Source organism: Cyprinodon tularosa, unplaced genomic scaffold (assembly GCF_016077235.1).
Source record: "Cyprinodon tularosa strain WSP-4 unplaced genomic scaffold, ASM1607723v1 ctg56, whole genome shotgun sequence".
Lineage (NCBI taxonomy): Eukaryota > Metazoa > Chordata > Actinopteri > Cyprinodontiformes > Cyprinodontidae > Cyprinodon > Cyprinodon tularosa.
Genome location: NW_024039296.1, coordinates 870819 through 942907, shown reverse-complemented (window position 1 = coordinate 942907; position 72089 = coordinate 870819). Strand labels below are relative to the sequence as shown.

General features: G+C 39.6%; 2 protein-coding genes across 2 annotated transcripts; one reads left to right on the top strand and one right to left on the bottom strand.

Moving 5' to 3' along the window:
* The first annotated feature begins 10372 nt into the window (after window positions 1–10372).
* On the top strand, window positions 10373–15855 carry etfbkmt (electron transfer flavoprotein subunit beta lysine methyltransferase). Its single transcript, XM_038305470.1, is given in 4 exon segments — window positions 10373–10499; window positions 10502–10788; window positions 10879–11009; window positions 15452–15855. Coding segments are annotated over 4 exon segments (840 nt in total). The 5' UTR covers window positions 10373–10427; the 3' UTR covers window positions 15802–15855.
* Window positions 15856–43240: 27385 nt separating this feature from the next.
* On the bottom strand, window positions 43241–71678 carry si:ch211-106e7.2. The gene is made up of 4 exons (XM_038305502.1): window positions 71630–71678; window positions 45944–50322; window positions 43849–43902; window positions 43241–43736 (listed from the first exon to the last, which is right to left on the bottom strand). Exons 2-4 carry the CDS (start codon window positions 50280–50282, stop codon window positions 43612–43614), a joined length of 4518 nt encoding a protein of 1505 aa, XP_038161430.1. The 5' UTR covers window positions 50283–50322; window positions 71630–71678; the 3' UTR covers window positions 43241–43611.
* Window positions 71679–72089: the final 411 nt, after the last annotated feature.

Here is a 72089-nt window from a genome sequence, read left to right as displayed (position 1 = left end):
GTACGGCCGTCCCCATTTTCACTTACCGTTGGTGAGTCTGACATAGTGGAAAAATTGCAAATCTTCACGTTAGGTTTTATGACCGCTGCAAACAGAAACAACAGAGCGTGCACGAGGAGAAATGGGCTTGTGCATGCTCTTGCAGGTGTTTATGAAGTGTTCCCTATCGAGAGCAGGTACAGGGTTGTGCTTTTTTTTTAGTTGGAGAGGGCGGATCCTTTTAAAAATTTACAAAAATCCTCCATTATACCTTGAAGTCTAAATAGCACTAGGACGTACACTAGTTACACTGGTAACTAATGTAATCAAATACTCTTTGTCCAAATATTACTGTTATTTGTTTATGAGGCCAAAACATACCACAAATTACATTAAAATAAAGGCAAACCATACTATGTCATGTAAATACTACAAAAAAAAAAACACTGTAGAGGCTTCTAGCAGCATAAAGTATATGCTGCTAGAAGCAGCAAAATAACAAAATAAAATAACTGGAAGTAATTTCATCACAGTTTCTTGCATGCCCATATTTTTTTTCCCCTGCAGCACACAACACTGGCTCTCTCTGTGGTGCCGCTGTGAAGAGGGTTGTGCTTCAACCTTGAACTACCTGGGAATCCTCCCCACTGCGCCTCATCTGTTGTCTCTCTCACTACAAACAATCCTTTCAGCTCGAGAAGCACACTGAGCACCGTCCCTCTACACAAACACTCCTCTGAGACATTAACCACGGTCGCCGGCTGCTCACTCAATCTGGTTGATGTAGAGAGTTTTGAGAGACACTCTGCTGCTTGAGTGTGAACTCCCATCTATTGGCACCACCCTCCCTATTTTCTCTGTCATTCAGCACTGCTGCCTCCTACTGCTTCACATCTTACAGATACCTTTCACTAGTCTTTCAGGAGAAACGATTTGTCTTTTCTCTGATTTGCTTTTCTCAGTCTAAAACTGTCAAGTGAGTCGCAGCTTGTGAGCTGTGTGCTTTTTAAAAAAAGGATTTTTTTTTATTCCTCAGATGAAATCTAAAGACTCTCTGCCTATTTATATAAAATCCACTTTCTCCCTCTCAGACGATCTCTGGTACATCTCATTTGTCTAAATTTGGTTGCAAAGCACTGGATGTTTTATGGCAACTAAATGAAACTGTGTCTGTGAAGAAGCCAATTGACCAAGTTGCTCCTTTGCCAAATTTATCCCTCAATTTTGTTTCTAAGCACTGCCAGTTTGTCAATACTCTGTTTTTATACCTTAGCAGTAACTACAATTTTAATTTTAATTTGAATTATGATTGACTCTAATTAAATGTTGTATTTGTTGCCTTGCAGCGAGAAGTTTCTGGGTTCGATTCTGCATGAAGTTTGCATGTACTCCCCGTGCATGTGCAGGTTCTCTCCGGGTACTCGGGCTTCCTCCCAAAGTCTGACTGTTAAATTAATTGGCTTCTCTAAATTGTCCTTAGGTGTAAGTGTGTGCATGCATGGTTGTGTTTCTTTGGGTGGTTCTGTGTTTCCCTGCGACAGACTGGCACCCTGTCCAGGTTGTAACCTGCCTCTCGCCCGTAGACAGCTGGAGATAGGCACGGCCCCACTGTGAGCCTGACAGAATAAGCAGTAGAAGATGGATGGATGGATGGATGGATGGATGGATGGATGGATGGATGGATGGATGGATGGATGGATGGATGGATGGATGGATGGATGGATGGATGGATGGATGGATGGATGGATGGATGGATGGATGGATGGAACAAAAAAAAAAAGATAAATAAAAAAACATCACGCAGCAGACAGCTCAATTTCACACCCTACTGTTTCCTGGTTGGAAACTAAGCACAATTACAAAAGAAAAATGAAAGGAAGGAAATTAACTCTACCTTTACATAAGATAGTTTAGCAACATGTCTGTAAAAAAAAAAAGACTTTCTACACAAATGAATGAGCAAACAATCTTCATCAGCTAGATTTTGTTCTGCCAGCTCAATTTTTTTTTGCATATCAATAGGCAAGATCCAAGACAATGGGAGTTCTAGATAGGGATCCACAGGGGCCTGCGCCTCTGTAGAACTGGTCCTGGCACCTGTTTCAGCAGCTGTGGAGAAGACATGCTGCAAAAAGTAACTCACACTAAAAGCTGCAACTAGGCTGGCAAAGCTACGGCTTTGGCTGCAAAAACAGCCTTTGAATTAACAATTTTTATCCACGAAACACATTATCCATTATCATAAATATTCCTTTCCATCCTCCAATAGCCAATAGAGAGCGTTCTGTCCAGCTGTCTCACTGTGTGGTGTGGGGGCGGCAGCGTCGCAGACTGGAAGAAGCTGAGGAGAGTAGTGAGAACATCAGATAAGATAATCGGGGCTCCTCTTCCCTCCATAAGACATTTCATTTAAGCGCTGCATGTCCCAAGCCCGTAACATCATCAGTTATCCCTAACACCCCCAACATGGACTGTTCTCCCTGCTTCCCTCTGAGAAAAGGCTTTGCAGCATTCAATGCAGGTCCAGCAGATTCCAAAACAGCTTCTTCCCCACCGCCATCAGACTGCTAAAAACTGAAAAAAAAGATGAATGTTGAAAAAAAAAAACTATAAACCATGTCACAGTCTCTGCATCAAACAGCATGTTTCTTTCTTTTCCCAATGTTTACATTTGATCACTGCTGCACTTTAAACAATGGAAATGTAATGAGAGCTATATGAAACAAAAATTGTTTACACTCTGTATATACAAAATGATGATAAAGTTTGTCTAAGTCATTTTCTCTGTCAGTGATGAAGATGGCGAAGAGAAATCCTCCGTCTGATACTCATTCCCTGATCCACCAGCCACCACCTCTGTAAGGTGAGTTTTTCTGAATATGAGATATGAGTAGCAGTAATCCTCTGGAAAGTGTTATATGTCTTTTAAACAACAAACTTGCCCTGTTTTTGTTTTTCCTTTGTTTGTTTTTTTTTATATTCTTTGTTTCCATGCCCCATGAAAAAAGTCTGGCCCCACCCACACCTTTCCCTCTTAGTAAATCTGGTCTGAATCTGCAACTAACTGCAGGAAAAACATTTGTGACTCAGTGGAATGAAATTATTCCTAAAAGACAATTAAATGAGAGTCATCCATCCTCATATACACACCACATTCAACAAAATTAAATATCTAGATAATATAGGTGACACATTTTTTGATCAGCATTTAACAACTAAAGATAAATCCCCATGGTGGTGGGTAAAACAAGCCAAAGCCTCTGTCCAAATAGCAGTAACTGAACTGAACCGCCTAGCTGCTGAAAGTATCTGCTATACAGGGATGCTTGGTTTATATTTTGATGGATTTCTCTTCTTTCAAAAAGGAAAACAAAAGGACAATGAGACTAAAGTAAAGATGTTGGGCCATATTGTATGTATATACAGCACATAGGCACAATTAAGCAGGAGTGGTGTTTTGGCATTGATTTGGGCAGTTGGCAGTATGTTTGTCAAAAACGTCTGTATACATCAAGGTATTGTAGAGTCGAATGGGAGACACTATATCCAACAGATCAGTAACATGATCTTAAACATAACAGCAAATTTACAATAGAATGGCCAAAAAAAGAGAACATAATCAAGGTGTAGCATAAAATGTGTTCCACAATGATGTGACTTATAAAACTATAGAGAAAAGATATACTTTAAATTATTTATTCTAATTGTGTGGGTTTTTTTTTTTTTTTACTTCATCTTTCCCATAACTGTAACGATAGTAATAAAAACTTTCTTGAGCTTTCAGAGGGCACAATTGGTTGGGATCTCTGTGCTGATCACTAGAAGTATTTACTGTACAAACCATTTAGAAACGATATTTACAGCTGTGTTTGGAAATGTATGTTTGTTTTGTTTGATCGCTCATTCTAATTCTCCTTGAAAACAAAACAAAATAAACCCTTAATCTTTCATATGGTATTGATTATTCTAGTCTGAGGAGAGAGTCCTACCTATAAGCTACTAGATGGTTTCATTTTGCCCATTTTATATCACCAAACCATTACCTGACAAAGCAACTTCTTTTCTACTTTCTGCAAACAAACAAAATAATTCTGCACTTAAAAACAACCAAATTAAATCTAAAAACAATTATTGGGCATTTTGAAGAAATTGTTCTTGTGAGGAAATTACCGAAATTATTCTTGCGCAAAGAGTAGTATTCCTCAGAAGCATGTTAATTGGTTAATTTGCATAAACGGAGTAGAAAAACATTAAGTGAGAGAAGATATCATCGTGAAATTAAAGTTATGACTTTGTGAAACATATCTTTTAATCATTCTGTAAATGGGAGCTTTGGCTCAAGCATATCATTTAATTATTTCATGGCTCCATTTACAGATAAAAGTAATTCTATAACTAGTATCTTTGAGGCAAATGAATGAAAGAGTAGACCCCTAATGTAAATTCTGTTTCTTGTAAATGTTTCTCCTCTTGTCACCATTTCAGCATTTATTAAAAGACTCAAATTTGTAGAAAAATCTAATTAAAATTGTTGTGAACAACTTGATAAGTAGTTATCTGCAATATTAGATGAGACGGTAACTGATCTCTATGGAATATTAAGAAACAGAGGAGGTATTTGTAATAAAACATGTAAATGTTATATGATTAAAAAGCCTTTGAGCAACATTCTTACCCTCAACTAACCTGACTGAGGAGCAGATTTTAAATTTGTTAGCATACATTTCTCAACAAAAAAACTGCAAGGACAAAATCTTGTTTTAATTAAATATTCCAAGCTTAGAGGGAAGGAGATTTTTCTTTTCCTGACATTGAACTTATCTGTGTTCATTCTGACCACATGTAGCTTTAACAATGGAGGGTTCTTTTTCCAAGGGATCAGAATGGTAAGTTTTCTGTTTGATGCCTTTCATAAAGAGCAATTCTGTAATTAACTGCAGACAGACCATGCAAATGAAATATACATAAAAGTGACCTTAAGCATATATATATATATATATATATATATATATATTATCATTGTTTTATTTCTACAACAGTCTGTTTACATGATTAAAGGGATCAGGAAAAGTATTGTATGGATTCCTGAAACTTCCTAAAAGAGCATATTTAATACATTGTGTAACTAATTATAGCCACTAGCTGCTTCTCCAAAACAGTCAACGATTTTGCACACAGAGCTTTAAAGTGCAAATAGGTATAAAGCTTGAAAATAATGTTTATCGGGCACTATAAAAAATATATACCGTATATAATTTGCAACAACAAAAAAAAGCAAAACTGCATAATCCTGATATCTCTGTTCCATGTAAACCCTGCAAGTGCATTCATTAAAAGACTAAGAAAGTAAACAATGTGTATATAAGAGGCAGCCAGCTGTCAGTCAATTAGGGGCTTCTTTATATTAAAGAATATTAAACACATAATGAGCAAATCACAGGAAAGTTTAGCCTTGGACTTCAACAAACACTTTTTTATGAACGCTGTCATTAAATCAGGGGCTGTGCTCATGCTGCATACATTACCTGTATAAACGAAATCTTGCCCAATTCAAACCAAAGTCTATTGATCTCTTAGGCCATAAATCTAAAGAAAAACATGTTTTACCCATAGACGGCCATCCAACCTGGCAACAATGCACGTAGGATGGCAAATGTTAGCCATTAGATGCAAAACCCCATCATGCACCGCAACATAGTTTTGCAAAATATTCAAACATAAATTACCCAAATATAAGAGGAACATCGTAGTATGGTTTAAAGAAAGCATTTTAGTTTTATTATAATTTAGTTTGTTGCAAGGATTTTACACTTTGAAGAAATAGAAAATTACACCATATGCCAACCGTCACAAGGATGTCCATGACAAGGAAGGGCTATATATATACTGCATGCCACATTTGTCAATTAAAATTGTATAACTGCTTGAGCTCCTTGAGTTATTTACTGTCACAGGTAGGTGCTTTGGCCGGAGTGTAAGTGTTGGGACTGGGCTTGCACGCTGAAATTAGGACTGGCCCACAGTATCACAGATTACCATTCTGAGCCTGCACCAAGGGGTGTGTTTCCTTCTAACTCTTTATGTTTATATACATAAATGACTGAACCCCAGTGGACCTGTCTGTGAAACTTCTGAATTTTGCAGACAGCACCACTTCTGTTGATCAGACCCAAGAAATGATGGGTTTTCATAAATGCAGGAGATTTAACCACTGTTTCACCCGTGCGTTCATAACCACCATGAGCTTAACCAGCTCAAGATAAGCAGAGAAGCCAATAGGCCTCCAGGGAACATCCTTAGAACTCCTTCCCTTCACTTTCACAAAAACCCTGTGTCTTCTGTGGATCACTTCCAGTTTGAAGGAGTCATCCTTCCTTTGAGGCTGAGCTCATCGTCACATGCAAAGAGAGTTTGGGAGAGGGCCCAAAAGAGACTGTTCTTACTGTGGAAACTCAAGACTTAGTTACAGCCTTCCACAGAAGCTGCTGATCATCTTCCACACTGCCATCATTAAGGCTGTCTAAGTTCATTCATCACTGTGCGATTTAGCTATTCCACAAAAAACCAGCCTCCTCAGAGACAGGCTGTCAATCTGAAACACACCTAACAGTCAGATAGCACAGAGGAATTTCATCCATATTCACACTAATTTAACCATGTCTTTTCAATTTGTTGAAACCCGCTCTATGTATACACATTTACACAGAAAATGGTTTATACTGTCTTATAAATATTTAAATTGTCATCGTATAGAGCAGGGTGAACAGATGTCATATTCCTTGTTTGTTTGCACAAGATTTGATGAAAAAAAAATTTAAAGGGTATTCTGATTTGTCCATTTTTTTTCCTTTCATACAACGGCTCTATTTCTACTATAGTGCAATGGCACCTCCTGGTGGTTGGTGGCTCCTGGTAGGAGCTCCTTAATATGCACCTGGTGTCAAATAGGGTTTTACAGGGGCACATAAGCGTCGTTAGACCTATTTAAGGGTGGCTTCAGTCACCCTTTCTTTGGCATTAGCCACCCTATAATTATTTTGCGATTTTAAAAAAAATATTTTTTTTTCTATATTTATTTTTTCCTCATATTTTCCCAAAACAAATGCAGTAAAGCACCATAAAGAAGACAAGTTAATCTGAACAATCATAGGCGTAACTTCCTTAAGGACTGGTGTGGACATGTCCCCACCAATATTTTGTACACATATTTTGCTTTCGGTGCTGTGTATATCTGATTAAAACCCCATTCATGCCGCTCCTCAGAAAGAAAATAAAAAAAAAACTTCTCCCCGCTGCTCACCGTCCACAAACCCCGACAAAAACTCAGAAAAAAGAATCTGTTGCCTCTCGCTTTCTCCCCATCACCCCCCTCCAACCTCACCCCATAACATTTGATATCCGCGGGTGACGGGTCGGGTTCGGTAGTCATTCTAACGGGTTCGGGCGGGTGCGGGTTGGTAAAACTCGATCCATGCAGGTCTCTAAGCTACACTACATTCAGTATCGTTGCCATAGAAACAGACAACAGCGCCAATATATCAGAATTATACTAAAACACACGCAAATAATTTCCCACATAAAAAACAGGACTTTCAGTCCATTACAGTTTTCCGTTTTTAGAGGGTTGTTTATTTTGCGTTTATTAAGTGATGGCTGTGGTATATTAGCTTTCACTGCTATAAGCTTTCGCAGCAGTGATTGATTTAAACACCTGCTCTACTGATGGTCTATCGGAGTTGGTGTTTAGGTTGAACATAAAGAACACCTTTTATTTGAAGCTTCTTGTAGCTACTGTTTTAATCCCGGCTTTACTTAAAACTTTTTCCTGACTTTGATAGTGTTGCCATTCAGTAGCAAGCACTGCGCCCCTTTTTTCTTTTATATGTACACGTACATTTAAGATTTAGCGTGTTATGATGACAACTCATGAGCAAGCTGCTTTTTGCAATCTAGCAGGAAGGTAAGGATAGGATCTTGCAGGTGTGACGTCACTCTGCAGGGGGTCCAAAGATAAAAGATTTAAACAATTTTGGCATTGGAATTTCAGATTTAAGGGAGTTAGAAAGTTCACTTAGTAAAAGTGCAAATAATAAATCTGATTACCGATTACTTTTAAGCTGGTTGAACATACTGCGACAGACTGGTGACCTGTCCAGGGTGATCCCACCTCTCACCCAGAACGTGGCTAGAGATATGCACCAGCACCTCCTGATCCCACTGAGGGATAAGGTTAAAGAAAATGGATGGTTGAACATAGTCCGCTCTCCCAGATTCTATCAAATCAGTATTGATACCCTCAGGGGCGGATTTAGGAAATTTGGGGCCCTAGGCAAAGACAGGCAGGGGGCCCCCTGAGAAGAAAACCCATAAAACAGACCCATTCTACAGATAGAGAAATGTTAATAGAATAGACATCCATTATTTGTTCTAGGTTTTGTCCCTCTCTTCTTGTCCCTTTTTCCTCTCTATTTATCAGCGTTCTGATGGCATTTTAGCCAAAGGATTTTTATCAAAAACATAATTAATGTGCACAAATAAGGATTAGTTGTATTAACCATACATGGAAACAGAGTTTTATGGGGCCCCCAGAACTTGGGGCCCTGGGCAACTGCCTAGTATTGCCTAATGGTAAATCCCCCCCTGGATACCCTGCTGGTGGATGTTCTTGACAGAAAGACGGAGTTGCTTAATCATATTCTGCTTAAGGTCCCATGAGATCTTGTCCGAGTCCTGGTTTAAAAGTAAATTAATTTTAAAAAGTGACCCAAAATTGACTGTCAATAAATGTTCTACAAAATTGATATATTTATTTGATTTCTTTGATTTGTACTGTCTGTTTAGATTTATGTGATATTTTTTGCACAAAATATATAAGTGAATATTGTAACAGTTATGTTTTCAACTGTAAGCATTAAATTGATAAATGTTATTCGCATTTTTTTGGCTTTATCCTTTCCAACAACAAAAAAAGGCGTCGCGCAGGTAGCTCCCTTTCCTTATGAGCCGTCCCCACCAACTTTCAACACAAAGTTACACCCTTGTCTTAGACAACGCCTTAGCAGGTGCACTGAAAAAATTCGGCGCGCGCATAGCGCGCGCATTATCTTCTAGGGGCTGAGCCACCCTTGTCTCTTAAACCTAGAGACGCCCCCCATAATTAAAATAAAACAAACACAATAAAAATGTATATTTAGAGAGCCAGGAAGGTATACTTGCAGACTCCTGATCTAGATGAAAGCTTTAGATGTCTCTTAAAATGCTGAAGCTTAAAGGTGACTGTAATCTTTAAATTTGAAATATAACACTTGTTTTGATTGACTTTAATTCACTAAGCAAGAGCAGAATATGTTACATTATTATTTGTTTGTATTTTTATTTTTTTAGATTATTCTCAAAATAAGTGCAATTATCTGCCAATGCAGTAAGACAGTCACACTTTGTAAGACTTCTTATTATATATTTTCAAAACAAGAAGTATATTAATTTCAAAACAATATCAAAAAGCCAGATCTAAGATTGTAAGACTTGGATACATGGACACCTTTTGCAGTGCAGTCCTTTCTGTAAGCACATATCATCATAAAAAAAAATGTTTATATTACATGGCAAAATCAGATCTAAAAAAGTAACATTTTATTAAAATAAGCATAAGCACCAGTTCTACACGGGTGCTGGCCCCTGTTGGTCCCTGACTAGAACTGCCAGTGCTGGTAAATTGGAAGTAAATCTTCACCAAGTCTACAAAAGGTTGTTAACCAACCATTTGTGTCTATCTGCTAGAACTTTATGCTGTTTGATCAGAAATACGCCTGGGGGATTGATTTTAATTTATTTTGCCCATGAGAGTGATATGAATAACTTATTTCTGTTATTTGGGTGGGTGAGCAAAAACCCTATCAGAATATAACTAACCTTTCAAAAGCCAAGCTGTGCTGAATAATAGACTACAGTTATATTCTCAATATCACAACAAGCTTGCTGAAGCCTGTCATGGCTGAAACACCTCTCCCTAACACCAGTCACAAAACTGAATTAAAAGCAACCATTCTGCACATGAAAGCTCTATTGAAAAATATTCACAATATATGTCAGTAATCCTACCTAATGTGCGTTTTATGCATATGTATTCCATTGCTAATATTAGTTATTAGAAAAAATGCCTTTTTAAATGTACCTGTAAATTGCTAGTTCAAAGATAAATGTACCCTCTTCAGTGATCAATGGGAAATAAATTATTTTTGTAACAGAAAAAATCTAATCTTTAATAATAACTGCTGGCATGTTAAAATTAGAGAATTATAGATGAAAAAAGAATTTGCCACTCAAAAGATGGCGGACACGTTGACGTTTCGTTTCGGGTGGCGCCACCGTTTGGCAGGAAGCCTTCTGAGCGGAACGATGGTTTAGTGTCTTGTTTCCTACGGGTTGGTGGAACCGATTTTAAACGTATGCATTTTACCCAGAAGAATCTTTTACATGTGTGCCTTATTTGGCTTTTTCCATCAACAATAGAGTTATGCTGGGATATCTATCAGCACCAAAATGTTATCGATATGTTTATGGATTCTTAAAGCACCGTGTTCAAACAAGCAGACGTAGACACTTCTCTGAATCCTACGTTTTAGATGAGCAAATCAGAAGTTTTATATCAGAGAACACCGAGGTGGTTGTGGGATCGAGTCTGACGCCTGAGATAAAACTGAGATTGTTAACCCCTAACTGCAGGTTTTGGAGAGAAAAACCAGAACTCTGGCCTTTTACTGACCCATACTGGGCAATTTACTGGCCAGGTGGACAAGCGCTTTCAAGGTCCTACACAATCACCCCTTTAAATAAAGTTTATCTGGATAAAAAAAAAAAAAACCTTAATCTATAGTCGTTTCTGCATTCTTCTGGCAGGTACATCTTGGACAACCCTAATGTTTGTCAAGGTAGAGCGGTGCTGGATCTGGGGAGCGGGTGTGGAGCCTCATGTATTGCTGCAAAGCTCTGTTCTGCTGCTTATGTGGTGGCCAATGACATCGACCCAGGTATGATGCCCAACCATCTATATTCTTTTTAATTTAATTTTCATATTTTATTTAATTTTTTTTTTTTTTTTATCCTAATGTAGTGTTTTTCTTCAATAGATTCCAGGTCAGGTGACTCACAGACTCAAAACCTGTCTGAAATTGTTCTAATAGAGAAGGCACACTCATTTTAAGTCTTTATATATTTTTTAAAGTTTTAAGGTTGTTGTTACTACTGTGCTTGGTCCCTCCTTCCTGTCGCCTCTATGGCAACCCAGTCCTATTGGGTATTAACTCAGATAGCAATACCAAAATTTAGTATAAAAATAGGAAAATTTATTTCAGATTATCAGTATGCACAGGGGAAATGTTTGCAATATTATTAGCTTTACAATGGGTAGAAGACATAAAACCATTAAAAACATAAATTTGTTCAGATTCAAGCTCTGCATTATTAAGTTTAAAATATAAGCAATCAGGTATGATGATTAATAGTAGGATATCTAATGAATATTAGAAATATTTCACACATTATTAAGAATAAAAAATATGGGTTTGATTGTATTTGTATGAGTTCTAGGACATATTGGAGTAGAACGAAACGAGAGGGCAGATTAAATTGCGAAGACAGCAATTCAAAATCCTATTAGTTTTACAGTTAAAACAAGTAAATCAGAGGTCAAGCGTATTATTAAAGAACAATAGATGGAAAAATGGCACAAAAAAAGAGAGAGTAATCACAAGGTTAAGATTTGGGCATACAGGACTTAATTATACACTTTTCAAAATTAAAAAGCATGCTGCTGGCAAATGTGATTACTGTGGAAAATATGAATAGAACATGTTATACTGGACTGTCTTAAATATGAAAGGGAGAGAAGATATATGAGGAGAGAGTTTGAATGTATTGAGGAAAAGATTAATTTATTGGATATTTTGAGGAAGAATTTGGGGAGTAAACATGTACAAATAATTATTCAATTTTTAAAGAAAACAAAATTATTTCATAGAATTTTGATTATAGAGAGGGTGAATGTCTGTATGATATAGACTGGTAGAATACAAAGCTATGTATAGTTATTTCGTTTTTTTGTTCCTTTGAAATTATACATATGTTTATTAAGTAGATAGTCCATCATGACCCACACTCCATACCAGTGAGTTGTAGTAATGCAACTAAATGTTTGTTGCCAACCGCCAATAAATCCAAGAAGAAGAAGAGGGTAAGGAGAGTAGAACTGCAGAGAGGATCATTGGGGCTTCTCTCCCCTCCATAAAAGACATTTCCTCCCTACACTGCGTGTCCGAAACCCGTAACATTATCAATGACCCCTCACACCCCCACCAGAGGCTTCGGAGCATCTGATGCAGGTCCAGGAGATTCCTGAACAGATTCTTCCCCACCACCACCAGACAGCTGAATGTTGTATAAAATGTGGTTTCAAAAAAAACAAAAACAGTGCTGAATTTTGAAAACTAAATCATATAGCAGTCTTATGTTTACAATTGATCACCATGTTTACATTTTATCACTGCTGCACTTTAGAAATGGAAATATCTTGAGAGCTTTGAGCAACATTTCTTTTTGTATACACTCTGTGTTTACAAAATGACAATAAAGTCTGTCTAAGTCTAACTCTACATGTTCCTAACATTTCAGACAGCAAAGTGTCTTTTGCTGTCTGAAATGTTAGGACATGCTTGTCAAATCAAGTAATGAGTATCATGAAAACATATAGCTAGAGAGGGCCGGGTTGAAGGACAACACAGAAGCGCTGATCATTGCAGCATAGGAGCAGGCACCCCTAGCTGGCAAGCTGCGTGGCCTCAAACTCCACCGCCTTTTGTGAGATAAATCGGGAAAGTAAACAATAGAAAGCAACATGTAAGAAATTTAGTGCATAGTAACCTTCTCTTCTACTTAAAGTCCACACCCTTTGAAAAAAAAAAAATATTAAAATGAAAATTACTTATAATTTAATGATAATGTGTGTGACTCATTTGTATAATCTAGTAACAGGATTTACTATTGATTTTGCTTCAGTGGGCCACAAGACAAGGTCCACATTTTTGTCTTTCAAGAGTGTTTATTTCAGAAATCTGTTCACCATCTATACCCTACCACCTTCTCCTTTCAGTATTGTTGGATGGGTGGGTTCCTGTCGTTGTTTGTCATTGCATGAAATGCAGTGAGCAGCTATTTGCTACTTCATAGCATTTTTTCTATCTGCTATTTACAACCCTTATTTTGCAGTAAGGAAATTAGCCTTGTTCTATAATTAGTAATATCTTTTTAAAATTTGCCTAGGTTGGAAATTCGGCTTTTTTAAATCTCCTCTAAAGTTTTTATTTGTTTTTTTGTTCTCATTTGACAGCCTGAGGGATTTAGCTGCAACTTTCATTTGTTGCACACAATAACTAAGAGGCACTTTGCTGGTAACGGTTTCTCTGATTGTTCACTGAGGCAGACATAGTTTAAGTGAAATGCACACTTCATTAGCAGCGTTTCTTAGGTCTTAAAACCTTGTTTTCATTTTGGAAAAAAACCTTATTTGTATTTCTGTCTTTACTAAAATCCCATTTAAGTAGAATCCATAGGTTAATGACACAGTAGCAGTCACTAATTCCCTCTCCTTATCTTCAAATGTTCTTGATCTCCACCTTGCTCTTGTGAGAAATACAATAACAAACAAATAAACATGCTGGTATTGCATGACACTTGAAGCAAAGTTTGTGGCTTAACAATAATAAATTTAAAGCAACAAAAAACTTACAAAGGGAGACTGTTTCTCTTAGAACTAGTTTAAAAATGCTTACATAGGCAAAACAACATATAAACTGCAGCTGTATGATATGATTTTAATCAAGCGCTTTGCTTTTTTAGATTTTTTATTTATGATATGACAGACCTTTTACAAATATCTGGATTTATTTTCCTAACTTTTCTAAATGCAAAATAAAGACCATTCTATCGCCATGGCAACATCTATGCATGATAAAGTGTAAAATAAAGAAAAATAATGTAAGCCCAGACACCACCAATAATATATATCTTTATGCCAGCTTTTTCTCTTGTGTGTGTTTTTATGTGCACTTTTTGAATAGTAATCTTTCAGTACTTGTTAACTAAAGATTGTACTCTCTTTATCAAAATTTTCCCAAACATTTTTAACGTTACCGCATGGACAATTAGCCAATCCATCACTTGGTACCATTTTAACAAATGTCTTTCTAATGTATAGCAGAATATACAGGTCCAAAATACAGCACAGCAAAGTATACAATGCAAGTATAGTCATGAAACAGGGAAACAGGGACATAAACTTTCACGTGTTTTAAAATTACTTTATCTCTTAAATAGCATAGAGTCACTGACCAGTCCATTATAAAGTATTATAAAGGAAACTCATGTATCAAATGCTGTAAATTTTTTAGAACAACCCAAACCTCTATCCATCTCAGCCTCTGCAAAGCAGAAAAAGAAAGGAAACTCTTTTTACAAACAAGCTGGAGATGCAGATCCACAGACGAATGGCGCAGGAGGATCAGAACGTAGGACAAATTTGTCCCATGTCTTTCAGCAGCAGTGTGAAGTATATGTTGGTTAGGTCACCCAACAATACAGCACATCCTCTGGGAAACACTCTGATCAATAAAGGCGTATTTTCACATGTGATTACTTTCTTCTCATCAGGTCCATATCAATAAAGATTGGTGCCTCCATGCGGGAGAATCAAAGCCAATGGAAGCTCCTATATGCTTCAGAGAGCATGCTATGGATTCTCAGTCTGTAGCTCTTTAGGATTCAAAGAAAATCTGTTCTAAACCTGGTTCTTTAATGAAGTAAAGTATGTTCTCAGATTATGCAAAAAAAGGAAGAAAACATCTTTAGGTTAAAAAGAATCATTGATATAAGCATAAATTACAGAGGAAGCTTTACCTTTCAGGCCGACCTGACCACTGCTCTGATAAACAGCAGTGGCCTTGATGTCATGCTTTCACTCCTACTTATAGGAACACCCTCTTAGCACTCATTTCCCAAGATCTAAAGCAGCAGCATCCACCTCCCAGACCACAGCCTATCCAAATAAAGTAACGGAAAAGAGTGGTAAATCACAGGTCATGTTGCCCCGCACAGTTTCCAAAACAGAAAAACTATTGAAGTTAACAACCCTTCCTACATCTAACAGAGCATACAGATAACATTTCCTACATCTGTCTTTTACACATCCCTCTTTGGATTCATTTTATAATTCTTTATTTTGCAGATGATTATTTTTACACAATTAAGTATAGATGATTTTTATTTATTTTTTTCCACCAGAAGAGAAAATATGTGTAATATCTGTTGGTTTAATTTGAAAAACAGTTATAAGCTGTAAAATATGTAAATGTTCAGCCATTTTAGGCATCTGGCAGAAAATTCTGCTGTAGCGTATCTAAACTTACTGTCTGTGTTACAGTTGCAGCCGTCGTCACCAAGATGAATTGTGAACTGAACAATGTAGACCCACCTGTCTGTGTAACCGACAACATCATTGGTTCAGATGCCTCCTGCTTCGACTTGATCCTCCTGGGTGACATGTTCTACGATGAGGCCCTCGCCGACAGCCTTCACAGATGGCTGGACCGCTGTATCGAAGACAGCGGCACCAAAGTTCTGATCGGGGATCCTGGGAGAGCCCATTTTGAGGGACATGGCATCCGGAAGCTCCTGCATCATCTGGCCCAGTTTGAATTGCCTAAAAGTGTCAGGGAGCAGAACTATGGCCTCATATCCAGCCATGTTTGGTGTTATAATAGAAAACTATGATAACCTTCAACCTTTTGAATGCTTGATTTGATTAATTTTTCATAATCATCTGAATATGTCTCCTGGTCTAGAATTAGTAAGGGGCGAATCAGGAATCAAGACATTTATAAGAAATTCTGTAGCAGAAAAAATATATTTAAACTGGGGAAACCTTATTCAAGCACTAAACGTTACATGCCAGAAACACTATCTATGGTTCAGAAATGCTCATGTTGATACATGATTATTTTATACAAGGCAAATCAAGCCCTGCAGTTTTTTTCTTACTTTTCACAGGCATATAAACTTGCCAGAACTGGTTATTCATCTGCTGATTCATATACCGGTAATCAAATTAGACGTTTGATGTGATTATCTGATCTGCAGGTGTTCCTAAACTGGTTTTGATTCATGAACATTCAATGGAATTAACGCTTTAATGTGACTAACGGTGTCTTAAAACTGCAGTACTTACCAATTGAAGTGTTTTAAAATTTTCTTGTGGTTTGAATTTGATCACATTTTGAAATTCTATTTTTTTTTTTTTTCAAAATTTCAATGACCGTGATCTCTGACTCGGTTACAACATCAGTTCCTTCAGTAAATAACGAAAACACATAATTGGTGTTTTACAAAATAAGCTAATACTGTGCTTTGATTTTTGAGGTTAAAGTTTCCCCACTGAGATAAACTGCATTGTGGATATGTGTGGAAAAATAGAAATAATTGCTATTAATAATTTACTAAGAATCAGTGTTTAAAAAAAAAAATCATAGATCAATCTCTCTGCCACTTTATGTGATTGGTCAATTTTTCTACCCAGCTGCCCTTCGTCCATATGTATATCCATCCATCCTTGTTTCTGCTCCTCTATATATCAATACATTTATTCTATCATGCATTTCCTCTTTTAAAAATCTCATTCATATAATTCACAGTCTGGTAATTTATCTTGCTGTCTAATGTATAGATAATTGGAGTTCTCCTTAAGTGAACAGACTGTTGAAACATAAAAGGCTTGCATTGTGAAAGATTTTGCTTTTAAGAGATTAAACATGATACGAAACAGATGTGTTTCCAGTGAGGAAGTTCTTCTGTCAAAGGAAGTCGGTCAGAGCCGTAGGTCACGGAAAGGGCAAGTCAGCTTGTGTGTGTTGGAAAGCTTGATAATCGGTCCTTTTGCTAATGACTTCTACAGCCTGGCTGACCCTGTCTCTCTTAATGGAACAATACCAAGGCATGTTTAACTTCCACATACATGTATTTGATGCCTCTGAGGCAATGTGCAGATATAATACTCTCAAGTACACGTGCACATCCCTTGCATGTTTTGTGCACACAAATTCATTTCCATGAGAGGTTATAATTTGTTAGAAAAATGTATATGTTATCATTTTATTTCAAGTTACAGGGATTTGGCCAAGGAATGCAAAGTATTGTTCTAAATGAGGAGAGCAAATATTTCTCTCAGGGCCTGGTATTACCCAGCTATTCAGCCGTAGGTGACTGATAACATCTGCCCCCTCCTGGTAACATCTGACCCCTCCTGGTAACATCTGACCCCTCCTGGTAACATCTGACCCCTCCTGGTAATGTTTTACCACTCCTGTAATTCCTTTGAAGTCCAATAATAAAAGCAGCAGAAAAGAGAGGTTTGGGCAGAGTTGACATTGGATTACAGAATTAAGACCCTGGTGAACATGATGATGAACATCAATAGGGACAAAACAAACAATTAAGTGAAATGCGTTTAATCGTACTTCAAAACAGAACGGTTCTGGACATGTTAACTGCTAGCCAAGGCGGTGTATGTGTGATGATTAAAACATCCTGCTGTACATACATTTCTGATGCTAATGAAACTCATGTTACTGAAGCTATGTCTGCCTTAAAGCTGAAGTCTGTAAGTTTTTAAAAATCACTTTTTTGTCATATTGGCTTAAACTGTCCCTATGCCCAGACAGCAGTACATGTGATATGTAACCTGTGAAAATAACTGCTTCAATTGGTCCCGCCTACTGCCTGTATTGCAATCTGGAAAGAATATTTCGGGACGAGACAAAACAACCAATCACAGCCAGAGGAGCGTCTGATGGAGTGTCAATCACAGCTCACACACGCTGAATCACGCCCCCTCCCTCTCGCCGCTGAACCAGCCGCTGCCGCCCGGCTGCCGCAGTCAGGAGGACGCGCGTGGAAGTCATGGCGGAGCGACAGCCACCAGCGAAAAATAAACTGCCCTTACTGCCCCTGCCGACAATTGCTTACACGGCAAAGACTTCAAAAAAGAAGATGTCAATGGAAGAGAAAAAATCAAAAAAGAAAGAACTCGACCGAGTAGCCGCGCAGATGCTGTGAGAGGGGTGGAGCTTGGAGGTGGGGCATGAGTGAAGCAGAGAGGGTTGGGGAGTGGCGTGAAACCTGTTTTTCTTCAAATTTTCAGTCGAAGTCTGCTCTCTTCTCAATGTAACAGACTGCAGCTTTAAGGAATCTGCAAAAAGCCATGTCCCAGGATGCTGTTCCTCTAAGAATGGATTTTCCTCTCCTGGCTTATGTCAGGACCATGGTGGCACTTTTTGCTGAAAATAATGACACTGTTTATTGTTATCCTTTTCCTTTTTTGTGTTTTCACTGCATGTGTCATCCCTTGCCTAAAATCTATGGTTGCTATAACTATGGGAAATGTAATGTTTCAATATCGAATGCTTTCATAAACCCCTCTAGAAGAAGTGAAACTGGTAGTTTAAGTTTCTCTTGTTAAATGCTTAACAATATGATAGTCTCTTTGAAAATGCAGAAAGCAAGTAATGAGTACTTGAAGTCGGCTAAAGTTAAGCTTAAATTTTAAATAAAATAAACAGGAGCGAATTGTTAGAAAAATGTATATGTTATAATTTTATTTCAAGTTACAGGCATTTGGCCAAGGAATGTAAAGTTACTAAATGAGGAGAGCAAATATTTCTCTCAGGGCCTGGTATTATCCAGACATGCAGCGGTAGGTGACTGATGACATCTGACCCCTCCTGGTAACATCAGACCCCTCCTGGTAACCTCAGACCTCTCCTGGTAATGTTTAACCACTCCTGTAATCCCTTTGAAGTCCAATAATAAAAGCAGCAGAAAAGAGAGGTACAGGCTTTTCAAGGGGTCTCATCCTTGGTCTGTTCTCTCTCTCTCTCCTGCAGAAAAGAATGTTTGCTTTGTTTGGTTATCATTTCAGGGACAATAACTGGTTATTTTTATTAACCCTATCATAATAAGACTAGCATTCTTTGTGGAGAGTGTGGAAGCCTTGTATGCGTTGACCAGTGTTGTGCATGAACCCCTTCAATGAACAGTGTTCACTGAATCCGTTCATATATTTAGTAAACAAATATATGAACTGATCAGTTTTTTCAAGTAATGAACATGAACTGGGAGACGAATCATCAACACACACTGCTCATGTTTACATTCAATTGATAACGACCCTTTTATTGAATAATGTCAACAAGGTTTTACAGCACTTATTACAGTAAACAGCATGACAGGCCAGCATGTCTAATACTAGTGCTATTCTGCGCAATTCAGACTTATCTGCTGGTATTTGTGATGCCAGTTTTGCATAGCGCTTGGCAGAGTTTTATGAACTAAGAAAGGAAGACTAGGACAGAAAAAAATTCATGTTTTTGTGCAAACCGTGACCACTGGGACTTAACAAACAAGTCTGTACGTTAGCCACATCCGCTTTAAATTTAAAGTGACACATCGAGTTAAAGTATCTGAGATATCTTGGGAAATATCTGCCATTGAATAAGGAACGAAAGAAATCATTTTTGATACAGATCTTTTCAGCAGAACCCGAATGTTCCTGTTTGTTTCTGAAGTTCTGTATAATTTGGCTAAATAAAGGCTTCACTTGACATACAGTATACCCTGACTGCATCCAGTATTTTCCATTTCTTTCCATATGTTATGATCACATATTTAAAGGATAAAACATGAGTTTCTATTTGTAGGGTTGTTTCTCGTGAACCAAATGAACTTCAACTAGTTCATTTATAGGTTTGTGAACTTAGTTAATTTTTGAAAAACTGAACTATGAACGTGAAGTAGTTCATTTTCATCTGTGTAAACTGAGCTTTGATCTAGTGTTTTTTTAAACTATGAACTGGCATAATATTGGCATTGACTCTGTGAAGATTTTGGAAGATCCTTAGAGTCTTCATGCCATATTTTACAAAGTATTTATTTTTAACCAGCTTAGTCTGGATCTGTCCCTTTAAATCAGAATTCAATCTTTTTTGTTATTACTTATGAATACTTTACTGTAAATATCTGTATTCTCTATTCAGTGATTATTTCTATTTTTGTAATTTAGTTTTCTTTTTTCAGTGTAAGAAAGCTTTTTAATTGCATGGTTGGTTGTTTTTAATGCAATAAATAATCATATAATCAGCATATATTCTGTCATGTTAGCCAAATCATCTGTTCCTTTTTGTTATGTCTCCTTAACTCTCACTTAAAATGTCACCTGCTACCCCTCCCTCTTAGGTTTATTGTAATAACTGTACAGTATTTTGTTGTTTATATTTTAACTCCACTACTTTTTTTTATTCTTATACATTTTTCTAAGGTCCATATTTGTATGACCATTCTTTTATAATTATTTTGCTGCTGTAACAACAGAATTTCCACATTGTGGGACAATAAAGGGAGTTTGTTGGAGTTATTATGATTTCTGTTGTTTTTATAATTTTATTCATTTATATGTTTTATATTGCTCTCAATCATTTGTTTTTTCTATATGTTACTCTCATCAATGGAAATAGTGTATGAAGGTTATAAGACGGTCAAATGTTTTGCAAGAATGCTTTCCTGTTTTCATTTGAGAAGCACAGAAGTGAAAGTTCAGAACCCCGACACATTTTAAAAAGGGTATACTGAAACCAGACAACTGGTAGAGACAATTTTCCATGTGTCTTTAGGGATGGTCACCCCAAGTATAAAATTGATCCCATGTCCCAGTTTATTTTGAATTTCTCTTTGATATTATTACTATGCAAAAATTTGAAAGTAAAAACCTCGAATTTGTGGGAGTTGAGATTGAAACTGTTGGGATCTGGAGATCTGTCCACCTTTCTCCAGCAGTGGGCACCCTAGGTCTCCTGGAGCTGAAGCTGACTACCACACCTGCGGCTGATTTGCTCATCAGGGAGACCAGCATATAAGCAGCGGCAGGACTACTCTTCAGCGCCAGAGTGTTAAGCCAGTTACGGAAGAACCTGACTGAAACCTAGAGCTCTGGAAGAGCAACTCAACTGAAAACCTGCCTGCCTGCTCTCAGTAACAAACCTGAAGATCAAACTGTCTGAATCTGGCTACCATCCTTCAAGAAGGAAACTTGGAGAAGCTCTGTACACTAACAAGCCTGAAGCTAAGTCCTGTCGCTGCCAAGCCCTCTGCCGCCAATCAGTCTCTAGACCCTCCTGGTTCCCTCCCTCTGCCCCTCAGCCTGAATCTCTCTGCAGAGAACCCTGTGTGACCAGTCCCGGATCTGATTCCAGTATCTGTCAACTAACCTATTGCTTATCTTTAATAAACTGTTAAACTTTTACTCTGACTCCGTGGTGTTCTGCATGTGGATTAGAAACCTAAACCCTAACATGACAGAACACTCTGGCCAACAACCTAACCCAGCAGTTCATCTCCGGAGGATGATTGAGGAGCAAGCTGCTCTAATCCAAGGACATGAGTCAACCCTCCGTGAGTTAACTACCCGTTTGGATCAACAAACTCAATCTTTTCTGGACTTAGCCGGCTATCTGAGAAATGCTAACGCGGAGCCAGCTCAACTTCCGGTTCCGGAGCCAAACCCGCCTCCAAGGTCAGAACCAGTTCCGTCACTTTCTGAATTCCGTCCGTCACTTCCGGAGAAATTCTCAGGTACAACGAGTAAACGCAAAGGATTTTTATTCCAGTGTAAATTGATTTTTTAACACTCGCCTAGTAGTTTCTCCAATGACAAAAGAAAAATTTGTTTCGTCCTCTCTCAATTGAGCGGAGGAGCTCTCGAATGGGCGGAAGCTCGATTTGCCTCAGAATCCAGTTTCAGGTGCACTTTTGACCAATTCATTAAAGAATTTTCTGAAGTCTTTAATCAAGACTCTGATAGATCAATTGACTCTAGAGCTCTACTTAGTCTCAAACAAAGAAATCAGACTGTGGCCGATTTCTCGATCGACTTCCGGGTCAAGGCCTCTGGTTGGAATTAATGCGCGCTTAAGAGCGCCTATTTCAAGGCTTTAAACGAAGAAATTAAAGATGAACTCGCCACAATCGATGAACCAGCGACTCTGGAGGATTTAATCAGGCTAACAATTCGTCTGGATAATAGACTCAGAGCCAGAACCAGATCTAAGCAAAGGAGCCATGTTTTTTCTGTACCCCCAGAGTCTGATTCCAGACCAAGGAGTCGAAATCAGTCAGCGTCCGTTCCTGCTCACGTAACTCATGTTGTCTTCCCCTCGACAGAAACTTCTGAGGCTGAACCTATGCAGATTGGTCATACCAGACTCTCCAATGAGGAAAGACAAAGAAGATTCAAAGGGAATCTATGCATGTACTGTGGTGAGCCCGGCCATTTTCTTTCCACCTGCCCCGCTAAATCAAAAGCCGGGGTCCGTCAGAGGATGTGAGGAGTCTGGCGGACCATCTCCAATCTGATAAATCTCCTCATCTACTGCTACCAGCTACCCTGTTTACTTCTGATCAGACTCTCACACTATCCGCCTTTATTGACTCTGGTTGTGAGAAAAATTTAATAGACTCTAACCTGGTTCAACAGTTGAACATTGAAACCATTCCTCTGAAGAAACCTCTTAGAGTTTCAGCCATTGATGGAAAGAGGTTACATCAAGTTACACATCAGACTCTGCCTCTTGAACTCCTGATCTCTGGAAATCATAGAGAAACTATAACCTTTTTCGTTTTTCCTTCTGCCTGTTCATCTCTAGTTCTGGGATATGAGTGGTTGGAGCTGCACAACCCTCACATAAACTGGGCAAAAAGACACATTGAATCGTGGTCTGCCTCCTGTCATGTTTCCTGTCTCCGCTCTGCAGCGCCTGCCATTCAGTCTCAGAGAAATCAAGGGGAGATGGACCCCCCTGATCTGTCCTCCATTCCGTCTGAGTATCATGATCTGGCACCAGTCTTCAGCAAGGTCAGTGCTATGTCTCTTCCTCCTCATAGACCATATGACTGTGCCATAGATCTTTTACCTGGGGCTCCCCTTCCTAGCAGTCGACTCTTCAATATCTCCAAACCAGAGAGAGAGACGATGGAGAAATACATAAATGAGTCTCTAGCTGCTGGAATTATTCTGCCGTCTTCATCCCCTCTTGGTGCAGGCTTCTTTTTTGTAGGAAAGAAAGATGGTTCTCTCCGACCCTGTATAGATTACAGAGGGCTCAACCAAATAACTATTAAAAATAAGTACCCCTTACCTCTGCTCGCAACTGCATTTGAACCTGTTCAAGGGGCTACTGTTTTTACCAAACTGGACTTAAGAAATGCCTACCATCTTCTCAAAATAAGAGAGGGAGATGATGAGTGGAAGACGGCTTTCAAGACCCCTATCGGTCAATTCGAATACCTGGTGATGCCCTTTGGTCTGACTAACGCTACTGCCTGTTTCCAAGCTCTGGTCAACGATGTATTGAGAGATTTCCTCAATGTGTTATTTTTTGTTTATATCGATGATATCTTGATCTATTCAAAGAATCTGTCAGACCACAAGAAACACGTTCGTCTGGTTCTCCAAAGACTGCTTCAAAATAAACTACCGTATTTTCACGACCATAAGGCGCACCGGACTAAAAGGCGCACTCTCAGTTATGTGTCCCATTTCTGTATTTAACACACACATAAGGCGCACCGGACTATAGGGCGCGTTTTTTATATACAGGTACATGTCCTCTACTACCTTTAAATACCTCTACTACATATTTAAAAATACAGCGGGGGCAAAACTGAGTATGATTGTGCTTTATTCATGTATTTATTACAAAGTATTAATCAAACCTGGCAGCTGGCCGTGAGACAGACACATCGCAGATGACACAGCGCTGTGATCACTCCTAAATTAACTTAAAATCCTGAAACCTGCCGACGGAATATGTTCGCTTTTATTGCCGGTATCCTGGTGCCTGCAGTTTAAATTATTTAGATGAAAAACACCTGCCAGTCACCGCGGTGAACCCCAGGCGACCCAGCCTAGAGGCTGCTGATGAAAGGATTTCTACTGTCGGTGCACCGCTGGTATGTGGGGGTCTGAGCGCCTCCGACAGAAATAGATAATCTGGATGAACTGACTGCAATTATTACGTTTTCAGGTGGACTTTCTCACTTAAAAACATATTAAAACTACTTTATTCCCACTGATCACAGCAAATATAGCTGCAAGATTTAGATTATTTAGATGAAAAAACACCTGCCAGCCACCGCGTTGAAGAGGAGGAGACCCGCCCAGAGGCTGCTGTTGAATTAAGTTTTCAGGTAGAAAAATAGAGCGGGAGCAAAACTGAGTATGATTGTGCTTTATTAATGTATTTATTACAAAGTATTAATCGAACCCATCAAAGTCATCATCCTCTGTTTCTGAATTAAACAGCTGCGCTAAATCAGACATGCCAATTTCCCTTCTTCGCTGTCAGAGTCACTTTCCGTGCAGCGCGGCTCCTCAGAAATAATGCCGGCTTTTGCGAAAGCTTGAACAACAGTCCCAGCAGACACGTTAGTCCAAGTATCTACAATCCATCCTCAAACGGTGGCGTAACTTGCCCGGCGCTGCCTTCCACTTATCCTGAAACTGTGGTCTCCGTCGGTCATCCATCGCTCCCACGCCGCTCGCAGCCTTACTTTGAACGGACGCTTCACACCGATGTCGAGCGGTTGAAGTTCCTTTGTCAGACCCCCGAGATAACGGCGAGCACAGCGTTCATTTGATTCATCTTTTTTTCACATCGGCTGTGAGATGGGCACGCAGCAATGGTGATGCGTGGAAAAAACCACCTAGTCTTCTCACATACACCTGCCTCAGCCACGCATCCACCCAGCCTTTTTCATTTAATATCATATGTCATCAGAGCGCTGTGTCTGTCTCGCTGTCAGCTCCCAGATCAGCTTCTCTGATTGGTTGATGCGGCGCGTCCAGCAGCAAAACTTCAATTTTTTCATCTCGAGCAGCAGCAGCGCGTTGGCGGTGCGTCAGATGCTTAAACGCTCCCGACGTGCTGCACCAAAACGCGCTGCGGGACCTTTTGCTGCACCTATATGCGCGTCAACCATTGACTTTGCATGTAAACTCGCTGCTTCTGCTGCACCTGCTGGGTCCGGTTCACACCGATGTCGAGCGGTTGAACAGCGAGCACAGGGTTAATTTGTTTCCCCCATGTTTTTCACATCAGCTGTGAGATGGGCACGCATGGAGTTACATATTAACAGCGATGGTGAGGGGTGGAAAAAAAAACACCTGGTCTCCTTACATTCAGCCACTCTTTCATCATCTCCTCAATGAGGTGGTCTCAAAAGTCGCAGTTACAACACACATAGGGCGCACCGCACCATAGGGCGCACCGCACATTTTGAGGGAAAAAAAAGACGTTTAAGTGCGCCTTATAGTCGTGAAAATACGGTATTTGTCAAAGCTGAAAAATGTGAGTTTCACCAACCTTCTGTCACTTTTTTAGGGTTTGTGCTCGAGGGCGGGCAGGTGAAGCCATCAGAAGACAAGATAAAAGCACTTCTGGACTGGCCAACCCCCGAGAATCGCAAGCAGCTTCAAAGGTTTTTGGGGTTTGCTAACTTTTACAGGAGATTCATCAGAAACTACAGTCAGACAGCCCAACCTCTTACATCTCTGACCTCTGTTAAAAGGACATTCCACTGGTCCGCAGAGGCTGAGGCTGCGTTCAATAAACTCAAAGCTCTTTTCTCCAGCGCACCCATTCTCATTCAACCTGACCCCTCTAAGCAGTTCATCTTAGAGGTGGATGCATCTGACTCTGGAGTGGGGGCCGTTTTATCCCAACAATCTGATTCTGACCATAAAACTCACCCATGCGCCTTCTTCTCTCGCAGGCTTTCTCCAGCAGAACAAAACTATGACGTCGGTGATAGAGCAATCTACTACTACTAGCAATCAAGCTGGCCCTGGAGGAATGGCGGCATTGGCTAGAGGGCGCTGAACATCCCGTGTTGGTTTGGACTGACCATAAAAACCTGTCCTACATTCAATCAGTCAAGAGGTCTAATCCACGTCAGTCCTGCTGGTCCCTGTTCTTTTCCCGGTTTAACCTGATTATATCCTACAGACCCGGATCCAAAAACATCAAGCCTGACTCTCTTTCTCGTTTGTACTCGTCTGAAAAACCTGAAACGCCTGAACCTGTTCTTCCTGACAGTTGCACTGTGGGAGCCGTTTCCTGGGAATTCACCGACCTGATTAACCTTGCTTTAGCTTCTGAACCTGACCCAGGAAATGGACCACCTAACCGTACGTACGTACCTACTTCAGTGAGATCTCGGCTTATACATTGGATGCGCTCTGCAAAATTTTCAGCCCATCCAGGAATCAGCAGAACCATAGCTCTCATCACCCGGCGTTTCTGGTGGCCGTCCCTTCATAAGGACGTGAAGGAGTACGTGCTGGCCTGTCCCATCTGTGCCAGAAACAAGGCGTCTCATCCGCCTCCTTCTGGTCTGCTTCATCCTCTGCCTGTTCCGTCACGTCCCTGGTCCCACATAGAGGTGGATTTCGTAACCGGCCTACCTGTCTCTAAGGGTATGACTACTATTCTTACTATCATCGATCGCTTTTCGAAAACCTGCCATCTTGTTCCCCTCAGGAAGCTCCCCACAGCCTTCCAAACAGCTCAACAACCAATCAAACACGTCTTCTGTCTCCATGGCATACCTCAAGAGATGCTGTCAGATAGAGGGCCCCAGTTCACAGCTCAGGTCTGGAGAAGTTTCTGCTCTGCATTAAACTCCAAACTATCTCTTTCCTCAGGTTATCACCCGCAATCCAATGGCCAGACCGAGAGAATTAATCAGGAATTAGAATCCACCCTCCGTTGCCTGACTTCCACCAACCCGACCGACTGAAGCCAGTTTCTACCATGGATTGAGTATGCACACAACTCCCAGAAATCATCCGCAACCGGTCTGTCTCCCTTTCAAATGTCACTAGGTTACCAGCCACCACTCTTCCCGGCCGATGAAAGGGAGATCTCTGTCCAGTCTGTCCAGCATCACATCCGCCGTTGCCACAAGGTGTGGAACGAGACCATCACTGCCCTGAACCGGACCTCAGCTCAAAATAAAAGATTCGCCGACAGAAAACGACGTCCAGCACCCATCTATTCACCTGGACAACAGGTCTGGCTTTCAACTCGCGACATACCTCTCAAATCCATGTCCCGCAAACTTTCTCCCAGGTTCATCGGCCCATACAAGGTCGCCTCAGTCATCAACCCGTCAGCCGTCCGTCTGCACCTGCCACCATCCCTCCGGATTCACCCTACATTCCATGTGTCTCAGATTAAGCCTGTTCTGACCAGCCCTTTGTGCCCTCCATCCGACTCCCCTCCACCCGCCCGGGACATTGATGGTCATCCTGCCTTCACCGTTCGGCGGATCGTGGACTCCCGTCGCCGGGGCCGCGGGTGGAAGTACCTGGTCGATTGGGAGGGCTAAGGTCCTGAGGACCGCACTTGGGTCCCTGGATCCTTCATCCTGGATCCATCTCTGATTGAAGACTACCGTGAGTCTCTGCCTTCCACATCCTCTGGACCGCCAGGAGGCGGTCGTTGAGGGGGGGTACTGTTGGGATCTGGAGATCTGTCCACCTTTCTCCAGCAGAGGGCGCCCTAGGTCTCCTGGAGCTGAAGCTGACTACCACACCTGCGGCTGATTTGCTCATCAGGGAGACCAGCATATAAGCAGCGGCAGGACTACTCTTCAGCGCCAGAGTGTTAAGCCAGTTACGGAAGAACCTGACTGAAACCTGGAGCTCTGGAAGAGCAACTCAACTGAAAACCTGCCTGCCTGCTCTCAGTAACAAACCTGAAGATCAAACTGTCTGAATCTGCCAACCATCCTTCAAGAAGGAAACTTGGAGAAGCTCTGTACACTAACAAGCCTGAAGTTAAGTCCTGTCGCTGCCAAGCCCTCTGCGGCCGATCAGTCTCTAGACCCTCCTGGTTCCCTCCCTCTGCCGCTCAGCCTGAATCTCTGAACAGGTACAGATCTGCACATCCTCTAAGCTACAAGATCATTAGCTTCCTGGCTAACCTAACTGTCCCTCTCTGCAGAGAACCCTGTGTGACCAGTCCCAGATCTGATTCCAGTATCTGTCAACTAACCTTGTGCTTATCTTTAATAAACTGTTAAACTTTTGACTCCGTGGTGTTCTGCATGTGGGTTAGAAACCTAAACCCCAACATGACAGAAACCAGTAAATCTGCCATACTCCATCAAAGTTTTGTATGATATGGGAGAAATTCCTGAAGTTTTGCCAAATATCTTAACATGTCGTCTTTAAAAAAGACTAACCTATGTTCCTCATAGTTTATCTCAATGCCATGTATTTTTGTATTTTGCCTAATCCATTGTGCTAGAGATTCAATGAATATTGCAAATAATAATGGGGACATGGAGCATCCCTGTCTACAATTTTTATTTAAACTTTTAGCCCTCTATTGATCCTAATCTTAACAGCAGGTTTATTGTACAATTCCTGAATTACCTGGGAGAATTTGTTAGAAAAGTTGAATTGCAACAAGGTTCTAAACAAAAATTACCAATCGACGGTGTCAAATGCTTTTTGTGCGTCTAAACCCATTGTTGGGTTTAAATCCAGAGAAATGTGAGTTTAAGAGTTTAAAGAGGACGAAATGATCAAACACAGACAGGGATTTTCAACATCAGCCTGTCGTGGATGTCCTCCGAACGACATAATAATGGGTACTAAGTCTTGCAAAAATTCTAAGTTCTTGGAAAAGCAGTTGAAAAATCACCAACAGTAGTCAAAAAGAAGCAGAGGCAGCTGGGTCATGGTCCAGTATGGGTTATTGCAGTTATACAAGTCCACCACACATGAGATGTTCACCGGTCAACATCTGAATGTTACAAAGAAATGGGTCTGCTTATATACTCTCTGGGTTTTGGGGGCTCCTCCCTGAGCCCCTCCTACTTTTACGTAATTTCAGGTAGTTTTTCCACGGATATCTTTATTATCTATTTACCTACTGATGGAAAACAGCCCAGAGTACATATTTTTTTTAAATGGCTACACGTCCTTGACCATTCCGGACCTTTGGATCCTGGTGATATACATTTTGTTTACATTGACACGTCAGTATAGCTTGACCTTTGGTTTCTCCACTGCCACGTTTTGTTTGCATTAACCCTCTTAATCTTATCTTGACCTCTGGACTGCCACACACACATTATTTACTTAGATATATGTTAAAGCACACCATTTAACCATTGTGACAAGAATATATTCATTGTGAGACATTAATCCACTATATTCTATTCATTGTGATATATTAATCCACTACACTCCACTGTAAAGGGGAGAGGAACTGCTGGCTTACAACCAGCACCTTTTCTCACTGTTCCCTTCACAGCAGAGCCTTTTATTAACAGTTTACAATATGATAGGGCGGGTCTTAAACAGAAGACCCTGTAATGATTATCTGGCAGGATGCAGGTCATAAGACAGTGTGACTCTGTTTTATGACCTACTGGCCGGAGGCAGTTAAAAAAGGAAATGACCCTGAAATGACCATCTGGTTGGATGCAAGTCACAAAACAGTGTGACTCTGCTTCATGACCTACTTTTTGCAGGTCATAGAAGTTTATGACCCTGTAAATGCCTTCTGGCTGAAGGCAAGTCTAGAATGACCCTCCTGATTGAATTACAGGACAGAATGTAGCATCTTATTTCTTTAATGTTTCATATGCACACACATTAATTTTATAATTGTCATTCAATAACCCTAACACCCATTATAATTGCTTGTTCGTCATTCCTTCTAGTATGATTAATCACATTTAATAGTTGTCTAATATTGTCTCTCATTAGTCTTTCCTTTATAAACCCTGTTTGCTTTAAGTTTATTATGTATGGGAGGATGTGTAATCTGGTAACCAATATTGAAGTGAAATGTTTATAATCCTGGTTCAGTAGACAGTTTTTTTTACCTTCCTTTGGGATAGCTGTAATCAATGTCTCCTTCCAAGAGGGGGGTGTCTGAGCCCCATTAAGGATCCAGTTAAATGCTTTCAGAAGAAGAGGGGAAAATTCTTTTAGGTAGATTTTGTACCATTCAGCACTGAAACCATCAGCTCCTGGTGCTATGTTAAGTTTTTATTTATTAACCCTATAATGCCAAAGGTATCGTATTTGATACATACGGTTTCTGAAATGTTTTGCATCTGACACCTTTTGCATAATTTAATGGTAAAAACTTTGCTTAAAATCCTATTGTACACAATAAGATATACCTGATAACAGCCAGTAGAAAACTACACAAAAAATTATCTTGACTTATCGCATAGTAATAAATTATTAATATCAAAAATGTATTTCTGTTTTTTCTTTTTTTATTTGGTTAACAGGGCAAAGGAATTTAAACAAAAAAAAAAGTAATTTTCTATTTTGTTTTTTTCTTGGATCAGGCTTTAAAGGGTTAAGAGCTTTTTGTAGTTCCTGGGATGACATATTTTTGGTCAGGGATTTATTATCAGTGGATTATTTAATAATATATTAGCTTAATCCAGTCCTTCTTGTTCTTTTAAAGTATAAAGTATTCTGTAGTATTTTTGATGCACTCTCTTATCACTTTAAAATCTTTTTAGTTGTTGGATTGCTCACTTTGTAAATAGTCCTTTCCTCCTGTTGCTTTTTTAACCTGTAGGCAAGAGTTTTGCCGACATTTTATTTATTTTTATTTTTTCAAGTAGTCATTTACAAATACTCTGTTTGAATTTTTCTTTTCTTGTTGAGCTAGTTTATTTCTGTCATGATGGGTTAAAAATGCAAGCCCATATGCAGAACACAATGGAGGCTGGGTAAAGGTTTAACAGAGTTTATTTGCACAAAAACACAAAATCATGAACTGGATCTGGAAGTGGTTCGGGCTGGTTCACGGAAGTCTTGACTGGGACCAGAGACTGTTGGTTAGCAGAGTTCATGGGGAGCTAAAGCGTCTAGCTTTAGACTTAACATGGCGGACCTTGATCTGAGCTTCCAGCTCTTCACAGAGAACAGCAGGGGATAAATTCCACATAGGAATCTTCAGGTAAATTCCACATAGAAATCTTCAGGTTGGCTCACCAGGGCTGATTGGCAGGTTAAGCTCACCCAGAGCTTCAGGCTAGAGACAGGTTTCCTGTGAGGCAGCTCACCCAGAGCTTCAGGCTAGAGACAGGCTTCCTGTGAGGCAGCTCACCCAGAGCTTCAGGCTAGAGACAGGTTTCCTGTGAGGCAGCTCACCCAGAGCTTCAGGCTAGAGACAGGTTTCCTGTGAGGCAGCTCACCCAGAGCTTCAGGCTAGAGACAGGTTTCCTGTGAGGCAGCTCACCCAGAGCTTCAGGCTAGAGACAGGTTTCCTGTGAGGCAGCTCACCCAGAGCTTCAGGCTAGAGACAGGTTTCCTGTGAGGCAGCTCACCCAGAGCTTCAGGCTAGAGACAGGTTTCCTGTGAGGCACAGACAAAGGAGAGTTAGAATCAGATCTCTCACTAGAGACAACTAAGATTCTTTACGATACAGAGGCTCAGGTTGCTAACCAAACTAAGATCAACACTGCGGCGTAGAAGCAAGGTCTGGCAGGTGTTTATAAAGGGAAGGTCTCCTGATGAGTAGATGCGTCTCAGGTGTGCTGGAAGACTCCAGCCCTAGGAGACCCACGGCGCACTCTGCTGGAGACAGAAGGTAATCTCCAGATCCCAACAGTAACTCCAGTCCTAAAAGAAAACAACAAAGAGCAGAAGAGGATCCTCGGCGCCCTCTGGTTGGCAAGCCTGAGGATCCCAACAATTTCCAGATTAAATAACTTTTCTTGCCGAGTTTTTTTCTAAAAAAAAAAGGGGATGATTTCGATGTTATTTTGCCTCTTAAGACTACTTTACAAGCATCCCATAACATTATAGTTGAAACTTCTCCATTGTCAGTGTCCTGCAAATATGCATGTATTTCTTGTGTTAATTTTTCTTTAACTTTACCGTTATGTGAGCATGTGCTAAGTCTCCATCTATTTTATTTAAAGAGGGCAATGATCTGAGAGATCCATCAGTCTAATCTCACTAATCGCTTGACCTATGTCCTAGCATTCTGCTTCCCTACCTAAATTTAAAAAGCCTCTCCTTCAGCAGCCAGCTTAGTTAGGGTTAGTATAGTTCATTGATTGATTTTGGTTGTACTAAATGCTGATGCTACTTATCACCTGATGCAGCCTATTAATAAAGAAAAATCTAGTTTGATGAGTAGAGGTTGGATTTTTGAGTCCCATTTTATAATGAGTTTTTCAGTGATATAAAAAGTGTGGGTCTAGAGCTACAGAATGAGAAGTGAAGGTCTTATCAGGATTCCTTTGGCCAAGGTTTAATAAAACAACATCCTTGTAACTTTTTATTTGCTAAAACTTTATTGACCAACTTCCAAGTGCGGTTGTATGAGAACAGAAGGCTGTCGTGAACCTGCGGATAGTTTATCAGGAAGGGTTATATCCTTGCTGCTATTATACCTGACCATCGATGGAAAAGTATTCTGTTTGGCCAGCCATATGGATTTCACAGGGTCCCCATCTGATGTAATACCCAATAGGTTCAGAGATCCAAGAACCCAGGTTGGTAAGCTGTGCTACAGGCCCATAGAAGTGGGGGAACAGAGAACAGGAGTGAAAACAACAATACTTATATATTTTTTAAACTATAGAATTAAATCTTGTTTGTCCAATTATTCGTCTTTTTGTTAAGGTTACCTTGTTGTCGCTTTGTCCTTCAGTGTGTGCACACGCTCTTTTCTCTGCTCCGTGCTTGCTTGCACTTTCTGGTCCTTTTATCTTCTTTTTATCTCTTAGCCAAAACTACAGAAAGTTGGATTTAGTTATTTGATTTATTTTCTTTTATTTCTTTTTAAATATTTTTTAATTTTTTATTTTTCCCTGAAGTGGATATGGAGAAGAACCACCCGATTCAAAGGATGCCTACCTTCAGCACAGACGACTTTGACAAGCTTCTACAGAAAATAGCTGTCATGGAGCTGAAAATCCACCAACTTGAAGTAAACTATGATGTAAACGCCGCGTATGGTAATGAAACAACGCTGCCTGTGATTCTGAATGGGGACCACCAGCCCAGCAACTCAGCGAACAAACAATTCCGAGAGGAAAATGAGAATCCCTGGACCACTCTGGGTGCTAGACCAAAGGATCAACGAACCCCCCACCTAGACACAGGAAACTGGCCGAGACCACAGAGAGATATCCCAAGAAAAGTGAAACAAAAACGGGATGTTCTCACAACAAATGATAGGAGTAAACCTGCTGGAAATGTTGGAATTCCGTTACAAAACAGATTTGCTCCACTCCAAGATGAGACCCAGAAGGATCACAAGGACAATCAAAGCTATGTCAACAATCTTCACTCTAAGCTAGAAAAAACAGGCCACAGGGCCAAGGACACTGATATTATGCAGTGGATCTATACATGGGATTAAACATTTCTGTAACAAGAAAAACACAGAGGTGTTGATTTATACCCCTTTGAACTATGGCCTGGTGTCTAATGTATCAGACATCTTTCCAGAGATCATGAAAAAACGCCCGACCTTGGAAAAACTCATCATTCAAGCTGAAGCCTTGGGCGACGCAGCCCTGAGAAAACCAGAAATACTGAAAGAGGATTACATTTGTCTGCTGAATTTAGTTGATGGTCTTAATGTCAAGGTGTTTCTCAGCGGCCCTCACGTGCCCATTAATTGTGGAGATGAAATGTTTTCCAGAGTTCTGATGTTAAACAAATGGCTGGATGCAACATGCAAACAAACAACTGTAACATTCATAGACAACTTTAACATGTTTTGGGATAGGAGACATCTGTTCAACAGAGATGGTTTCTCTTTAAACAGGTCAGGAGCGAAACGGCTGATATCAAACATTTTCTATTCTGTGAACCATGCACTATCAGCTTTGTTCCAAAACAAAGCTCAACCAGTGCCTAAACAAACGATAAGCCCAGTACAGCCCGAACAAGCCAAGATAAAGATGTCCAGAAAGATGACACAGAAAGAGCCTACGTCAGAACTACAGGAGGATTCATCCCAGATCTCAGCAGGACAAAAAGAGGACTCCCCTTTAAATTCCAAAGAGAACCAAAAAACCCCATCCCCACAGACACCAGTCCAGACTGCACCCAATTCCCCCTCTCCCCCACAAAGCCCAGATGTTCCTTTTCTGGAATTTTCTCATAACATGAACAAAGTTTTCAAGATTGGCCTACAGTTGACATCCTCTCCACATAGCCATTCCGAAAGCCGCAGCTATGTGAAAAAACCAGCATCTTCTAAAAGCAGCAGAGCCCCAGATCCTCCTCTAAATATCACGGAACGTCAGGACCTTCAGATAACTTCTCCGTGATACACACAGGGCCCCGGCAACAAGCTTATCAGACATAACAGTTTCCAGCATCAGCTTGGGCCTTACACCGGAGCTTATGGAATATCTGTGATAATACGTGGCAGAAATAAGAAAAACAAAATGGGAACAAACAGGAACAGACACTTAAGAGTCATAAACTGTCAGATGCAGCCTGCTACAGAGACAACATCAACCACAAATTCATATAAACTGGCTTTATTAAACATTAGATCTCTGTCAGGAAAATCCTTTTTAATTAATGACTTTATTATTGACAATAATGTTCATGTTATGTTTTTAACAGAAACATGGTTACATGGACTTAATGAAGCACATATTCTGTTGGAGTGGTCTCCTCCAAACTACAATTTTCTTTGCGAGAACAGACAGCAAAGGAAAGGTGGAGGAGTGGCAACATTGTTTAATGACTCACTGAATTGTAAAAAGGTGTTTTTGGTAAAATTTGACTCTTTTGAACATTTGGCTCTGCAGGTAAAGAGCCCGGTACGAACTATGTTTCTAAATGTTTACAGGCCTCCTAAGTCCACGTCAAACTTTTTAAAGGATTTTAGTGACCTCCTGTCTGTGATATGCGTTGATTATGACTGTTTAATTATTGTGGGAGACTTTAACTTTCACGTTGACAACCCTGAAGATAGAAGTGCAAAAGAACTATGTGACACACTTAGAAACTTTGGTTTAACTCAACATGTTAAACAACCAACACACAAACAGGGACATATTTTAGACTTGATCATCACTAAAGGTCTGAAGATTTCTAAAGTCAGTGTTACTGATGTTGCCCTATCCGATCACTTTTCTGTTACTTTTGAGGGCATCATTTCCAGTGACTCATTTAGCCACAGGGACATCATAAGAAAATGCACCTTTAAGGAAAATGCCACAGAAACTTTTATTCAAGCTTACTCTGCTACTTCAACCTTGGGGTGCAACTCAGTAGATGAGCTAGTAGATAACTTTCAGTCTAAAATCTCAGACATCATTAGCTGCATTGCTCCAATTAAAGTGAAAGTATTTTCCGGAAAGAAAAAATCTCCTTGGAGAAGTGCTCCAGCAGTTAGAAGTGAAAAAAGGGAGTGTCGAAAAGCTGAACGCAGGTGGAGAAAGACAAAAACTCCTGGTCCACTATGACATCTATAAAGAGAGACTTTACAGATATAGCTTACAACTGAAAAATGCAAGAGAATCTTTCTTCTCTGAAATCATTAACAAGAACATTAATAATACTCGTGCGTTATTTGCCACAGTCGACAAGCTAACAAATCCTCCTGTGTCCGTGGCTCCTGAACTCCACTCCACCAGGGCCTGCAATGAATTTGCTAATTTCTTTACTGAGGAAATCCTAAAGATCAGAGGCTCAGTTTATACTTCCATATCAAGTTCAGTACCAAAGTTGTCTCCAACTGGAATTGATCTTGACCAAATGTCCCAATTCAGCCAAATAAACTATAAAAGCTAAGAGGAAATCATTCAGCAGCTAAGTTCCTCCTCCTGCTGCCTTGATGTTCTACCCACAGCTTTCTTTAAGAAAGTTTTGCCTGTCATAGCGTCTGATTTGACTCAGATAATAAACACGTCCCTTCTGTCAGGTGTTTTCCCGCAGTCCCTAAAAACAGCAAATATCAAACCACTGCTGAAAAAGAACAGTTTAGACAAACTGCTACTCCAGAACTACAGGCCCATATCAAACCTCCCCTTTATCAGTAAGATTATTGAAAAAGCAGTGTTTCAACAGTTAAACAGTTTCTTAGATATGACCAGCCACTTTGACATGTTCCAGTCAGGTTTCCGTGCTCACACAGTACAGAGACCGCCCTTATCAAGGTGTTTAATGACATCCGTATAAATACAGACTGCGGAAGAACCACAGTGCTGGTACTATTGGACCTCAGTGCAGCATTCGATACTGTAGATCACTCCATCCTGTTAAAGCGCCTGGAAAACTGGGTCGGCCTCTCTGGTACAGCTCTCAACTGGTTTAAATCCTACCTAAAGGACAGGGACTTTTTTGTGTCAGTAGGCAACTTTACATCAGAGATGACAAAAATCACATGTGGGGTTCCCCAAGGGTCCATCCTGGGTCCCCTCCTATTCAATATCTACATGCTCCCTCTGGCTCAGTTAATAAAAAACAACAACATCAGCTACCATAACTATGCAGACAACACAGCTTTACATCACCATGTCACCAGGTGACTATGAACCAATTCAAGCACTGAGAAAATGCTTAGAAGAAATCAATGCCTGGATGTGCCATAATTTTCTTCAACTGAATGAAAACAAAACTGAAGTAATAATGTTTGGACCAATAGAGGAGAGATCTAAAGTTAGCACACAGCTTCAGTCGCTTCAGCTAGTAACCACTGATCAGGCCCGAAATCTAGGTGTAGTACTGGATTCAGACTTGAACCTCCAAAAGCATTTAAAGACAATTAGAAGGTCGGCTTTCTATCACCTGAAAACCATTTCCAGGATTAAAGGACTAATGTCTCAGCATGATCTGGAAAAACTAATCCATGCGTTTATTTTTAGTCGAATTGATTACTGCAACGGTGTTTTCGTAGGTCTGCCTAAAAAGTGGATCAGACAGCTGCAGCTGATCCAGAACGCTGCTGCCCGTGTCCTCACTAAGACTAAGAAAGTAGAGCACATCACCCCAGTTCTAAAGTCCTTACACTCACTGCATGAAAAGTGAGATTTTCCTCCCCGTAAACCCCCATAAACTCCCGCAGATCTGCCTGATTTTCGTCAGTTTCCGACAATTTGCAACCCGTGCTTGTCCGCGTTTGTCGTGCCACAAATTGTCGGAGACGGACTCTGACGTATGTGGAGAGCGATCAGCTGTACTAATGGCCCTAATTAGCATATGAATGCAGCAAACCCGCGCGGCTGGCCAGGTCTGGCTTGAATAACCTACTCAGTATTGGCTGAAACCACTATTCTCAAACAAATGAAATCGCTCGTGATTGGCAGCAAAACCACACGTGGCCACGCCAGGCTTTAATTTTCTTACTGAGTATTGGACGGAACCACTTCTTTTTAAACAAGTAAAGTCGCTCGTGATTGGTTGGCATATATATATATTTACATATATATTTACATATATATATTTATTCATTCATATATATATATATATATTTATTCATTCATATTTATATATATTTATTCATTCATATATATATATATTTATTCATTCATATATTTATTCATTCATATGGTGTGTATTTATGTTATCCTACACTACTACACAATTATTATGCTACCATCAAGGACATGAATGAATTTATACAGGAAATTAACATTTGCCAGGAAGCTGTTTATGCAAAGAAAGAGCTTTATTAAAACACACACAACTAAATACAACGCGTATCCAAACACATGCGTTTCTAAAAATTAAAAGTCCGTGAACGGTCCGTTTGCTTCCTCGGGGTTGGAGGTAACTGGCAGCATTCACTCCGAGGCAGGTCCGATGTGCAGACGCCTACTGTGCGCGGCCCTGTACTTCGGCATCGCTTCTAACCGGGACTGCAGCTTAACACAGAGTTCAGTGAGATCCGGCTTATGAAATGGCGGCGACCGTACAATCCATCCAGAGGCACCGCCGACGACGGCGGACTTCCAGAGTTCCACTTCCTCATCTGCTAGCACACTCTGCCTCGCTTTCAGCAGCTGAAAAAAAAAAAACAATGAATCAGCGTACTGCGTATGGACACAACACATCTATTAATGCACCTGAAATATAGTCACCAAATAAAGTCTTACCCTCTTTCTTCTGGCCCGACTCCGAGCAGATTGCCTCCGCACACAGCGTGTTGGCTGGCTGCGTATATCTGAAGCTCCTGCGTACCGTCTGAAAATACGTCTTACAGGCAGCTGGAAAACAATTAAATGAGAGTGGTATAAATAAAAAATCAAACGCAAGTCACAGTAACAAGGAAGGAGAAAACATTAAAACAAGTCACTTACACACAATGTCGTCTTTATCAACATCGTGCAAATCTGGACTTGCTGATATGGCTCCGAGCAAATAGGAGGTCACCGCCTCATTGTGAGGGAGTCCAGAGTTGAACGCATTTCAGGAAAAAACTTGCACTGTCTTTGTTTCCATTTTTTATAGGTTAAGGTCTTGGAAGTTTTTTGTTTTTTGCTTTAAATGATGACTCAAAGTTAGCAATGCAATGCATGTGAAGACTTTGTCAATATTAGGGGAACAAATACTTTGTCGTTCATCACTGTTGGGTTCAAAAAATGTGAGTTTATAGAGGACGAAATGATCAGACACAGGCAGGGATTTGCAACAACAGCCTCTGCAGAAGGGAGAAGAACTGCTACCTCACAACCAGCACCTTTTCTCCTGCTCCCTTCACAGTAGAGCCTTTTATTAACAGATCACAACAGGATGGGGTGGGTCTTAAGACAGAATGACGCTGTAATGACCAATCAGCTGGAGGAAGGTCATAAGACTGAATGACCCTGTAATGACCTTCTGGCTGGAGGCGGGTCTTCAATGTTTCATATGTACACACACTAACTGTCTTCAATAAACCTAACAATCACTATAAATTTAATCTCTCACTTAAGGTAGAACCACCCTCGAGAAAACGCAGCTTTTGTTCTTAAAATGATGCCAAACAACCAGGAAACGACCCTTAGAGAATAAACAACACAACTGTCTCTTCTGTTTATCTGTATTGCAAAATTATTCATTTTACAATATAGATAAACAGGGGTTACACTATTACAGAAGAAACAGAAGGCTTTATTATCACAGTATTTCTGTTTGAAACAAACCAAGTGATTTTAATACAACGCTGACAAAATAAGAACATGTTTCTATTAAAAGCAGACAGCTGTCAGTCAATGTTAAGATCATGTGAGGGCCTTTAAATTACAAATGCTTCCAACTGATGTATATAAAGTCTTTTTTCCCACAAATAATGAGCAAATTGTAGGAATTTGTAAGCCTTTGACTTCCTTAAAAAATACTTGAAGAGGTACATTTTAACCCAAAAAACCCAACTTTTCCTAACTGCTGGCTCTCTACAATCAGTAACATTAACATTCTGGTTACACGGATCTGAGTAAAAAATAAATATCAAAAGTTTCAATTTATGCATGCCTTCTCATTTTACAGATATACCACAGATCATTCTAATTTGATAAATGTGTTATCTAATTTGATAAATGTCTTAGCATATATTTAAAAAATACAATATAATGCACTTTATTCTCTTTAGCTTTGTCATTAAATAACATGTACTGATATAGCTATACAACAAGAAGTAGTTTAGGAACTATTTATTTGTGTGATTTATGATGAATGTACTTCGCTTTATGCATATAAACAGTGAGAATTAAGAAGCTGCTCTGGTTAGTTACTACAGCTGTGGGGTATGTATACTTCTTTCTCCTTCAATATCATAGTAACTCTTGCAGGCAGGCAGGGTTCACCAGTTTCATCATCAAGGTTTTTATTTTTTTTCAGTAACACCCTTCCTTTGTCTATATTTTGCTTTGTTTAAGACAAATCATGTTGCTTTCCCTCAACACCCTGACTTTAAACATGACTGGGTGGGTTCCCTCCACATTTCAGCCTCAGTGTTAATCCTATTTTGATAAAAACATAAGTTATCATTTTCCTTATACATTAAATAATTAATGTATAAGAAAAACAGTGTATACATTCTTATTTCATTGCATAAGTGATTGATACATTATTTCTCATTTTCCTTGACAAACTTATTTCTTAAGTCTATGAATCATTTTGGCCAAAATTTACACTTATTAATCCTATTTAGCATCAAACATGGTCTGATCTCACCACATGGTAACTTGAAAAACCTTACAGTTTATCTTTTTTAAATATTGTTTATTTTATGTTTCTACTTTTTTATGATATTTATTTTTTGATGTAGACGGTCAGTCACCAAAAAGGTAGTGAGCCGGTGAGGCAATCAGTCAGTCAATCAGTGCGTCAAGTATAATCAGCAAGGAGCAAGGCAGGATTATCCAATGAGCATTATGGGCATGGGCCCAGGGTCATACGTGGTTTTAACCATATGTGGTTGCCCATAGCCAATAAGACACAGAATGTCACTGATAATTAACAGAAAAAAACAAAAATCAATGGATTTGTATGATCGGTCTGGCCCAATCTTGGTAACCATGGAAACCCGCCTGACCTCCAGCAATGTGAGGTGCTTATAAAAATCCAAAATGAAATAAAAATAAATGCATTCCCTATTAATTTATTTTTCAGTACAGACTATTTTATTTGATATGTCAATGGACATTTTTAAAAAGGAGCCATTCACCATTTATTCTGGATTTTAAGTCGGAAAACAAATAAATGATTGAGACACGAATTCAAAATGGTACAGGAAAAAAAAATGGTGGTCTAACCAATTTATAGTATATATTGGATTGTATTTTGTGTGCTACATAGATATTCTTGTGCGCTAAAAAAATATTTTAGCAATGTGCAAGTGTGCAGCTTAGAGGGACTATTGTTCTCAGGGGATTTATTTCGTAAAACGGAAGGAGATCTTGTACTCTTAATCCAGCCCTGGCAAGGAGAGCAGGACGACAGGAGATCATGTAAGTATGCATTTTTTCCTTATCCTTTAAGTTTTGTTTTTCAGTGTTTAGTCATGTTTCTCTTGCTCCCTTTCATCCCTTTAACATGAAAACTCACTTAAGCTTGTCTGCTTAATTGTTTCTTTCCTAGACAGAGCTAATTACGGATCTTGTTTATCTTTTTTTCAGTTCATGAGTGCACTGAATGCATGTGAGATTTGAGAGTGCCTTTGGTGTTTGGATGTTAATTGTCCAAGAACAGTGCCTGCCCTGAGCCAAAGTTCTGGTAGAGCTAAAAAAAAAAAAATAGTTGGTCATCAGCTTTCCAAAACAACCACTGGAGTCCAAAACTTCAGCTTACCCAGGGGAAGCTATAAAGGTCAGCTCCAGTTTCCTTCCCAAAGAAGTCTCTGCACTGAACACTCACCTATATCTGTCTGAACATTCAGTTCCCTGGCTGTGTATCAAATTAGGGTTATCTATTCCAAAGCAATAACTTCCTCAGGAAAACAGAACTGGTCATGACAACAGACTAGTTTCCTCTGTAAAGTAGTGCCTTTTTGATACTTTTAGGGGTTTGCATTAAAAAGCAACGTGACAAACATTTTTTATTCGAACAGCATATTATGGGATGGCATAGTTCTCCTTTACATTTCCAGTTGCACTATATTAATTTTAATTCCTATAAAAATTTATTTGTTAATTTTTCTTGATGAAAGGTAAACTTGGTTATCTTGTGTTGATGACCAGGCTTTTTTTTTTCCTTTGTAGGAGTACCTTTATAGATTTTCCCTTGATGTCATATTTGGTAATGTTGTAAATATAGGAAATATATATTTGCATAAAAGTATATTTTCTATGCCGATGCGCAAACATTAGCATTCAGAACTGTCATTTATAGGTACAGTGAAGGATGTTCTTTTTCCAGGTGGATCATCAAAATAAGTGGTCCTCCTAATTGTCAATCATTCTGGGGATATGTTCACATAAGGCCATCCTACATGCTGATACCCATTGTTACATACCGGTAGAGAGTTTGACATTGTGGAAAAATTGCAAATCTTGGAACGGGTACAGGGTTGTAAATGATTTGTTTTTTTTGTTGAGTTTTTTTAAGTGGAGAGGGAGGGTCTTTTCAAGAAATTAGCAAAAATCCTCCACACTACCTTTAACCTTAATTTTCTTTATGGTATGTTGAAGATTTGCTTGTGACATTTTCAGCAGATGGGTGTTTTGTCCATTACCATGACCTTGCAAACATTAAAATGTGTCTGTCTGGTACGGCACTTGACTGGTTTCAATCCTGCTTGGAGAAACAGTACTTTTGTCAGTAGGGGAGAGGTGGCCTAGGGGTTAGGGCATTGTGCTTAGAATGCAAAGGTTCTGAGTTTAAGCCCCACTCCCAAGGTCGCCACTCTGGGTCCCTGAGGAAAGACCCTTAACCCAACACTGCTCCCCGGTAGAGACTGACATTTTTTCGGGAATCCCACGGGTCACGGGATTCCCGTGGGATGGGAGTCAGTATTAGTAACGATCACGGGATTGGGACGGTACAGGATTAAACATTAACGGGAGCAGACGGGAGCGGGAGCAAACCAATAGTAACTTCCGCTCTGAGTTTTTCACCCGCGCTCAAAAACAACAAGAATGGGAGTGGTGCAGTAGCGGTAGTCATTCTGAATGGGAGCGGGATGGGAGTGAGAGTAATTTCACCAGGAGTGGGACGGGACAGGATTTAGATTTCTACTCTGGCCCGGGATCGGGACACCATTTTTTTCTGTGGGAGTGGGACGGGACAGGAGTGAAAATCCACTCCTGTGTCAGTCTCTACTCCCCGGGCGCTGCACAATGGCAGCCCACTGCTCCCCAAGGGGATGGCTTAAATACAGAGGTAAATTTTTCTAGTCCGAGATTAATTATAAAATAAAAAAATAAGTTTTTTTTTTGTTTTTCTTTAGCCAAAGGAAGTGTGTTTAAAAGTTGACACAACCTGGCTCGAAATCTGGGTGTAGTGAAATACTCAGACTTTAACCTTCACAAACACTGAATTGTCTTGCTACTGAAATTTGCTAAATAAATAAAATTGCCTTTCCTTTAGAATCTACTGGTCTTTGTGCGGTTCTTATCCTAGGGTGTTTCATATAAAGTTCATGTCCCATTACTATACACAGCATCATTGTTAAACACTTTATTTATAAAGCACAGAGAAATGTAAAAAAGTTAAATCAAAAGGAAGTTTTCAAATTTTGTAACTTTTCCATTAGTCTCAGAGAAAACCAAAAGCACAAAAATGTTTCTTGGTAAAAAAGTAAAAAAAAAAGAAATGAACAAAGTAAATTTTACAAACCAGTAGGCCACTCGGGCATACACAATATAATTGGACAAAGTTTTCAGTTTTAACATTTACATCTTGTGAAAAGAGGAAAACAGATGAGGTCAGTGATTCTCAGTGATGTAAAATCTAAAACTGATAGTTTTACTCCCTGAATATACAGTACAAAGACATCTTAGCAGTCCACATACAGAAGTGAAATAGAAAACAGTTTATTCATCGGTCGATGTGAGAGTCTTCTCCTTGTATTTCTTCCGATACTCGTCAAAGAGGCCGGGATTCTTGGGGACACATAGAGGCCTATATTGCATGGCTTCACTTGAATACCATGTTCTCACTGTGAATTACATACACAATGACTGGAATTAGCACTAAAGACAGCAAACAAGTTTTACATTGTATTAAAAACAAAAAAAAAAAAAAAAAAAATGAATGACCCAATGTTTTACCTTTTAGCTTTTTTGCAGGTTCTTGATGGACCTTTTCTACTGGTTTCAAACTGTCTGGAAAAACAAGAATATTTAAAGTCATTTTTGGCAAAAACAAAAAAACGTACCTTTGGGGTAGAGCCAATACTGTACTGGTGGCGTTTTCCCCCATAATATGTTGTAAAACACCTAGTCATCGATTGATCTGCATTTATATGGGGCAACGTCAAACAGACACACACCCCCCCGATACCAAGTTTGGCACCACTTCCTCTAAAGCAGGGGCAAGAGCGCACTCAATTTAACTGAAAAGAGTCAGCTCATATAATCCAGGGCTGTCAGTGTATTATTCATTATGTACAACACTTAAAGTTAACTTTAATCAAATCTGGCAGTTTTACAATATGCACTGACAATTCCTTAATCTCTTGCAGCATTGAACACCATTCCTTTACTCTACTCACTCGACTTATGGCAAATTTTCAACTCCCTTCCCTGCCTGTCCTCTAGAAAACCCTCCATTATCTGCAAATGCTGCAAAAGATCAGCTTGCATCATCACATCATCTACTTCACATCTGTACATTAACTCCACTGGCTTCCCGTCTCATTCCTTATAAAGCAATCCTATACACATGGCTGGAATATTATAATCCTTTTAAATGGGACACAACTCAATGCCCTACTGCATTTTTCATCATATTTCGCAGATCACTGAACCTTTCCATGTTAAATCCCTTTTGCACCAATATTTTTAAACTGGTTTTCCTTTTCTCCTACACTGTTTACATTCTGATTACTCCTGCAATTTAAATGGTAATGTTCATTTCACGGTTTTTAAGCTGCTGGTTTCACTGTTGTAAGCTGTATGCAATATAAGCTGTGTATACAAATTGTCAATGTTTATCTAAATCCAAGTCATAAAAGGAGAACACAGAGGGGGACTACCCATCTGAAATACTGAAAACTACAAGGAAGTGATAAAAAAAACAATTTCCATTTAACATGTTCCAATTGATTTTCTTTCAAGCCATATGCTAGTTTGATAGTTTAAGTTTATATTGCAGATTACACTTTAATTGGAAAATCTGCCCTACTCGTACTTGCAAATGTCCCTACTATGCCAGATTTCATTGGTTGAGAACTGATTCTGTTGCATACCTTAAATATAACATACCTTTTTTGCTCTCATTTTCCAATTGAAGAAAATATATTGCAGTGACTGAGAACTTTAACACATGTTCTAAAGCAACCTAGGCTGGTAAAACAATAAATAGCTCCATTTTACATTAGTGTGACCATCTGACCAATTTTGATGTGTACAATATAACAGGGGCTGAAACAAGTAATCAGATTAATTGATTAATCGATTATTGAAATAATAGTCAACTTGTTTAGTAATCTATTGTCAACTGGAGTAAAGGGACTGTAAAATGTGCCTTTAGCTGACAAATGTAAAATGTGTGCAAAAATGGGTTCTTCTAAGAGTAAAAAAAAAAATTCATCTGTCAATATGCTCTATCCAGAACTCTTCAAGTTGCATATCTGAATAATCAATTAATTGAAAAAAAAAATTTGACGGATTAAGTGATTTGCAAAATAATAGTTGCAGCCCTAAATATAACACAGGGATGCTTGCTTTTAATATTCAATGGAATATTATATTTCAGAGATCCATCTCATAAAACCTGAAATCTTCAAAAGTTAGACTATGCTTAAGAAGAACAGGAAATTTGCCTGTCTCGGAAAAAATTGCTGTATTAAATAAACTTTAAATATTTGGACTATCCAAACCTGCATTACGATAAAAGCTGCTGGACATTTATGGTTGTGAAAAATTTGGAAAAATTTAAAGAGTAGGAAACATCTATTTTACACAGTATTTATCATTTGTCGCTGAAGATTTTACCCAAGATTTTAAATAATGTATATCTGCATAAAAAAAAAAAAAAAGCTTTAATGATTTAATGATGACACGATTGCATGGTTAGCCATGGTGTTCCCCATCTACAATTTGACAAAACTCCACTGATGCACAAGTACTGCCTGGTAAGTTACATCACAGACAAGACTCTATAGGCTGACTACAGATGGTGTTTGGAGTCAATTCTGTTTACCTGAAATGGATTCAGCTTTCTCCCTTTCAGAAGACCCGGCCGCGAAGTTAAAGGTGTTGGGCAGGACGCTGAACTTCAAGACTATACCATCACGGTTTACCATCCCGTTGCCTTCCTCATCCATCTCCCTTCCTTGTTGATGTTCAGGCTTTTCAATTGTAACACTGTAACTCCTCTTTATCTCTTCACGTCTACGGCATTCAGTGAGGGCCCTCCTCTTCTTGAGACTCAGAATGTACTTCCTAGTTCTATCAGAGAGCCTCAGTTCTGGGGAAACTGTCTTCTTCTCTTCAGTCCTCTCAATAGACAAAGAAGCAGGTAAACTGCGTCGCCTTCTCATCTTTTTTTTGGAGTGAGTAGCAACTGAACTATTTATAGTTGGAACACTCCTCCGCCATTTTTCATAGATCTTCTGTTTGACAGAGCAGTCCTTTGTGGTATTGGCTGTAGTGATGTCCCTTCCTGAGGAATCCAATTTTACAGAAAGAACTCCAGGAGGTTTGTGTTTCTCATAAGATGCAGTTATTGGAGAAGAAACCAGGCACTTGTCTTTTTTAGAAGAACTTGCCTCTTGCTGTCCAAATAATACTAGTGCTAAAGTTTTCTCCTTGTAAAACAAATTCTGAGCTTCAGAGGTGGGATTTGAGTCTGAGGCAACCGGCAGTCTACATATCTTAGGTTTTTTTAGTGAGTGAAAATAATGTTCAAGACTTCTTTGTCTCTTCTTTTTTTGTCTCTTGCCTTTTGTTTTGTCATCTGGAGCTTTACAAACACTAATGTTTAACATCCGTTTGTCTACATCACTAACTTCTAATTTGGTTTGGTTTTCTGAAGGGGACCTCACATTGCCGTGGGATGTTACAGGAGCATCTTCCTCTTTTTCCAGGTTCGATAACAAATGTGGTTCTTTAGTCCTTGTGTTGTCAGAATCCTCTGTAGATAGCTGGGTACAACTGGCTGAATTGCTCGACTGCACAGGTTCTTTTAACACATCTTCTTGTACATGTTCTATTCCAGTTTCTCTCTTCTTGATTACAAAACTTTGCAAATCTTGGAGAGAAAATTCTGAAGAAATCTCTTTGTCCTTTAGCTCACAAACAACAGCATTTGACTGGCTGCAGGTCTGGACAATGGGCTCAGGTTCGTTATCAAATAATGAAAGAAGTTGGTCATCATCATCAGTCAAATCAATAATATGACTAAGGTGACTGGAAGGTTTAATATTACTAAGAGGAAAATTAACATCCTCTTGGCAAAAGTCAGGGTCAAGTTTAAGGGTATTGGTGGTGCTCTCATTTGCTTTTTTTTTGCTGCCACATTTGCATTTGGACGATAGTTTCACTCCTGCATTAATTTCGACAAATCTTGTAAGGCAGCAGATCTCTTTGAGCTGATTGTCTAAAGACTTCTTCACTTTAAGATTATTTAATGTGGGTCCCATGTCTTCAATTCCGTCCCACTTCCCAGAGCCAGTGACAGTCTCTTTCTCACAACTGGAACTTTTCTGGTTCTTAGGATTTACTTGCTCAAAGATGAGTTTGGCTTCCTCTGGAGGCAAAACTTCTATTTTGAAGGAGTAGCTCGATTCACCAACACTTTTGTCTGAGGACTCCTGAGAGGAAGCAGGTGGGGATTGGGAGATTTGGCTCTCTTTCTCCATGCCAACCGATTCAGACTTGGCTGGATAAAGACCTTTGTTTACTGCCTCATCCACAGTTGGTTCAGGAATGTTATCAATCACTTCGAAATTGTGTCCCTGGCTTTCAGTTTCCTCAACAACAATATGCCGCTTCAAGGCCAGAGGAAAGCCAAACTCTTTATCAATGTCATCAAGCTGATCATTGACATTCAACCACAGAGATTTGTAAGGAGGCTCTGAGGGCATTTCATCATCTTTAAGAATAATGTACCGTTTGAGTTGGTCCTGAAAGTCGGGGGTTACTTGTTTCAGTACAACAGTGCCCTGCTTGATGTGCGTCTCACAGAATTCTTCTACCTCAGAGAGCAAACACTTCTGACAGTCTTTATTGTAGTTAGTAATGACCTCACAGTTTTTGTTCCAGGGAATCATCATTATTTTGATGATACTTGAACACTTTAAATTGTTTATAGGTTTGGGTTGAGCTTCATCCATCTCCAATATCAATTTGGTCAGAGCCTCAGCAGTCCAAGATTTTGCTGGAAGCAATGAAAGTTCATTAAAATTTGGTAACTGAGGCAGAGTCCCTTCAGTGTGCTCTCCAGAACTGGTTACACTTACTGAAACTTCGGATACCTTTTGAACAATTGGTTCATTATCATTCTGGATTAATGTTTCAGCCAAGCTTTCAGTCTCAGAGTCCGAAATTGTTAAAAGAGCTTCATTTGCGTTTGCCTTTTTGGGGGTCACTTGATTCTGATTGGGTTCCCCTCTTCCAAATGTAGTCTCGTTGATTGTTGACAAATCAGTTGAAATGCAGCTTTTCTGTGCATCATCTACAGATTTACAAGTTTCACTACTGGTTGGAGAGTGATACTCTTCCTGCGACAATGGGGGCACAACCGCAATAGCTTTTGTGCCAGGGTGACCAGACATGGAGGAAGCACAGCTGTCATTTTGTTTAAAAGGAGAAGGCATTCCACTGTTATTTGAATGGCTTACTACCATAGCAGGACCGTCTTTTCTCTGCCAAATTACTCTCTCACATTCTGGCACTACATTACTGGGAATTACTTGCCCCCCTTCACTGTTGTTCCTTTCATTGCTGGAGATCATGGCATTTGGTAATGTGTTATGTTGAAACTGTGCATTTCCATTTTTCTGATTAGTTGGCATAACACTTTGAGGAACAGGCAGCCTGGAATGAAGCGGTAAAGACTTGCTAGCATTCAAACTATACATTTCAGAAGGAGCTACATTCTTAGTTTTGACATTTTTATTAGTTGTTGGAGAGACATGTGACCAATAGGGAGGATTGGGTTTGCTGGCATAGGACTGATTTGTACTTTCTGCATGTATATTTTGCCTGTGCATTTGTTGAGGTGTAGTATCAGGGCTTAAAGAACACTTGATTCTTTTTGATTGAAAACTTTTAATTTCACACTGGTTCAATGAATTAATGCTTCTGAAACCCCCATAGTTGTTGTATGAAGGACTGCATCTATTTGAAGGTTGCCGAGATATCTTACCCATGTTAGAAACTGACATGCCCTGTGGATTTGAGGACATGCGTTGAGTACCAACACTGTTGTTCCCAAATGACTGACAGCTTGGCGAGACGTTTTGAGAGTATCCACCCGTAGAAAAACTTTGTCTATGGATCTGGGTTGGACCACCCTGAGCCTGATTATTACTACTGGCTGCAGATCCTGGGATGTTTGTGTTGACCATCTCCTCATAAGCAATCAAGGTAGTAGATGTATATGACGAAATAGCTTTGGTCATCTCTCCATTTGGAGTTCCATGCATGGCCTGCTGGGCCCTGTGCTGTTCAAGAAGGGAAGCATTTCTAGTCCTATTCCTCTCTGCCTCAAAATACACTGGTCGATTGCAGAAATTAGCTGTGTTAGGATTTCTATAAGTGTCATTTGTGTCAACAGGACTATGTAGACTCTGGTTTGAAGAATAGTGCAGAGGATTTTGCATAGTGGCTGACCCAGGTATACAGGTTGTCGGCACAGAGACACTTCCATCCTGGAATTTGTTTACTGTATACTGTGGCTGGCTAAGGATCATTTTAAGGAGGATGTGATCTATTTGTTGTGAAGCCTCTTTAAACTGTGATGGTATATCAGAAGAGTCAGAGCTCTGCAAGCTCATTATTGGTCTGCTATCATTTCCACCATTCTGCGAGGTAAAATATGAACTCCGTGAAACTTTGACTCCTGAGTTTCCCATGTACTGAGGAGTATCAGAGCTTCGCAAGCTTTTCATCTGTCTGTTATTGTTTGCTCCTTTCTGCAATGCAAAATGTGTGCTTTGTGATGGTTGGACTCCTGAGTTACCCATATAATGAGAAGGATCAGAGCTCTGCAAGCGGTTAGACTGTCTGTTATGGTTTGCTTCATTCTGGAATGCCAGATTGGTGCTTTGTGACACTTGGACTTCAGAGTTCCCCTTATATGATGTAGGATCAGGGTTCTGCAACCTTGTCATATTTCTGCTTTGGCTTGTCCCATTCTGCAGTGTGAAATTAGTTCCATGTAGCCCATGGACCCCTGAGTTCACCATGCACTGTTGCATAGTGTTTGCAGACCAAACTGCAGATGAACCTTGGGACAGATGATGAGCAACTTGTGAGGTCTGACGGGCTGATGCAACCTGGGGAGTTTGACTCTTCATCGTTCCAAAGGAATACATTTTTGAATTTTCTTATCCTTCTTTGGGCAATACAATGATCCTGAAAAGAGACAAAATGGAAAAATATAAAAATCACATAATTCCAGTCTTTCAGCAAAACATTGAATCATTTTTAGCTCAATTGAGTAAACTAAATAGGTTAAACCATGCACTGAAAAGAAAACCTTTAAAAGAAATAAAATGCAATTTACGCTGAATTTACAGAATACTACTTTTAATAGGCATTCTAAATAGCTTTTTTCCTCTCCTTTAATTTAGTTTTTGACCCCTTCAAATCATATATCAATTGACTCAGAAATGAATTATTCATTATCTGTTTAATGACCCTGGTCATTAGATAAACTAAAGTATGTGCTCTTAACTTGAGAAAAGAATTTCAGGCATGAGAAAAACATGGCTCCAAAACTGAAAAAGAAAATCCAAATTAATGTTTATTGTAGCCTAATTAAAAAAAAACTAATTTCAAATACTTTAAGTATTTTTGTCATTTTCAAAAAAAAAAAAAAAGACACGCTGGTTAATTTCAGGATGTTTTTTTCAAAGCCAAATTATGACATCACTGTTTCTGTACATTATTTTCATCACAATGGGTATAAAGGACCAAATCTTTTTAACTTGACTGCTTGGATTCAATTTGCTTTTTTGAGAAGGTGCAGCACTAAGAAAAAACTTCAGTTGACTTGAATGTGGAAATGTATAATGTGGAGAAGCTGTGAACAAAAAAAAAAAAAAAAAAAAAAAAAAAAAAAACAGAACAGAGGTAAATAGCACCACCTTTTTTTTGCAGAAGAAGCAACATGTAAGAAATTTAAAATGTTCCCTCGTTACCCCCCCCGTCAGAGATGGGGGGTCTGGAGTCATGTATTTTTTCTGACCAAATGAATCCAATCTGCACAGGTCAAACCAGATTGGACACACCTGGTTCAGTGGCTGGGTAGAGCAAATACATGACAGAGAGATGACTTGTGAAGAAGCAGAGATTAAGGGAGTCAGAGAATGATTATATAGGGTATTTAGTGCTGGTCCTAAAGGTCCCTGAATAGGGTGTGTAACATTAGTTGGCCTGAAAATGGCATATTTTCTGTTCTATGAGCCCTAATGCAAGCCTGGTTAAGAGCCCCAGAATGAAACGACAGGTTTTCTTCCTTTTATGGTATGCTCATGAATATTTAGATGAGCTGTGTGCAGGGGGAATTCAAAATCGTCCTGGATTTTGGTCAACTACAGTGGAGCACGTAGTCGAAACAGGGCGCCGGTGACTGTAACCTGGACAACGGCGGCCCCGTGGTTCCCCCCACCTGCCCGGGGGCAGTGACTACTCCTATCAGGGGTTGGTAAACAACAGTTGGCCTCAGCAGATGGCCGCTCACAATGAGCCCATAAATATATACAGACCACAATTAACACATTGTGAGAAACTCTGGAAAATATTTAATTTCAGTCTTTAATGACAAGAAGCTTTAAAAAATGTTGGAAATTGCTGTGTTTTCTACTTCCGCATGTAGTGTGATGCTATAAGCTTAATTAGGAAGTATAAAAGCTGCAGAGGGTGTGTCCACACATCTCATTTCCACACAGACTGTATGTTGGTGTAGCATAACTAAGGCCCCGTCCACATGAAGTCAAAACGAACACGAAACGCTGATATTTTCCAAAACGTTTGCCGTAAAGACGGAGATGTAAAATAAATGTGAGCGTCCACACGAATGCATGAAAACGCTGCAAAATGTATGCCAGGCCTGTAAGTGGCGCTGTGGTGCCAAAGCAAAAATAAGCGACGAAATGTTGGGCATGCGCACTAATATTTATACATGGTTGCCCTGCGGGTCCATTTTCGTGGTTAAGTCAAATTCAGGTGCTGAACTATGTCGTCGATATTGCTCTGTTCTTCCTGGAGATATTCCAGAAGAAGAAGATTCTGTTGTAAGCCCGACAGCAAGGTGAGTAGCATTAGCAGCAACGGCGCCATTGTTGTTGTGATACTGTGTCGCGCATGCGTGTTTAGAGGCGACGCTATGACGCATGCGTGTAAAAAAAAAAACGCGGTTAGAGCGTAAAGATGGAAACGCAAAAACTGCGTTTCGAAATCTTCCCACTCTGAAGGCTGAATAAAAAAAAGATCGTTTACACACCCCCGAAACGCTGGCTTCGTGTGGATGAGAGGCTGGTTTGGTGAAAAATTTGTGCGTTTAGGCCAGGGTTCGTCTTCGTGTGGACGGGGCCTAAGCTTTTCATGGACAATGTCAGCTAATCTGAGACAAATTTTACGCTAAAACATTTAAGTTGATAATTTGCATTTCTAATTCTTAGGTTTATATGCCAAAAGAATTCAACCTTAACAGTGCAAGCCATCTCTGGTGAAAATTGCTGCAAACAAGCAATTTATATGCATGAAACAAGTGGAGCAGTATGGCAATTGCCATACTGCTACACTTGCGAAAGTAAAATCTGTTGGGCTCTTTTGTGGCATCAAGATAATTATTCTTATTGCCACATTGCCAGACAGGACACTGTTAAAAAAAAAAAAAGAAAAGAAAATTGCTGCAAACAAAAGAAAGTCCACAAAGTGTATTTTCGTACACAGTTTCACTTTTATGGTAGATAAATTCTGTGGCTGTCAGAATTTGTTTTCTTTCTCCCCACATCTGGGGAAAAGAACATTCCTGAAATAACAGTATGTTTAGACGAGCATGCAGGCCAGGAGGACCAATTACGCAGTTGTTCCCCCTCCAACAGCAGTAGGCCAAGAGTTTTGTATAAAGATAAGATTGAAATTCTGCCATTTCCAAGTGAGCCGTCAAGCATTTTTTCAAAACAAGAACCGTTGTATAACTTGTGAGATATTAAGGCCAGACCTACCCACTACAAAAAAATTACGTTCAAGAAATTGTTTGCGGATTGTTGCCAGAAAGTTCCATAGTTCATTAGAAGAGAGTGGACAGGAAAAAATATCCACATACATACCAATAATAAAGGTCTTAGATCAGGGGTCACCAATTAAAAATCAGTGGGGTCCGAATAAAGAACACATTTTTAATTATAATCTGTTACTTTAAACAGAATTTAACAATAAAATGAGGTGTTAATGCTTCCAGCTTATACGTTAGATTTTTTTTTTAAGTAGAGAACAACAATCGTTCATCTTGGTATATAGCCAATTTCTTGATTCACATATTTTATAAGACATCTGAACTGAACATTTGTTACTTTTTGTTTTGTTTTTTATAGGCTAAAGAGAGCAGATGGCCTTAGGCTGCCTGCAAGGCTTTAAAAAAAGGGTTTAAATGGTGACAAATCAATTCTAAAGCACATATCAAGGTGCTCATTTTGAGCCTGGATCCATATTTATTTTTGATTCTGTTCATGGTGGAGAATCCTGCTTCACAGCAGTAAGTTGAGCCAAACGTACTCAAAATGTGCAGGGTCATCTTGGAGCATGCCATTTTACTTTCCTGTCACCAGTTCACCACAATTCTTCCAGCAATCCACTCTCTTCCACTTTTTCTCATCGTCTTCTTTCCCACCACCCAGCTTGCCACAGGTTTGCCTGCAGTGTCTAAAAGTGGCCTGCAGCAGCAGACCAGACTGACACAGCTCATTGGCTAATTTGTATCACAGTTCGGGTGCTCTGGAGGGCTTTACCATACAAACGGGAGAAGCCGCACAAGGGAAATTAGACACTGCCATCGGACAACATGCGGTAATCTATAAAGGTTTTACGTCAGGTTGGGTCCGGATTAGCCAGCAGGTTGGTCCCGATCTGGACGGCTAAACCGTGACCTATGAGTTAGATCCTAAGAATTACAACAACTTTTAGGTGCTCAAGTTATTTTTCATTTTACAACAAAGACAGTTTGCTTTGTCATCTCTTAACCCTTAGCAGATGTTGATACGTTTTAATGAGACACTCAGAATAAAGAATCTACCCCTCCTCTTTTTCAAAGCTGAATAATGTACCCTGTTGAAAAAATTTGTCTCAGCTTCCCCGGGTAACTTCAGATGGAGTGAAATAAAATGACAGACAGCTGAGCTTCTGTTCACCTTTGCAAAGTGGAGAAGAGTTTCAGCCAACATCTGCAAACAGCACTCAGCCCTTCTCCCCGCACAGGCTTGTTTTATGACTTTTTCCTCAGGAAAAATCTTACAATTCGACACAAAGAGTACATATTATTGATCCTGCCTATAGTTTCCGTCTCCATATATAGAGTTGTTTTTCTGGTTTCTACTAAATCAGCTCTGTGTGTGCGAGTAAGGTCATTTTGCCCTCTTATCTAAACATCCCATCCTCCCCTCTACAAGCTTTGTCCCAACACCTGGGACTAGTAAATTTGCTGCCCATCCTTAGATTATACATCGCATATACTCCTCAACCAGCACAGAAAACTGACTGCAACGATAAAAGCGTCTGAAACTGGGTAAGCCATGATAGGAGATGTAATACTTATGCTACACCAGATAGGCAGAGAGACGCTGCTGAAGGTGGCAGGAAGATGGAAAAAAAGAATGCTAAAGAGAGAAAAGTGGCAAAGTGTTCAAGTTTGAATATATCAGTTAATTCAGTAATTTATGAAAAAACAACTCTTTTGTCTGCCATAATATATTCTCCATTTCTGTATTTCAGTACTTGGTCCCCGTCCCTCAACAATGCTGCAGTAATGTTATTTTTCCTTGTGAGACCAACTTATTTTATAGTGTCGTAGAATTTCTCTTCTTAACGACTTAAAAATTGGAACTAGTTTTATAAAAATTCAAAGTTCTCAAAAAGCAAAAAAGTCTTCAACAAAAATCTGAAAAACAGGCAGGAGTCACGGTTTTCCAAGTCCAGAGTGTTTTATTGCAAAACACAGAGCATCCACACTGAGCTGCCCTCCGGAGAACAACTGATAATACAATGAAACAGCTTCCCTTTTATACATTTCGGGCTGTTGGGGCTCCTCCCCCAAGCTCCTCCTTTCTTTTCACCATTTTAGATGCATTTTCTTCAGTTAAGTCTAATTAATTTTATTCTACCGGAGGAAAGTCCTTTTCAAAACATATTTTTTATATATTTATTCAACAAACCCGTTATTACAGATCATGGTTACATCTCTTATAGGTTATGATAACATATATTGCCATTAATACATCACAGTCTTGGTTATTAATGTTTCAGGGGAGAACACAGTCTTAGTTATTAGTGTTTTGAAAAAAAGTTCTCTTCCAGTGAGTCATGAGTATAACTTTCACATCAAACTAGGGTGCTTAAAGTTTCAGTAAAACATCACATTTACTATACCCCGTACTGCTCGGTGTGTGTGTGTTAAAGACGTGTGTGTGTGTGTTAAAGATGACAACTCCATTTATCACAATTAGTTTAACTAAGCTGTGCACTTCTGCACCACTGCACTTCAAACAGGCCTTACGCTGACTCTCTGCAGCTTCTGAGGCATTAATGACCTCAGCCATCTGCCTTTTCGACGCTGTGCTCAGAATTCTTCCCTTCCTTAGAAACCTACACCTGCAAAGCTGCACTTAGAATTTTTTCCACTTAAAGGAGAATTCCGGTTTTTAACACTTTTAGCCCATTTTCTGTAGTGTCCAGGATGAAATCGAATGATCGACACCAAAATTTTGACAATTACTCCGACGTCGAGGTGCTAACGTCTCTGTTAAACACTTTAAAAAACTCTGAAAATGGAATACGAAAGGTGGATTCCTGATTCTCGACGTCGGAGTACACAGAGTGAAGCGAAAAGACTACAACTGTGTAAACAGGCCCCATTTCCGTTTCCGGTGGCAGGGGAATATTGACTATTCCAACAGAACTCAATGGGATTTACAAAATGCTAAATAAAACACTACAGGAACGTTTTTTCTTTACGAAACTTTTTTTGGAACGTCATTGAACAGCGCTGACGACCCGGTGAGTAGCATATTTTAAAAAAAGAAAGTTTAAGGTTGTTTTAAGGACATTATCGGACATGCACTATGAAAGCCATTCTGAAGCAGCCAGGGGGTGATTCTGCATGAGCCAAAAAGCAGAGACAGGACCAATTGTCAAAATTTTGGTGTCGATCATTCGATTTCATCCTGGACACTACAGAAAATGGGCTAAAAGTGTTAAAAACCGGAATTCTCCTTTAATTAACCAGCCTTATCTGTAAAGCTGTATGTGCAGGGTCTCTCACACACAGCTCAGAATTTTTCCATGCTGATGCACAAACGATTAAACCTTTAAAGTAAGCCCTCTATTCAATGTGAAAGATGTTGTGTATATAATTTTAATCATTGGTGCACACTAATTCACTACAATAGCATAAAATAACATCTTATTTTGTTAAACATTATAATCCTCAGCAGGAAAATTATAACTACATTGACTATGAGGACCGCCAATTTTAGGCAAAGGGCATTGCATCTTTGAGTTTTTCTCTGAGCGGAAACACATCCTCCAACTGCGCATGGGCCATGATTGTTTTGGTCAGCACACCCAAAACGCACACAAATTACCCGGATAACAGTGGGAAACAGCATTCTGGGCTCAGACAGTAACAGCGGGAATCAGTGTGAGAACATCTGAAGGAGGAGCACAATAACTGGGACAAGGCAATCTGCTGTGCCGCCCTTTGGAGCTAAGGGACCACAGCGGTAGATTTGAGAAGCCTGCTAGCCAGACAGCGCGCCAGAGCAGTGAGATAAGGCAGCTCAAGAGGACAGCGGAGAAGCACAGCAGTAGATCGGAGAAGCCCACCGAGGAAACAGCGCCACAGGGCAGGGAGAGACTAACTTTATTTCACTAGGAGTTTAAACACCGATATAACATTAACGTCCATGTGTTTTCTCACATGCTCATTACATTTCGATTACAAAGTATGACTAAAAGTAATTTAATGTAATCCTCATGTCTATTCACTGCTAGCCATTTCAAAGAAGTAGGGTTGTCAAAAGTATCAATACTCAAAAAAGTATCGATACTGAAACGTTGTATCCGGATACAATACTCATTTTTAAAAGTATCGATACAGTGCTACCACCAGTTTCACCTAAACAGTCATTCATTTAAAGTGCAGAATAGAGGAAAATGCACTTTCTGAACACTGTATGATTGAATAATTTTGTGCACTATTCAGTTTCAGACTTTTTTTGGTAACAGGTGCAGCTGCTGAGAATTATTTTTGTTTCTTAACCAGTTTGGCTAGTGTCATTGTTATGTGTGCAAAGCATAGCCAAGGAAGGAAAACTTAATTTTAATTTTGTAAGTTTTTTATCAAGCTTGCTTAATACTGTGCACAGCAAACAACCTCAAAATATTGTTCTTATTTTTTATTGTATTTATTTATTGCATTTTAATTATCAAAATATTTCTGTTGAAATGTGTATTGAAAACGGTATAGAGTATCGAATATTTTCCTTAGTATCGGTATAGAGTTGAAAAGTTTAGTATAGTGACAACCTTACTAAGAAGGAAAATAATCATTTAAATAAAGGTTATTGGTTCCAACGCAAGAAAATCATTTAATAAGACATTTGGCCAAATAATGTTTTTTAAAACCACTTGGATTTTTATTGGTTTGAAAACATTCCAATTGCTCTAAATTAGTAAAAAGCTAATTTGATGACATCCCAAATTCTTCCAGATAAACTTTGGTTTTCAAACTAAAATTCCATCTTAAAGTGCAATATGGTTTTCAACCATGTTTCCCCTTCCTCTTTGTACATAGTGGTTTAGTTTCACTAGTTTTAGTCAAGAGTTTTTAACTGAAATATGTTTGACTTGGAGCTGAATGATTTGTTACCAACAGATATTCAAAGTCTACTGGAGGTTCCGGGAGTCTCCCTGATATCGATAGTTATTCACAGATGATAAATTATCACGGATTTTAGACTATGGGAGGTGGTGTTTTTTTTCAATGCGAGTCAGATCGGGCAGGTAATAATTCATGCACCATGTGCAGATTAGAACTATTTCAATTTTGCAAACAACAACAAGAGAGAGCGGGGTGTGGGGAGGAGAGGTTGCTGGTGACACCTGTGCATCATATCTGTCCAAAGCGATGCTCTGCTCAACCAGCGTTCCAGGCGACTGGTTGTCAGGGAGCTGATTGGATCAGTCTGATAAGTTTCTCTGGGTTACTCTCTGGAAGTCACCTAGGTACCACTCAAAGCTGTGCATCCTGTGAAACGGCAGAGGTTGAATCCTCGAGTAAAAAACGAAAATATAGGACTGATTTTACAGCAGAATATACTAAAGTATATCCACGTCTAATCAAGGGGAGGAACAGTGGCGGCTCTAGACCAGATGTACCAGGGGGCCAGGAGGGGGCCAGCACGTTTTCATAGGGCACAGAAAAGCATGAAATAAATAATCAGGGCAAGGGATTCATATATATTAAGAGAGCTGCATGACGTGAAATTTCTTTTCAATTAGGTTCAATAGAAATTCTATTTCTTATGAGGTCAATATACATTTATAATTTAGGAATTTTACATATTTTTGACTTGATTTAAGTTAAAACTACTGTTTTCAATAAATTTGAATTAGAACTCAAGAAAAACTGTTAAATTCATCTGTTAAAAAAAAAAAAAATTTTATCTCCCTGAAATGAGTTTTTGGAACTTGGGATGTCTGTAATAACCTCAGAAGTTTTGGTGAACTTATTCCATGTATGTGCAGAATTATCAGTTTGACCATGATTAGTGATCAAATCACTCATTTATTGTTCTAACACACAGCAAGTAGGGCGTTTGTTCATAAACAATATATCACAGGCCAAATAATGTCTCATTAAAGAAAAGGTATATGCCACCCCTACCGGGGAGGGCAATAAACATCCTATAGTATCAGAACATAATATGGCATCCCAGCTGGCTGGGCATTGAATACAATGGTTATTCACAACAACAGGGTTCATTCATAATATGTTCTCTCAGCTATGATATTGATACAATTTCAATTCACATTCGACAGCAGAAAATATGGATTTAATCATGTAATTGGCAATCGGCAGACACTCTTTATCGGTGCATGTCCAGTTGTAATCCAATTGAGGTGTTGGAGGAAGCTCACAAAAGAAAAAAAAAAAAAAGACAAACCAATAATTAAAAGAATAAAACTAAAGGAATGTGTCTTATGAGGAGCAAATCTCCCAAGGCATCTGCAGTGGCTCACCCTTTAAAAATCTGTTCCTCCTAAAGGCATGAAAGATTTTTTCTTCTGAAAGACTGGCTGACAGTGTAAATGTCACTAATGACCAAGTGTACAAAAATGCTTCCTGGAAAAAGGTTGTTGCAGTTCCTGGACTTCTGCCAAGAGGTTAAAGGGAAATCCCTCCTTGGCATCAGGGCTGTACCATTTTACCCGGTAGGAAAAAAATACATAAAAAAATAGCAGCACAAGTACGAGCACAGATTTCTTTCCCTGCATCTAATCAAACAACTTCACTATGTGCCTCTGTTGACTGCCTTTAAACAACAACACAGAATTAAAATAACTTTCTGGAACGCAACAAAATGTTTTTATTGAATGCATGAGGAATATATATTATGACGGCATAAGGAATGGAGCTATGAAGTCTAAACATTAGCTTTTAACATTTATTCTGATATGCATAGTGTTTAGAGGAAAACGCAAAATCCAAATAAATAATCCAAGAAAATCAGAATTCATATGGCATCCTTGTTATACAGAAGAGGATTAGGGCCACTGAAAAAAAAAAAAAAGTCATGGGGAAAAAAGTCAGAATTCTGACTTTAATCTCAGAATTCTGACTTTTTTCTGTCAGAATTCAGTCTGAATTCTGAGGAGAAAAAAAAAAGTCTGAATTCTGAGGAGAAAAAAAAAAGTCTGAATTCTGAGGAGAAAAAAAAAAGTCAGAATTCTGAGGGGAAAAAAAAGTCAGAATTCTGAGGGGAAAAAAAGTCAGAATTCTGAGGGGAAAAAAAGTCAGAATTCTGAGAAGAAAAAAAAGTCAGAATTCTGAGAAGAAAAAAAAGTCAGAATTCTGAGAAGAAAAAAAAAGTCAGAATTCTGAGAAGAAAAAAAAGTCAGAATTCTGAGATTAAAGTCAGAATTCTGAAATTAAAGTCAAAATTCTGACTTTTTCCCCCCATACTATACTGAAATAAAATAAAAAAAAATCTGTTAACTTTTTTTTTTTTTTTTTTTTTTTTTTTCAGTGGCCCTAATCCTCTTCCGTATTGTTATGACTGGTCTGAAGAAAAATGACTGCAATAAAATGCCATATGAAAAAGGTTAGGCTAAAACCGTCATAAACTATTCATATAAGAAAGGGTCTATACTTCCCTTTTAGTAGGAGATTTTCATGGGAAAAAAAAAAAAAAAGACAGCCTCAAGAAACATGAATAATTGCCCAGGTTAATGGGAATTTTAAAAGGTGCCATTTAAGAAAATTCATAGTGGCCCTATATTTTTTTATTTAAGTGCACTGGTGCTTCTGTTAAAAAAGCCAAAGGTACAGCCCTGCTTGACATAGAAGCATACCTGTCCCAACAGGTACAAGTCCTTATCATGTGCCTTAATTATGTACCCAGATATCTAGTTGTGTTGAAGCATGTTTTGAAGAGTAAATTTGATCCTCTTTCAAATTGAAATGCAACTGCTAGAAGAAGAAATCTACATTATGATCAATCATTAGGAGTTCAAATACCTGAAACTTTGCCTCTTATTTTATGAAACTCATCTTCCCCTTAAATTTGTCAGTACATCAACTCAGAGCAAGCTCTACAACACACCAAAAACCATAGGCTACAGATACACTATATTGCCAAAAGTATTTGCTCACCTGCCTTGACTCACATATGAGCTTAAGTGACATCCCGTTCCTAATCCATAGGGTTCAATATGACGTCGGTCCACCCTTTGCAGCTAGAACAGCTTCAACTCTTCTGGGAAGGCTGTCCACAAGGTTTAGGAGTGTGTTTATGGGAATTTTTGACCATTCTTCCAGAAGCGCATTTGTGAGGTCGCACACTGATGTTGGACGAGAAGGCCTGGCTCTCAGTCTCCGCTCTAATTCATCCCAAAGGTGTTCTATCGGGTTGAGGTCAGGACTCTGTGCAGGCCAGTCAAGTTCATCCACACCAGACTCTGTCATCCATGTCTTTATGGACCTTGCTTTGTGCACTGGTGCACAGTCATGTTGGAAGAGGAAGGGGCCAGCTCCAAACTGTTCCCACAAAGTTGGGAGCATGGAATTGTCCAAAATGTCTTGGTATGCTGAAGCATTCAGAGTTCCTTTCACTGGAACTAAGGGGCCAAGCCCAGCTCCTGAAAAACAACCTCACACCATAATCCCCCCTCCACCAAACTTTACACTTGGCACAATGCAGTCAGACAAGTACCGTTCTCCTGGCAACCGCCAAACCCAGACCCGTCCATCAGATTGCCAGATGGAGAAGCGCGATTCGTCACTCCAGAGAACGCGTCTCCACTGCTCTAGAGTCCAGTGGCGGCGTGCTTTACACCACCGCATCCGACGCTTTGCATTGCACTTGGTGATGTATGGCTTGGATGCAGCTGCTCGACCATGGAAACCCATTCCATGAAGCTCTCTGCGCACTGTTCTTGAGCTAATCTGAAGGCCACATGAAGTTTGGAGGTCTGTAGTGATTGACTCTGCAGAAAGTTGGCGACCTCTTCGCACTATGCGCGTCAGCATCCGCTGACCCCGCTCCGTCAGTTTACGTGGCCTACCACTTCGTGGCTGAGTTGCTGTCGTTCCCAAACACTTCCATTTTCTTATAATACAGCTGACAGTTGACTGTGGAATATTTAGGAGCGAGGAAATTTCACGACTGGATTTGTTGCACAGGTGGCATCCTATCACAGTTCCACGCTGGAATTCACTGAGCTCCTGAGAGCGACCCATTCTTTCACAAATGTTTGTAAAAACAGTCTGCATGCCTAGGTGCTTGAATTTATACACCTGTGGCCATGGAAGTGATTGGAACACCTGATTCCAATAATTTGGATGGGTGAGCAAATACTTTTGGCAATATAGTGTATATGCTTCAGTGCAGTGCTCTCAACTGTGGCCCTTTGAGCCCACAGTAAGGAATTCTTTAAGGTGGGTAAGATGAGTTGATGAGGAGTAGTTAGGTCCAAAAATGTAGGTTCGTAAAAGAGGAACTGAGTCTACACAGAAAAGGGATTCAACAGCTTCTGCAGAAGGAGAGAGTTACACCCAACTCACTACACTCTCCCGGACTTCCTCTGCAGAGCCTTTTTATTAGTAGATCATAACACATGGGGTGGGTTACAAAACAGAGTGTTCCTCTGACAAGGCAATTGATCAGGTCATAGGACAGAATGCTCCTCTGATTGAATCACAGAACTGTGGTCTTCTGATAACTGATTAGCCTTGCACAAACATCAGTCATTTTCCACCACCGTTGCATGACAGTTTGCAGTAAACAGAGTGAAGCATTTCATTTCTCCAATGTTTCATATGTACGCACATTAACTTTATAATCATCATTAAATAAAGCTAACAGGAGTCATGAAGCATTACGACACATTGTCAAACTAAACTGATACCAAGTTAATACTGTGTCACTCAACCCTGACACCTGCTTGACCTTCAAATACCCTACATGCAGACCATTTGAGAGCCTAAACTGACACTGATTTGATGACCTAGGACTATTTCAGTTAAATCAGCCCTTTAAAGCAATCTTTGAGAAAAATTGAAGAAGCTTCTGTTGCCTTTATAAAAAATGTGTTTTCTTTAAAAAAAAAAAAGATAAATAAAAACTAAATATGTATATGTTTTCAACGAACAGACTTTTTAAAAACTTTTCAGCTCTTTTGTGCCTTTTAATTTATTTTACTATGTTCCAACCATGGGACAATTTAATCTTTATTGAACATGCAACACAGAGCTGGTTTCCTTACATACTCAGAGGAAATGGTGGAGCTGAGAACAATGGGTCATCCCGGTATACAACATGCCATTCTGGAGGAGCTGAGGATGAAATACAGGGGCTGCAATGGCAGTGCTAAGCTTAAGGCTAGGCTAGCTGAGAATCTGAGGCGCTACAAACCATTGATTCCCTCCATAATCACGGGGAATGCAGGGTTGTCAACTCTCACCAATTGGGAGTGAGACTCACCCATCTCGGTGTCTTCACACACTCTCACTCCATATTGCCAATTTCTCACACTAAAAAATGACAAGACATTACAACTCAACTCCATTCCACTTATGTATAAAAATACCATGGTGATCAAAATCCAGTCCGCATGTTTAATATAACCGTAGTGCTAACACACAATGACATGCCAGGTTCATATCCAGTCCGTATTGCCATCTATTCACTGAACCAGATAGTGAAAAAAAAGACAGGCATTTGATTTTAATTTTTATCTAATCCCATCTGGACTAGGATAATTCTCTTTGTAAATTATTGAACATTTTAAGCAATCTAGTACTTGAGTAAATAGGAATAAAAAAAATAGAGCAGATAGCTTAAATTGACTGAGTGTAGGATCACATGAAATGTTTTTTTCTTTACATAGTGCTTTTTTTAGTCCCAGTTTTAGTTAAATAATTATTGCTCAGTCTAGTTTAATAATCTCCCATTGGAATTTAGGAGTAATTAAACCACACAAATATTTTAACTCTTAAAATTTTCAGGTTTGCCTCACAAACCCATAGCAGCTCAACAAAAAGAAAAAGAACCATTTCATTTTATTTTGCAAAAAGATCAGCCACCCAAGAAAAGACCAACCACATCCAGAGAGGATGTGCAGAGCAGCTCATTTATCCAGGATTCTTAAAGAGAGAACCACAGGGATGTTCTCATTTTATTATTTCTTATCTTATTAATTTCTCCTTTTTTTGGTCCATTGAATATGTTGAATAACTTTAAATAACTTAATTTCCATCACATTTTCCAAATGAAACACACAGAAGTGCTGTCTGGTGTCATGATGAATTGTTTAGCTGTTTTGCCAATGTAAAAAAAAAAAAAAATGACAATGAATGAAGCTTTATAATCCTTAGCCTATAACCAAATATTCATACACAGGGCCGGATCTATCAAAGGTTTGCGTGTATTAAAACGTGAGCTATTTCACTGCGCACGCTAAAAAATGTACAAACTGATCTATCAACAGCGTGCTAAAAGCATTTGGTCTTTAAAACGTGCTAAATAGCGCCTCTGATCCATTTAGTACTTTTCTGCAATGAATATGCAATATGGGGCGTTTACACGCTAAAGTGCGTCTTGTGGGAGAAGAACATGTAAATATATTAATTTAGCACTCGCAAAGTGATTTATCAAACTTGAACGCAATTTTGCTAACGGTATCTGACTATATTTAACACGTTTCAAAAGAAGGTGCAAATGGTCTGTATGCGTAATTGCGCACACATGGCAGCGGTTATTGTCGCAAGAAGGAGACATGGAAATAAAGCAAGGAGACGCAGAGAACGCATTTTTTCACTCCGTGTGAATATTTTTGCAATGAACGAGGAAACGATCATCAAAACATTTCGTTTATCCAGCATTTCCATTTTGGAGCTGTTGGAGGAACTCCGAATGGATTTGGAGCCAGCCACAAGGAGGACCCACGCAATACCAGATATCACAAAACTCCTTGCAACATTGCACTTTTTTGCATCTGGGTCATTCCAGCGTACGGTTGCAGCGTGAGCTGGGATCTCCCAATCTCGTTTTTTCAGAAGTGCTGTCTGACAGGGTCGGGGTTCTCCCCCTGCGCCTGTGGAGCAACGTGCCAAATGCTGCGGGATCTCATCCACAGTCACAGGCCAATACAAAACACCTGTTTTTTTTGTTTGTTTTTTTTTACTGCAGCACATACCACCTTAGGGAATAAAGGTTGCCAATTTTTTATATATATATATATATATATATATATTTTTTTTTTTTTTTTTTTTTTTTACTTATTTATTTTTTTTGTTGGGGGTCACTAAGATTTAAATTTCTTAATGCACTAGTTTGTACAGACTACAAACTACTTTGCCGCAAACCACAAAACGCGCAAAACCATCATTTAAATAGGGCGTCTCCAACAGTTTTGCACCTTCCACCAGTTACGCAATCACTCTTGTTAAATCACCCGCAAACCATGGTTCAGCCCCTCGCGCAAAATTCCAGTTTGCGAGCGCAAATTACTGCACGCAAAATTGGATCTTGATAAATCCGGCCCACAGTGTAGTTGGCATAGGTTTCAATTGCACTGGTTCCTGTATCAGTGCCAGCAATCCAGTAAGAACTTGTCAGTTCCCCATTGTTTATTTTACTTGAACTGCAGAGAAGAATTTTGAAAAAGTTGTGAAATTCTTCGTTTACAGTTTATGTAAGATGCAAGTATTTTAGTAGAGCCCATTCTGCTTTACTTCAATCTCAAAACACCCACATATAGAAAATAATGTATATTGTGAGAAAAATGCTCCACATAACTATGGATCACTTGTTATTCAGTAAAATTAACTGTTCCATAAAAATTCCACATATTGCCACTTTCTTTCAGTTAAATCCTCCAACCTATGGCTGCACGTGTCCTCATCTAACCCTGACAGGGTTTCCTGTCCAAACCATTTCAAAATCTCACCCCAAGGTTGGGTGAAAAGTCTGCAGCCCTGGGAATGTGAACTCACCGTTTAACAAGATGGATGAGCTGACTGCACTGAAAAACCAGCAGATTTTATAGAGAAAGCAGCCTGCTCATCTTTAAGGAGACATGGATAAACTACCGCGTACTGGACGCTAATTTGGACCTGCTGGGATTCACTGCGTTAAGAGCCGACAGACACTAAAACAATAGGGGGCCTGATCATGTTTGTGAACCACTGCTGGTGTAACCCATGACACATCTCAGAAAAGACTGTTACGCTGCCTGGACCTCGAGCTGTTAGCCATTTGCCTAGGGCCATATCATCTGCCAAGGGAATTAAGTCACGTGATCATCATCTGTGTTTACATTTCTCTGAGAGTGGACGCAGCAGCTGTCTGTGAGGAGATACACACTATCACAGCCTGGCTACAGACTCAGCACCCTAACACATTTATGATTATTTTGGGTGACTTAACAATGCAACTTTGGACTCTGCCCGTTTTCCATCAGGCTGTTGACTGTCCAACCATAAAAAAACACGACAATCGACCTCCTGTATGCTAATGTGAAGGATGCATACAGAGGCCACATCCCTCCCCCCACACGGTAAGCTGGATAACTACTTTGTTCACCTACAGCCAACAGCCGCATTTACACTACCCTTTTGAAACTGTGCCGAGATCAGTCCGTGCATTGTAACAGAGATAAATGTTGAGTGTAAATGGCATGCACAACTTAACTGGACCGTGGCAGACACAACCGAACTGCTCTAACACGGTACTAGTTCATCAGTTGGTCTCGGCGCGATTCAGTTCTGGCTCAGATCTCAAATAACAAAAAGCACATGAGCAGACCGCGTCTGCTCCTTACAGTCAGCCTCCGTAATCAGGAAATTTCAGACACTCATAAAAATACTAGTTTCCCTACCGTGCTGTAGTGAATTAATACTGCACCATGAATAGAATATAGTGGATAAATGTCTCACAATAAATATATTCGTGTTATAATGGTCAAATGGTGTGCTTCAACATGTATCTAAAAAAAGTAATATGTGCATGGCTGTTTGAAGTCTAAGAAAAGTAATATGTGCATGGCTGTTTGAAGGTTGAGATAAGATTAGGAGGGACGAAATATGGAATTGGAAAAACCCAAGGTTTTGATGTATGCATTGGGAAAACCCAAGGATGAGTTATTTTGACATGTCAAGGTTAAACAACAAAGCTATGCCGCTGTGTGATGTTTTAATGGTCAAACAACAAAAGTTATGCCGCTGTGTGATTTTTTTAATGAAACGTTGTTTTGACATATCAATGATAAACATCAAAGTTATGCTGATATGTGAAGTTTTTAATGAAACTACAATGTGTATCACCATGGCCTTCAAAGGGGCAAGGCTTTGACTAAAATATATAAAAATTGTACTTTTCCACCGGTAAGTAAAAAGATATTGGAAATACCTGTGGAAAAGTACCTAAAATTACGTAAAAATAGGAGGAGTGACAAGCCGTGGGTAACAAGGGAAGTCAAAGCTGTCCTAAATGGGAGGAAGGCTGCCTTCAGGAGAAAAGACAAGGAGGCCATGACAGCAGCACAGCAGGAGGTATAACACTGTACAAGGGAAGCCAAAGACAGCTACAAGACAAAGGTTAAACAGAAGCTGAGGGAAGGATAACCCCAGGCTCACACCGACTCCGGTCCTACCGTTGCGGTGCGGTGGGTGCGGCGCTGCAGTGATTCAAAGTCATTAAAAAGACGTGAACCTCTCTCACCGGCTGCGGTTACCGAGACACTCCGGCGCTGCAGAAAATTCCGCAAGACAGCTATCCTTGCAGTGTGCCGGAGCCCTCCGCAACAAGCTCTCGCAAATATCCTTATTTGGGCCGTGTTATCGCGTGAAGTTACGTGAACTCAAGTGAACTTCTGTTTTACGCGAGTTAAATCTCTGGACCTGTTGCCGGAGCCGCAGAGCTGCACCGCACCGTAGTCAAAAGGGCGGTGTGAGAGGGGGTGTGCGGGAGTTGCGGTCTCCGCCGGCTCGGTAACTGCACCGGAGCCAGTGTGAGCAAGGGGTTAGATCAGAGCAATCTGGAAAGGTTTGAGAACCATCACATGCCACGACACAAAGAACAGGGTCGTTGAAGGGACAAATTAAGAGGGCAAATGACCTGAACAAGTTCTTCAACAAGTGTGAAAAGTCTGTCAATGCATTCATCTTCCCTTCCCCCAACAATTTACCTCCACCATCTTTATCTCCTCTTGCCCCCAGCACTCACCACATCCAGCTGCAGGAGGTTCTGAATCCCTACAATTGTTTGGGTTTTGGTTTTTTTGCCTGTCTGTCAAAGCAGACAAAAAGCAGAAAAAAAAAGTAGTAACAGCAGTTCAAAGACACATGGAGACTGGAGGAGCAGAAGGGGAGAGAATGAGGCTGTAGATTGAAAATGCAGTTATTTTGTTTAATGTGAGCAGGGGCGGTGCTAGATGGGGGGCCAAGGCCAAATTTGGCCACCCCTACCATTTTCTTCCCTCTGATACAGATGGTGGCAGCAGTAATACTCTCAAGTAGAATGTTCAAAACATTTACATTTTTCATATATTAGCAATTACTTGTAAACAAACACTATAGTCTATTATGCACATCAATATACTAACACTAAAGATAAGTGCAATAGCCAGGCTGTTTTCAGAACGCTTATATATATATATATATATATATATACACACACACATATTGTGGAATGGTATTTTTCGGTAACCTGTTTGTCAGTGATTTTAAAGTCTGTTTCTTCTCTTTTCCTCAATAAAAATGATTACTTAGAAGCCTTGCTGAGATGAAAGGAAAGTAGGGGCTTTTGAAAGGAAGTTTCCCCTTAGGTTAGATAAGGGGGGAACAAGTCAAGATTCTCACGTCCTGGTGTGAACAGAAAACAATTGTCATCTCTGTCCTTTGATGAGCTAAAGTGTTTTCTCTTGGGAAATGTTAAAGCTAAAGTCTGTAAGTTTTTAAAAATCACTTTTTTGTCATATTGGCTTAAACTGTCCCTATGCCCAGACAGCAGTACATGTGATATGTAACCTGTGAAAAAAAAAAAACTGCTTCAATTGGTCCCGCATACTGCCTGTATTTCAATCTGGAAAGAATATTTCGGGACGAGTCAAAACAACCAATCACAGCCAGAGTAGCGTCTGATGGAGTGTCAATCACAGCTCACACACGCTGAATCACGCCCCCCCACCGCTTAACCTGCCGCTGCCGCCCGGCTGCCGCAGTCAGGAGGACGCGCATGGAAGTCATGGCGGAGCGACAGCCACCAGCGAAAGAGAAACTGCCCTTACTGCCCCTGCCGACAACTGCTTACACGGCAAACTTCGGTATAACCAGCATCTTACATCTAGCTGCTTGGAGGTGAGTGTTCTCGCTCTTACCGGTTCACACTCCATGCCGCGTACGCTGCTTGGACGCTTCGGGTCGCATGCGGTAGCCGCGCAGATGCTGTGAGAGGGGTGGAGCTTGGAGGTGGGGCATGAGTGAAGCAGAGAGGGTGGGGGAGTGGCGTGAAACCTGTTTTTCTTTAAATTTTCAGTCGAAGTCTGCTCTCTTCTCAATGTTACAGACTGCAGCTTTAAGGTGTGGGTAGTCCCCTTTTTATGCAGGGGTTGGCATGCTGCAGCCTCAGAACATCACTGAGCTGCATTTAGGCTGGTTGTATGTTCTCCTTTGCAAAGTGAAATTAAAGCCTTTTCTTCCTATAATATCAACTCTCAGCGCTCATATTTTTTTTTAACTCGACAATATATATACACACACACATACATATAATATATATATTATATGTGTGTGTGTGTGTGTGTGTGTGAGTGTGTGTGTGTAAGTCATCTAGGAGTCTTTGGTTAAAGAATTTTATCCACTATACCTTTTTTTCTAGGAAGCATAAATGTTTAAATATATGCATCTATTTGTTAGCAAAGGCTTTTGGAAAGTATAGTTAGTCTTTATTTAGAAAATATGGATGTGGATGTTTTGCTCGTTAAATTTCCTTTTGGAACAGTATATCACAGTTTCTTCAGCTTTATGTTATTTGTCCTTGTGTTCTGGAAGTAAATATCTTAAACTATAGATGTTATTCACTCTTGTTACACTTAAATGCTTTTAGAAATAATTGTTTCACGTGACTGTGTTTTCTAACAGAAGATTCACCAAAGCCCAACTCAGTCAAGTGGAATTTTAACACTAAAGCATCAAACCCTGCAGCTTTTGACTGTTTGTGCCAAGTTGTCAATCTTGTTGACATTAAATGTAACTGCTTTCGGTTCAGAGAGACAGCAGAGAATCCCCAGGTGTAACTGCATGTTTTTAATATGTTAACATATCTACGGTCAGAAAAAAAAAACAAAAAAAACAAAAAAACACACAGCATAAAACTGAAGAAATTATTCAGTTAAGTCAAATATGTGGAAAGAAAAAAAAATAGAAATATCCATCAGAATTACAAGCATCATTAGAAATAAGCGTATGCGTTACTACCGTAATTCTTAATGTTTGCGGGACCTAAAGAAGCGCGTGAGGACTCTCGAGGCTTGCTTCACGAAGGATAAATGACGGTAATCAGAAAAAAAGCAGTTTACCATTATCTGCACGTTAAAATCACATGTTTAGACAAGCAATGCATAATCAGTTAAATTTAGTTTCTAAGTACCTACAGTCTTGTAGGAGAATTCATATATTTGTATATTTGTCTGCACCATCAACTCAAACTCCTTATAAGTAAACCTGATTCTGATAATCTGTTAAGTGGGAGTTGCTCTTTTAGTTCTTCTACAACCTTTCAGGGTAGGTGTGTTAAGGATCATTATTGAAAGAAAGAAAAAAAAAACATAAACCCCCACAAGAATGCGTCTGCTTATCTGCATGGGACTGACACTGAAACAACCCAAATCAGACATATATATATATATAATATTTATTATTAATTATTATGCGGATGATTTGGTAATCTTATGCCCATATAGTGCGGGCCTTCAACAATTACTAAGGGTCTGTTCCCAATATGGATGTGATTTTGATGTCAAATATAACGCTAAGAAAAGCAATGTCATGATTGTTAGAAGTAGAGCAGATAAGCATCTGATAACCCCTGACTTCTCTTTATCTGGCATTGTCCTCAATATATGCAATGAAATTAAATATCTGGGACATTACATAACTGATGACCTATCTGATGATCGTGACATTTGTAGGCAGTATTGCATGATGTATGCACAGGCTAATACTTTGATCAGAAAGTTTGGTATGTGTTCATCCTCTGTGAAAGTAGCTCTTTTTAAAGTTTTTTGCACTTCATTTTACACAGCCCATCTATGGCGAAGATATAAAAAAAGTAGCCTGCAGAAACTTTATGTGGCATACAATGATGGCCTGAGGCTCCTACTCAAAGTGCCTAGATGGAGCAGTGCTAGCCACATGTTTGCACATAACGCTGTTCCCACATGTGCAGCTGCGCTCAGGAATCTCATGTATAAATGTATGTGTAGATTATCCGTGTCATACAATAATATAATAGCAATTTTAGTAAACCCTGTTTTTAGTACAGTGAGATTTTTCTCAAGATTGTGGAAACATTGGCGTCATCACTTATTTGTGGCTCAGTGACTGTCATGCTTCTTTTTGTTTTCTTTTTCTTTTGTTTTTACTATGGACCTCTTTTGTGTCTGAAATAAAGATTGATTGATTGATTGATCTACTCCAAGGCGTGGATAAGCGACTTACAGTTCCGCTGCGATGCTGCGCTTTCAGACATCCGTTCTCTTCCTTTCGGCTGCCTTCTCCATGAGCTGTTTGCAGATGATGGTGCGTCACGCACCATGGTTATGGATCCTTCCCTTTGTTACCCATCCGTGTTCAAAGTCTGCGCTTTTAAAGTATTCCGTTGTCTTTTGCTGCGTTCGCTAGGACGATCCACTTCCATCAAGGAAACTGCGAGAAGTCTTTTTCAATCAGCGGAAGGGAAAGTAAAGAAACTCCCCTATATTTTTAGGGGTGCGGTTTATTTTAAACTGGGTTGGGCCAAATCGACCCCCTTTCAACTTTTCCTAATATACTAAATCCATCAAGTTAAGGGCCAAAAAAAACAACAACAAAAAACAACGAAAATATTTAAACTGTTCTTCTTCTTCTTCTATTGAGTTTTCTGGCAGTTTGCATCCTGTGTGCATTACCGCCATCAACT

Excerpts from the sequence above, each read along its gene's own strand:
- si:ch211-106e7.2 (XM_038305502.1), bottom strand. The coding sequence starts at position 50,282 with ATGTATTCCTTTGGAACGATGAAGAGTCAAACTCCCCAGGTTGCATCA. Across the intron at positions 43,903-45,943 it reads GAAAGCTGAATCCATTTCAG|ACAGTTTGAAACCAGTAGAA; the intron begins GTAAACAGAATT and ends TTGTTTTTCCAG. Across the intron at positions 43,737-43,848 it reads ACCTGCAAAAAAGCTAAAAG|TGAGAACATGGTATTCAAGT; the intron begins GTAAAACATTGG and ends TGTAATTCACAG.